Below are 72,089 nucleotides of genomic sequence, written 5' to 3'. Positions count from 1 at the left end.
CACACACACACACACACACACACACTCGGGACAGGAGAGACAGAGCGCTGTTCACACCACACTGATGTCAAAGACCATGTCCAGGTACTCCCTCACACTCGCAGAAGGTGCAGCTGGGTTTCGTCTGCAGGACGGTGGAAGGAGACGGCGTGTTTCCTCATGACGGGACCCTGCAGCGATATGTGAGCGGGTAATAACTCTGAAAAGGAGAGTTCATTTGTAGAGCACATTTTAACAAACAAGGCAATTCAAAGAGCTTCACATTAAACCGTTAAAATCAGTTACTTGTGGAAAGTGTAAATGCTAAGAAGTTGAATCCAAAAGCATTTTTAAATCAATGGCCTTCTGTTTAAAAGTAGGAAAATGGTTTAAAAACGTTACTCAAATTAAATGTGACTCTTTTTTTTATCTCAATGAAGTATTGAGCTTCAAGAGTTTTACAAAACAAATCTAACAGTACAAACGGCAGGAAAGCTATAGTGTGATATAGTAGTATTATAATAGTATAGTATACCTGAAAAGCATCAAAACATAATGCAAAAGAAAAAATAATAAAGCATATTCTTCAAAACATTTAAAACAGTCAAAAAGCTAAAAATAGAATACAAGTTGCAGCGCAGTTTAAGAAATAAAATGTAGTAGTGAGATGCAGAAATGGATTAATATCCTTGAAAGTGGTTTAAATAACAGCTGTGGAGATCTGTCAGAAATAACCACATAAATCTGTGGAAAAGTTGCTAAAAATGTGAAAAAAAGTCAGACCACCTCTAAAAAATTGAAATAATCCTGACAAGTCGAAGATAAAATCACATTTCCGGGTTTATTGCTAACTTTTTAAGATGATTTCTCGACGTTATCTCTAATGACTCTAATGTTATTGCTGTAGTTCAAACTCATCTATCAAGCAACAGCATTATCTTGGGTTTCTATACATTCCTCATTCTCCTGTTTCTTTTTTCCTTTGTGGTGTGTACAAGTCCCGTGAGTAGATGAGAGTGTGTGTGTGTGTGTGTGTGTGTGTTTGTGTTCGCACACACACACACCTCATTTGACTAAAGGCTCCTGTCACCGGAGCTTTATCTGACCGCTCGACGTATCAGTGAGTTACGGCTTCACCAATATTGACTCAGCTCCGAAAGAGCCGAGCAGCTCGAGCGCAGACACACAAACAGGGTCAAAAAAAAAAAAAATACAGAAGGAAGGACGCTCGGCCTCCCCAGTATCCCACCAGTCCCACCAGTCCGGCCCACGGCGGTCACTGGTCTGACCTCTCAGCTTCCTTAGAGTCACATAAAATGTCCTGTCAGCATTCGACATGAATCATCGAGTAACTTGGCAGCCTCGCATTATTGTATCTACATGCATCACATATTATTACGTCAGAAATCTAACATCTAACTACCTTTTTAAAGATTTTTACCCAGGGGTTTCTTCATGTATCATTCATATTCAACATTTTATCACAAAAAACATGATGACATTTTTTTTAATAGCTCGAATTTTCAGATTTATGGAATAATACAAAAACTCCCTTTGCGAAAACATTTTCATGGCTTTTCGAACTCGCCTTGTTCTAATGTTCACATGTCTGTTCTCAGCGCATATTTGCTAATACATAGTCGCAAACATAACATTTTAGGACACTTGTGATACAAAAGATTGTCTTATGGCCAGTAATCAGCTCCACGGTGATATCTGCTGCTTACGTTATATTTTCCACCTTGTAGTGTGAGCTCCATTGTTCCACAATGAGAGAACCGTGAAAGCCCCGTGAGAGCGACCCCAAAGCCTCACAACTCAACCCGACGCTCAGCTCGGCCGTCGAAGGAAGGAAGGAGGTGGAACCGTCTCTGCCGAGTAAATCACGAACACGGCGGCGGCGGCGGCGGCGGCGGCGGCGGCGGCGGCGGCCGACTCCACGGGATCATTTTTGCGTGACCTTTTTGGGGGTTTTGCGGCGCTGCCAGCACACTTTGTTCTGGTTTTGTGACGGCCGGTCGAGGATAGAAAACACACACACACACACACACACACTTCCTCAGACATGTGCTGAAGCAATCAAGGAGCCGAGGGAGGACGCTAACGTTTCAAATAGGAGCTAAGACCGAGAGAGAGAGAGAGAGATTCCCGTTTCATACCAAAATCCCACTTTAAGCCCAAAAAAACCCCCACATGCATCTCAAAAACCGCAGCCTGTCGAAGACGTGAGGCTGATTCCCGGGAGAAAAAGCTTTGAATCAGATAAGACGGCACACATTCAGTCTGCGATGCAGTGAAAGGTACTTTTTATTCATTTAATTCTGTGCATCTGCGTTGTTTCACAACCAAACCAAACGTCCCTCTTTCGTTCTTTTTCAGTGTCCAGACATGATGTCACGGCTATCAGCAGAGCCATCTGAAGGAAAAACCAAAACCAAATGGCAAACATTAGTGCACCTGTAACCGAATTAGGTCTTCAAGGTGGAGGGAGCGGAGATTCAATTACATGATTACGTCTCAGCAGAAGCCCGGTTAGCGACTCTAATGGGCCCACAGTGGCCCGATTGTTAAAGTTCAGCTACTGAGAGGTTTCCTGAGTGTTTTCAGCCTGTGTGGGCCGATTATGTTTTCTTTTACCAGTTTATTTCTGTCCTTGTGCTTGTGTGAAGCACCTTTGAGATGAACTTGTAGTCTATATTTATACACTATATATACTACCTAAGTGTGAGAGACGTCTCTGCTGGGAGGCAAAACTCAAAACGCTGACGTTTTCAGACAAAACCTGCGCGCCATGTTGAAATTACCCCTCGTATATTTAAATTATTTTAACAGATGCTATGAGCACGCTGGGGTCCATTTGCACACGTTAGATACTCTATGTGTTTAAGTCAGGCGGCAACTTTTTCTACTGACCACCAGGGGGCGACTCCCTTTGGTTGTATAGAAGTCTATGCTTCATGTGTTAAAGCTGCATTCTCTCTCCTGACCACCAGGGGGCGACTCCCTTTGGTTGTATAGAAGTCTATGCTTCATGTGTTAAAGCTGCATTCTCTCTCCTGACCACTAGGGGGCGACTCCCTTTGGTTGTATAGAAGTCTATATAAATGACCCTACTTCCATCTTGATTTATTCCCTCAGGAAACACTGGGTTCAAATTGGTAGTTTATGGCCGTGGGCTGTAGGTGCAAATGTTTTTTTTTAGATATATTAATAGTATTTATATTTAAAATATTAATAGATTCATCAGATATTTGAATTTGAAGACCATCCATTACGTCCTGTCTCGATGGAAGCCTATTCCCACCACACACACACACACAAAAAAATAGGACCAAAAATAAAAAAAAATAGGACAAAAAAAAAAATTAGGGACAAAAAAACAAATTAGTACCAAAAAAAAAAAAGAAGGGTCGATAAAAAAAAATCAACTTTTTTTTTTCTTTTTTTTTGTTGACGAAAAGAAAAAGAAAACATCTAAGCAAAACGTTATTTCATCTGTTTCATCTGGAATGAAACTTTTTTTTTCTTTGCCCTTTTTCAAGTCAACGAAATGGGCTTCCATATGTCTCTGATATCTGATCAATTCCGCTTATATAAATTTAATTAACCCATCAAGCATCACATCTCCTTTGACATCTTTTCCTCTGTTTTCTTGATCCCGGTGGAAGCAAGTTGTCTCATTTTGGCCCTCGCTATTTCATGTCTGTCTGAGAAATAAATCAGTCAAACCCTTTAATCCGCGCCATAAAAAGTCTGTTTCACAGAAGGATGAACGAGGCTTACTGGAGGCTGAACCCTGACAGGAGTACGCGGCGCAAACGATGAGCAACACGCGATAGTCTGGAAGTCATCATGCAGAGAAGGTTAAACGCCGCCTCTTGGGGTCCGCCGAATTACCTGAAGGCCCCGAAGGTCCTAAAAGCATTCTTCAGGGACGTCCAGAGACGTTCAGCTGCCGTCACGCAACACAACACAAATACACACACGGCGATGCAACCGTGAGGAGGCGTGCGAGCTCGCAGCAGATTGGATGTAATCCAAGAAATTATGAACCTGGAAATTCTGGTCCAGTTGTGGATTATCTGAAGGTTTTAGTGCAAAGAGAGGAGAGCGGATAAACAAGCTTTCAAGAAACGAAGTGAAACAAAAGCCAGACGACGGGTAATTTCCTGTGAGTGGGTGGCTGCAGAGGTGTGTGTGTGTAGGTGTGTGTGTGTGTGTGTACTATTTGGTAGTTCCTCTTTTATGTGTCTTTCTCACAAGGGCTGTTTGACATTCCTGTCGAGGGCTCGACCAACGTATAGAAAGTGAAACAGTGAGGGGGCAACAAGAAAGTAAGGGAATTAAAAAAAAGAAATATGTCGAATTCTTTATGCAATCATACATATTTTTATTTAAACCTTTTTAGTTTCAACTTTCGTCCTCCCAAACTACACAAATGCATTTTTTTCTCCCCAGGTTTTTTTTCTTCTTCAGAGGAAATGTGTAAACATGGACTCCCACCGTGTTTTAATTGGTGTGTGAATGTGTGTGAGTGTGTTGACCAGTAATTCATCCCATGTTCCAGCTCATAGAGGAACACAACGATCTTTAACAAACTAGTGACTGCAAGTATGTTCAGATCTGTGTAATTTATGAGTCTTTTGGGAAAAGGGCTGGTTTCTACTTCCAAACAAGGTTCAGTTGCTTTCTTCAAGAAGCTGGAGCAGACGCTCGTCTTGGAGCTTGAGTCACGATCCTACTGACACGCCAACTTTATGACAATCCCATGCAGTTTGGAGCAAAAGCCATGTTGTACTCTGCATGTGTTATTTTAGCCCGTTGGCATGAATTGGGTTTGACTAGAAAGCTGAGACTCTTCCAGTGAGCTCGACGTATTCATCATGTCAGTCTTGATCGTGGCCTTTTTAATCGCTGCGAAAACATGGTTCTGAAACGTGACGTGCCCGTATAAAATGCATTGTTGTGACATGTAAGAGTAATCGAAGCCGCATGAAACCGCAGAACCACAAACTTCAGAGCTTTCCTCGTCATTCTGACATTAATGGAGTTTCCAGAACAAACACGCTCGCCATCCGCTTGCAGAAACTGTCAAAGGTTGGCATGGCTTTTTCTATGGTGTCCCTCGTGGCCTTGGTGTCTTAATGTAGTATTTTAGAGTGATATATTATGTTTTATCAATGCTGAAGGGGTTAAAATAGTTTAATTTAGCACCAAATTTGAGAGAAAAAAAATGGTATCGACACAAAAACTACTGGACGTTGGAAAGTGAGCATTGGAATGGCCTTCGTGAACTTCTTTCATACAGTAAAAGTCAGGTTACAAGGGTGTCGGGTTACAAGCTAGCGCTGCTGCTAACTCCCCGCTGTAGCAAGCTAGCGCTGCTGCTAGCTCTCCGCTAGCTGCTGCCGCTACTGCCCGCGTCCCCGCTGCCCACGTCGGGCGTCGAGTCGAGGCTGGTCCCGCTACCTTTGGTGGTAGTCAAGGAGCTAGCAGCAGCGCTAGCACCGAGCTAGCAGAAGCGCTAGCTGGCTACAGCGGGGAGCTAGCGGGCATACCCACCGAAGGTAGTAACCCAACTTTTACGGTTGTGTTATGTTGTCAGCTCTTTAACACTTCCATAATCAATCGCATTTTTATTTCTGATGTTTGTCAGAACAACTTGACACGCTGCTGAGCTGCATCTTAAATTAATCTCCAGGTTCCAGCTTTAAGATGACGTACACTCCTTTAATGTGGATTACACTGTTGATCTGCTAACGGTTATACGTGAGGACCTTTCAGCTCGAGTTAAAACTGAAAGTGCATGCTCAGATCGTTGAAACATACTCTCTCCAGTCGCGTATTCACCATTTCCTCGTCGGGATGGAACAAACTCAGATGGACTTCCCCTCTGGTTTTACGATGTGTGTAATCTTTTTGCTCCGCTTCACAACACCTGTTGCTCCTCGTGTGCGGCCTCGTTCCTTTTGAAGCGAGGCGACGTGAAACGCTGATGTGGTTTCTTTTCTTACCAAGGCGACACGCTTTTTCACAGCAAAAACAAACCCTAACACCTCTTTACTTTATTCCCTTCGTTTTAAAAGTTAAACACTGCACAGCGCTGTGTACTTATTTAGCATTCGGCGGTTTTACAGTCCCGTGAGAATCCGCAGTGTACAGTTAAAAGCAACAGAGTAACATTCCCATAACCAACAAAAGAAGTTTCCAATTACTAACCACAATTAACAGACAGAGGGATCACAGAGCATTGAGCTTGTTAAATCCCCGAAAAACCCATTTACCACCGAGGGCCGCGAGCGCAGAGCTACTGGTTTATGCCTCGCGCTATGACACATGCAGCATGCAGGCGAAGGAGGAAGGGTTCAAGAGAGGACGGAAAAACTCCAAAAAGTAAGTATTAATTCGTAACATATTGATTTCGAGGTTTCCGATTTCTGCCTCCATTTCGCTTCCATTATTACACGACTGTTGGCTGTTTTTATTGAAGCTTTTGTTCCTAATCAAAGCAATGAATTACCCAGAACACCTGCTGTATTTGGGTGGAGGCAGAAAGAGATCATTAGAGACTAATCTCCTGAAATCTGGACAGATGAAATCGTAACCAGCTGCGCGGATGAATATCACAAAAGGTAACAGAGAAAAGTGTCTTCTGGTTTGTGTTTTTTTGGGATGTGAACCATTACTTGAAGTAAAAATATGGACGTTGGGATGAATCCTTCGGTTACAAAAATACGTCTGGTTGTATAGAAGTCTATGCTTCATGTGTTGAAGCTGCATTGTCTCTCCTGACCACCAGGGGGCGACTCCTCTGGTTGTATAGAAGTCTATGCTTCATGTGTTAAAGCTGCATTCTCTCTCCTGACCACAGGGGGCGACTACTCTGGTTGTATAGAAGTCTATGCTTCATGTGTTAAAGCTGCATTCTCTCTCCTGACCACCAGGGGGCGACTCCTCTGGTTGTATAGAAGTCTATGCTTCATGTGTTAAAGCTGTATTCTCTCTCCTGACCACCAGGGGGCGACTCCTCTGGTTGTATAGAAGTCTATGCTTCATGTGTTAAAGCTGCATTCTCTCTCCTGACCACAGGGGGCGACTACTCTGGATGTATAGAAGTCTATGCTTCATATGTTAAAGCTGCATTCTCTCTCCTGACCACCAGGGGGCGACTCCTCTGGTTGTATAGAAGTCTATATAAGTGACTCTACTTCTCTCTTGATGTATTCCCTCAGTAGACATTGTAAACATGAGTTTATGTTTTAATCTCTAGTTTCAAGTCTTCTTCTATACAGCATGACGTTCATTTAGTGAATTATGGTCATTTAGAATCAAACAGACCATAAAGCAGGGGACGCTTTGGGGGCGGGGCTACCAGGTGATTGGCAGGTCTTTACCACAGCGATTTCTGGGAGTTATCCATGCTTACAACTTTAACTTCTTCACTGTGTGTTGTTATAATGTCACATATGTGTTGTATACATAGTTATACATTATGTTTATTCATACCGTATGCATCAACAAATGAAGGTTTTATCAAACATGGACATCGACAGAGAGGCGATCCCGGACCGAGGCCTCCCAGCTGGCACTAGCGGCGCCGGCCTCCAGCTCCGTGGCGTTGCACACCGACTGTAAACACAAATGAAGCGGCGAATGTGCAGAACTCGGTTGTCAACAGCCGGCATGTGTGCACGTGGGGGGGCATTTGTTTGTCTTTCCCGGGTTCAGATACATCCAGCACGTCGGAACAAAGACGGCATTGTTACCGTGTTGATCTGGTTTCCCTTCGTTTGTATTTCCTCTATGTTCACCAGACGGGGGGTTCAGGTCCTGGTTTTAATGTATCGGTGTCCTCGTACTGCCTCCACCAGCGAGGATGTGTTTTCAGTTTGCTTTCTTTGTTTGTCTACAGCGTTAGGAGAACAAATACTAGTTTGATTTGCAGCGGATCCGGATGACGTGGCGGATGCACGTTGTTCACATCGGAGGCATTGGGCCTCGGCGGAGGTCTGTGCTCCTTCTAGTTTTGTTCTGTTAAGAAGGCGATGATCACACGGTTGTTATCGGCCATTTTGACGAGCAGATAAAACCGTGTGTCATAATCTGTGTGCTAAGTTTGTGAATCTTAATAAGACTAAGATTTAATTTAAGACTTTTATTCGACCAAATATCCATATTTATATGTCCATTGCAGAGCACTGCATACTCTTGACTTTATTTGTGTGTTCTGGTAAGATAATAAGAGCAAAAATGACAGGAGTTACCGTAAAACTCGGGTTACAAGCCGCTCCCTGCTGTAGCAAGCTAGCGCTGCAGCTAGCTCCCCGCTAGCTGCTGCTGGTACTGCTCGCGTCCCGGCCGCCTGCGTCCCGCTACCCTTGGTGGTTGTCGACGTGCTGGGAAGTAGCTAGCACGGTGCTAGCAGCAGCGCTAGCTGGCTACAGCGGGCAGCTAACGGGGACACCCACCGAAAGTAGTAGCGGCTTGAGACCCGACTTTTACAGCAAGTTAAAAATGGCAAAATTCAGACTAAGGTAGATAATGTAGTGTCAGTCAAATCTATTAATAACCATGACTTTAGTGAATGTTATTAGGGTTTTCTTTTGCCTAAATATATATTCATTCACTGCGTGACAGCTGATGGAGCTCAGTTTGTCGGCGTCTGTCTGGTGCCTTATTTTGAGCGCGATCGTTCAGGAACTTCTTCAAATTTGGCACAAACAAACTCAAACGTGAACTGATTTGTTTTTTGGGTATTCAAAGGTCGCCGTGACTTCAGGTCCGTCCTATTCCTGTGAACGCAAGGCCAAGGGAACTACTTTGTGCTCTTGTTGGGAAAATGTTTACTTCAGAGACGGTTCAACCAGTCAATTCAATGCAACCAGTGCCAACGTACGTTCCCAGTGGCTCTCCGGTGGGCTCGCCCGGTGATCGCTCTCGCTACCTGGATCGTTTGCAGGGAAAATACCGCACGACGCCTGACTTCTAGTTTAAAGCCTTCGCCTCAACCTCAGATCGCCTCGTTCTCAGTGTAACGAGTGGCCTCGGCGTCAATTTGGGTTTTTTGTTTGTGACTGTGGGGAGGAGTTTTCTCTTTGGCTCGATTAGGTTGAAATGGCTGGTTTGGTGGTGATGGTTTCATGAATCATCCTGGTGAGCCTTAATTACATGCTCTGTGCCAGAGAAGGAATCAGAAATAAAGAGAGAGAAATAGAAGGAGAGAGGGAAAGCGTGAGAAATAAAGGGAGAAGTCACAGTGTTCCTACAGATTAAATCAAATATGAGCAGTGCCGTTCAGGATGCATTTACATTGTGCATTCTGCATCCCAGTCTGTAAGCGCTGGGTTCGGCTCTATGAAGTCCTGGATCCTGGTTTGGGTTAAAATTACTACTTTGTGAAGGTTCGGGGACCTCCGTTGGACCACTTGATGGCCAAAAGTCAAACTTTTTGTGGGTTTACGGCTCGAAAGGATCCGTCTCGTGTAAATTCAATGTTTCTTTTGGGAAAAAACACGCGGGAGGGATCAGGATTTCGAGGCGGGCGAGCTGCCCTTTAATTTAAGCCAATTATGAAACGTGTCAGTTTAATGTTGACGCCTCTAAGCATGACTTACACAACGAAACGAAACCATCAGCAGGTGGATTCTCTATTTCTAAGTTATTATTGTAGAAATCTGATGAGATCTTGGCAGACACAGAGCCGCAGTAAAGTGTAAAGTTAAGTTTAACGACATAAAAAAACACCTTGAACTTGACTCGTGGCTTCATTACATGACTAGAAGCTTTCATCTGGAGCAAATGACACGCTGCGTTTAAACGAGCAGGTAAACCTCCTGCAGGAGCAGAGAAACACACACAAACCCTCTCAGGAGATTTACACCAGACGGATTCTCTCCTGACATTTCCTCCTTCTCGCTCTCGACGGACGGAGACGTGAAGGCCCTCGAGGGCCTCGACACTTGATTTTAAACACATTGGTGCATTTTTGCTGACGCGACCGACGCTGCCGTTTCACTCGGGGAGCTCAGCCTTGTAAAGAAAAAGGATACGAGAGTCTGGCAGCGCTCGGCCTGACATGCATGTAAACACCCTCCAGGCCGAAGGTCAGCGTTTAAAACTCAGCCCCCGTTTCATTACACGAGAGCAGAACATGTGAACGAGCCGAGAACACACGTATATATATATATATATATATATATATATATATATATATATATATATATATATATACACACTGTATAAGACATGCGTCTTTATGGAAAGCATGTGCCGGTAAAACCTTATGCTGCAGCTGTAAAACAAAAGGAAATCTGTTCTCCAAGATTCTTACAGCAGATCTGCACTGTAAAAAAAGTTAATAAAGAGTCAAATGACTCCTTAAAATGTAGGTAAAAGATCTTATTTAAATCAAGAAGAAAAACCATAAATTAACCAAAATTAGAGTTAGGGTTGAGGTAAAGGTTTTGCACTGTTATTTTACAGATTTTTTACGATCAAACACCTTCAATAACGTGATATTACTTAACTTTCTGCAGAGAAATATTCATATTTTACATTTTTTCCTGTATTATTACGATTAAAGACCTTAAATAAAGTGATATTGCTTAAGTTCAACAGAGAAATACTGTTATTTTATTTTTATTTTTACAGTTTTTTCCTGTATTAATACAATTAAACACGTTCATTAAACGACCTGTATGAATTTGTATGTAATTTAAGGAAGCAGTAAAAAATACTTATTTTCATATAAAAAAAATGAAAAAAAGGAATTTTGTTATTATTGCCATACTACTTATATTAACAGTTGGGTTGTTAATTAACAGATAATGTCTGTAATTTTACAGAGTTTTGTATATAATTAAAAAAAACAGAAAAACTACTGTTATTTTCTGTAAACTTCAGATTTTTTTACAGTGTGGGTTCTGTCCCTCTGGATCAGTCTGTGGATTATTCTCTCCTGCGGTCAGTTATTAATCTGCAGTTATTTATGACGACGCTTCAGTCGGCTGCAGACAGAAAGATCTCTCACTCTCACGGTGAAACTTGGCGGTAAAAGTGCAAATTCAATCAAAGAAGAATAAATCAGATTAATGCATCGAGTCAGATTCATGTTTAAGTATCAAAGCATCTAAACTGAAGGCGGTTTGTTCTTCAAAGATGAATGAATATGTTTTTCTCATATTCACCGATATGCACATCTGTTTGTTATTCCAAAAACGGGAACGTTGTCAGGACGTTCACGTTCACATCTGGTCAGCCGACGACACAATGAAGGATATGTGAAGGTTTTTAATGCTCTTTAAATGATTTTAAGTTGCTTCTCAGTCTGTTACGTATGATCACATCCACTTGTGTGTAAACGTCCGCAGCATTCTTCTGAGATAACTTTGAGCCATGAGTGTTTTTTTTGTTGTTCTATATGAAATCATCTGTTTTTCATTTCCTACTCAGCAATATTGCGACCACATAAATTAAGCTTGCTGATTGGCTCCCAGCTGTTGGCCCCCCGCGGGGCCCCGGCTCAGCGCTCAGTGGCTCCATTGTTTCCAGCCATGAAGGGACATGAAGGTACCGAATGTCCTGGGAACCTTACAACAACAACAACAACAACCACAAGCACAACCACAACAACAACAACAACAAAACCCGGTAAAAAAGCTCTTTGTTCATCAACATCTGTAACATCTGCTGCTCGGTCGGCCTGCAGCAGACTTCTGGATGTCCCTCGACGTCGTGGTGTTGAAACGACGCACCGACGGCGCCTCAAACGTTTGATTTAATTTCATATCCGTCACTTATATTGAGCCCCAGTGAAACAAAAATGTATCGATTAGAAATATTTAGTCTAGGAGTTGTTTGTTTCTCATAGTTTTGCAGCCAACAATTAATGAGACTTAAATAATTAAGGGAAAAATTAAGGAATGGTTGTTTTTTGCTTTCCTGAAGAACATTTTCTTCTCTTGTGATAAGACATGATAACACAATCCCACTTCTTCTTCTTCTTCTTCTTCTTCTTCTTCTTCTTCTTCTTCTTCTTCTTCGTCTTCTTCTTCTCCTTAATGTCTCTTAGAGAGGACCATGTTTTGCAAGCCGAGGTGAATCCAGACACTCTGGACTCTCTTTGTCGTGACTTTCATAACTTATGTTCATGGTCGACGACGCCAAAGCGCTTTCAAACCTCCGTATAGTCAAGAAACGTTGGCGTTCTCAAAGAAAGTTCAGTCCTCTGCTAATATTACTCGGTCTTCCTGACAACGTTAGTAATTATTAAACTCTTCTCACTACCAGCGACAACGCTAATGAATCACTTATTGCGCAACAGCGGCGCTGACGTCACCCTGGCAGACAGGTGATCAGACTACGCAACGACTCCGACTCGTCTCACCTGCTTCCCCTCGGCTCGTTGTCCCAGAGGCAGAACCAGCGAGTGGATGTAGACCTGCAGGGGTTTTAAAAAGGACTTCTGAGGGAACTCAGATTTATTGGGAAGGCTTTGAAGAAGACGTATCCGAGACGTCGGCCCGCTCCTCTGCTCAGTAAATCTCTCTCGTCCTCTCCTGCTCTTTGGTTAGTCGCCCTTTGATGTGCGCAGGGGGAAAAATAAAGGACTGTAAATACAGTTCACGACAACTTCTGAAACGAGATTATTTACTCCGTATTACATATGGACATGTTGTGCTTTTTGTTTGTTTTCTCTGAAACGTTCTTTCTCAGAATCTTCTGACCAAACTTGAAGCATGCCGTTGGGGAAAGTAAGGACACAATAAAGGGCTTATTTTTCCTCAAGTATGATGTTAAAAATGAACATTAAGAATAAGGAAGAATAAAATGTCAGCATTATGCGGCTCGGGTGTGTTGAATCTCAAGGATTGTGAGGAAAACAAATACCGTAAAAGTCGGGTTAGAAGCCGCTCCTACCTTCGGTGGGTGTCCCCGCTGTAGCAAGCTAGCGCTGCTGCTAGCTCCCCGCTAGCTGCTGCTGCTACTGCCCGCGTCCCTGCCGCACGAGTCGGGCGTCAAGCCGGAGCTGGTCCCGCTACCTTCGGTGGTTGTCGGGAAGCTAGCAGGGAGCTAGTGGAGAGCTAGCAGCAGCGCTAGCGAGAGCTAGTAGCAGCGCTAGCGGGGACACCCACTGAAGGTAGTAGCAGCTTGTAACCCGACTTTCGCGGTCTGTGTTTCATATCAACAGGTCTTTGTTTAAACACAGAATTAAAACTGAAGGTACATTCCTGTTTAAATCAAAGTAGCAGGACGGCTGAAGCCTCTCAAATACAAACGTTATTCGGGGGGAAAAAAGTTTGATTGACAGGTGAGTTTTGTTGTTCGGGAACGTATTTATTAGGAGACCAGACCGTGTGATTATGCGTTGTGTGATTCATCCTTTTGGTCTCGTCCTCTCCTTTGATGGGTCACCTCTTCTCGCTTGTCTGTCTTCTCCGGTTGGAGCGATCACGCAGTCTGCGTCGTGCACCTCCGTTGCGTCACAGCGGAGATCAAGTTCGCACAAGTGAAGATGATGAAGCACCGACGACGATGGTGATGTTGAGCTCCAGCCGGGTGTGACATCACCGCCACTGTTTTTGTTTTACACAAAAACCGGACTGGAGGGTTTTTGGAAGTCTGACTCAAGTTGACTCAGACCTGCAGACGGAGCTCCACACGGCTGCAGTTTGTCTGACGGGCAGAGGCCCAGGAATGCCGGTGACATCATCGCCTCTGCAGCAGAAGAGTCGTACTCCAGCTCCGTGACTCACTCCGCAAATTGGCCGTGGAAATGAAGGACTGGAGAAGTGGGGCAGAGGGGATGCGAGGAGGAAATCCACCGAGAAATGGGAGAAGTCTCTTTATATGCGTCCTTCTCCTCGAGCGACGTCTTCATTACTGGAGCGGGTTCTCAGGATTTTACAGGTTTGGGCTGAAGTCAGTGAGTTATTGACTGGCCTTAGTTTGAAGAGCATGTCCAGATTAATCTACGGGCCCCAAAGACCAGCAAGCTTATGTTTTCATGTATTTGTAGCCACGCCAGCATTAGCATTTACCATAAAAGTCGGGTTACAAGCCGCTACTACCTTCGATGAGTGTCCCAGCTTGCTCCCAGCTGAGCTAGTGCTGCTTCTAGCTCCCTGCTAGCTCCCTGCTAGCTTACCGACAACCACGCAAGGTAGCGGGACCAGCCCCGGCTCGACGCCCGACTCAGACAGCGGAGACACGGGCAGTAGCAGCAGCAGCTAGCAGTGGGGAGCTATCAACAGCGCTAGCTTGCTACAGCGGGGAGCTAGCAGCAGCGCTAGTTTGCTACAGCGGGGAGCTAGCAGCGCTAGAAAAAAAGAAACTGCAGATTTCAGCCCAACATATACAAGTAGCGCACTGAAATATTGCTGTAAATTAAATCCAATTTCTAACTTGTCAACGCGCTGAGGAAAAAAAGACAATACACTGGATTTATTGTTCTTTTTTTAAACTTTTAAAACATAATTTGTGTACCTCATGGCTCAAGAGATGTTTTCACGGACGTGTATGAAGGCAGATTTGTCTTCATTACGCAAACAAAGAGAGCAAATTTCTAGTTTGTAACTAGAATTTCTGGGCCAGAAATTCTAGTTTAATGTGTAAATGAGAAAAGAATACACCAACTTTAACAATACATAATTCAATAAATGTAAATCTCTTATTTGAAAGGCAATCAAAACTCATAACTGTGAAATATTATTTATTGGTCTAATTACAGACAAAAAAAATCTACCTTCAAAGAAATGGCACAAAAAAGTAAATCAACTTGGAAACACAGAAGTTGACGGTTCGAGTTGCCCAACTTCTTTATGGAGCTGCAACCTGCACCATGAACAATGTGATTAGCGGGCTCTCCTCCCTCCCTCCCCCGGGCCTCGACCCCTCCCACTCCGTGTGACCGGCTGGAGGCGGGCAGCACGACCCGTCATCCGCGCGTCAAAGGCGGCTTCGTTATTTAAACTTGCGTCTAAGGCGAGGAGCGGAGTTTCATCCAGCAGCCGCGCGCACAGGACCGGCGCTACTTCACGTTTCCTCCTCCGCGGATATACACACACACACACACACACACACACACATTCACCCCCACATCCGGTGCAGCCCCGGTAGAAAACCATGAGCCAGACCGTGACGCTGAAGGGACCCTCTCCGTGGGGCTTTCGGCTGGTGGGAGGACGGGACTTCAGCACGCCGCTCACCGTCTCCAGGGTAGGTGAACCCCGCGCGCGTGTCCGTCCATTCATTGAGACAAAAAAGAAGGAAAACGTGTTTTATCATCCGGGTCGCGACTGGTGTCAATGAATGCATGAAGGGGCGTGTTTTTAATAAACTCTTTCTTATTAATTCATCCTCAATGTAAAATGTCTGTTAATCGGAATTGCAGTTTACGAAGTGTTTGTTGCTCTTAACAGCTGACGGACGGGGGCCGTCTAATCCCTGGCAGCCTGCAAATAATAATGGGGGAAAAGTGTTATTTTAATAGTTTGAACAACTATATTGGGGCTACAACTTCCTATTTTTTATTGCTGATTAATCTATTAATATTTTTTTCGATTTAATTCATTAGTTGTTGTGGTGTATACAATTTAAGAAGTTGAATGAATAAGTTTTTTTCTTGCGTAACTCAAATATAACGTTTAATATTCAATAAGTAAATTGAATCAGAATATTTGGACTTTTTTTCTTTAGTAAAAAAATGACTCAAACTGATCTAAATAGCTGACAACCAACATGCGTGTGTGTGTATAAGTGTGTTTGTATACGTGTGCGTGAGTAAGTTTGTGTGAGTGTGTGTACGTGTGTGCGTGTGTGTGTGCATGTGTCTGTATACATATGTTTGTGTGTATATGTGACAATCAATCGCCTAAACACCTAAAGTTTAGAGCTGTTTAGGTGATTGGTTGTCACATATATAAATATATTTGATTTAAATATAGTTTAGAGTCTAAACTATATTTAAATCAGACATATTTATATATTGTTGGTGTTCCAGTAAGTGACCTCAGGTGTGGTCATATTTCTCAACAGATGCTTGTGATGACATGTTATTGTGTGCGTTATTTAATTAGTCATCGGTAACACTGACTGGTAGTGAAAAGCAGTGGGATATATTGTGCATGAACTTTCCTGACCCACAGAATATGGGTCAGGAGTCAGCGTGCTGGCAGTAGCCACCGGTTCTTTGCGGCCAGAATAAACAACACAGCCCGGTTCTGCTGGAGGGCTCGCATGAGGGGGAGGGCTGCTGACATTTGTTTTTCATCAGCGCTCTCTCTGGTGCTGCTGAGGGAGACCAGGTGTCGCGCTCAGCTGTATCACCAAGCCCTCAAACCGACCCTTTAACTACAGGGCCCTCGCACTTCAACCAAAGGTGTCATTTTTTTTTTAGATTTACGGCGGCCAGATTAACAACTCTGAGAGGAGCAGACGAGCTGCCGAAGGTCACCGCCGAGTCCCTTTGTTTTAAAGAGCTGCGATGCGACGGCGTGGCCGGAGGCGTGCTTTGACTCTGTTCAGCGTGTGCAGAAATCAAAAGTCTCGCCGGTTGCGGTTTCAGCATGAAAGAGTCCCCTCGCTCGCTCGGCGCCTTTTTGCTTCTCCAAAGGCAATGGAATTTAGCAAATTAGGAAATGTCTGTGGTTAAAGAGCTCTGTAACTTCACGCTTGATGTTAATGTTTGTCTCTTGTGTGTTGACTCTCGAGACCGTCACATGAAATGCAGTCCGTTGGCTTCGTGTCCAGCCACACGAAATGTGAGTTTCTTTAGTTTTGTGTTGTTCGGAACGACTTCTCTTTCGGGACGATGTTGCGTTACGAAAGAAATAGCTTTATTAGGTTCAAGAGAAATATTATGGTTTGGCCTTTGAATAACTACGTACATTAATCTTAAGGCAACAAAAACACTGTGTTAGGTTTAAGAAAAACATTATGGTTGGCCTTAAAATAGCTACTCACAGTTAGCTTGAGGCTACAAAACCAACGTTAGCTTGAAGCTACAAAGCCAACGTCATGATGAATGTTTTCAGTTGATTTTCAATACTATGTTATTTGCTCTATGTATTTAGTTTTGTGTTGTTTGAAACGACGTCTCTTTCCGGACGATATTGTGTTGCATAACAAACGTCAGATTTGGGCAACAAAACCACTCTGTTTGGTTTTAGAAAAACATTACGGTTTGGCCTTTAAATAACTATGTACATTAGGATATAGGCAACAAAACCACTTGGTTAGGTTTTTGAGAAACATTCTTGTTGGTCTTTAAATAGCTACCCACAGTTAGGTTGAAGCAACGAAACCAACGTTAGCTTGAGGCTACAAAACCAACGTTAGCTTGAGGCTACAGAAACAACGTCATCCTGAATGTTTTCAGTTGACATTCAATACTATGTTATTAGCTCTATGTATTTAGTTTTGTGTTGTTCGGGACGACTTTGCGTTTCAAAACAAACAAAAACCACTCTATTTGGTTTAAGAGAAACATTATGGTTTGGCCTTAAAATAACTACCCACAGTTAGCTTGAGGCTACAAAACCAACATTAGCTTGAGGCTACAAAACCAACGTCATCATGAATGTTTTCAGCTGATATTCAATACTATGTTATTAGCTCCGACCGCTGCACAGTCATGCGTGTAATTCATGTGTCCACCACACAAAAGGACCCTAATTGTCTTTCCATTGTCATTGTGTTCGTGCCGAGCGAAATCAAAAACAAACGCACAATTCGTGTCCATGTACACAAAACCAATGGATTACATGCCGAGACTATTTCACTTTTTATGAGTGTTTCCAGCGCAGATGATGCCCAAGACCAGAGTTAATTTGGATAAAAAAATAAATAATCTACGCTACATGGCATCTTTATGTGTTGGTTTCATGCTGCATTTGAAGTCTACCTGTTGCTTTGTGCGGCTTCAGCACATCTTTAGACCTTCCTGACTTCTTTAAATATTACAGTTGACAAGTTGCAGTTTACAATATCAGCAATTTAACAATTTCTGCATTATGCCACTTCTGTCTGCAGACTTTCATGACTGCCAGTGCATTAAATACCACGGCATCCGTGCACGGGGGAAGACTCTGCACTGTGAACATTGCGTAACTAAGTGACGATGGCGTCAGTGGAGATAATTGCCGGTTACACCGAACAGACAGTTGCATAGCGAAGACGGCAATAAAAACCAACGCTGACATGGAATAGCTGCTCGCGGGAGTACAAGGGAGTTTCGACTAATTCCTAAATCTTGGCTTCAAAAATTTAGACAAGGAAACAGCTGGTGCGATGCAAGCATATTTATCAAAATATGTAATGTCAGGGGCATAAATACACACAGTGTGTTTGGCAGTAGGAGCGTGCATTGCTTTCTACTGGACCAAATTGAAATGTACTGAACTGAAGTCACGTGCTCTGACACGTCAGCTGACAACACAACATGTGACTGACAGAACTCAGAATAGTTTTTATGCGAGTGAATAAATCACAATAAATTTCAGGAAGAAGTGAGGAAACACATAAAGAATGATGGTGGGAAAGGAGCCTCTCTCCTCACCTCATGGGAGCTGGTCGCAGTCTGACGCTCAGCGTTATAAATTGCCGCTGATAAACTGGAGTATCTCCTCCTCTTGCTATTTATCACACGCTTGCAACATTCCCGCCGTACCGTGCGAGCCCAAGACGGCCATTACAATGTGTTGAATGGTGACACTGAGAGAGATGCATGGAGGGAGAGAGCGGATGTCTCGGAGAAGGATGGTTTATGTCTCCCAGTGTTCAAAATGCCTTTGTTTTTTTAGAGGGGGGGGGGGGTTTAAGTATCATGCAGAACCCATACAAGGTTGTACAAGTGTCTGCTGGCTCTGTATAACTTAAAACTAAAGCCTTTATTATTTCTAATGGCAGAAAGAAGTCTGGTTGTATAGAAGTCTATGCTTCATGTGTTAAAGCTGCATTCTCTCTCCTGACCGCCAAGGGGCGACTCCTCTGGTTGTATAGAAGTCTCTGCTTCATGTGTTAAAGCTGCATTCTCTCTCCGGACCACCAGGGGGCGACTCCTCTGGTTGTATAGAAGTCTATGCTTCATGTGATAAAGCTGCATTCTCTCTCCTGACTGCCAAGGGGCGACTCCTCTGGTTGTATAGAAGTCTATGCTTCATGTGTTAAAGCTGCATTCTCTCTCCGGACCACCAGGGGGCGACTCCTCTGGTTGTATAGAAGTCTATTCTTCATGTGTTAAAGCTGCATTCTCTCTCCTGACCACCAAGGGGCGACTCCTCTGGTTGTATAGAAGTCTATGCTTCATGTGTTAAAGCTGCATTCTCTCGCCGGACCACCAGGGGGCGACTCCTCTGGTTGTATAGAAGTCTATGATTCATGTGTTAAAGCTGCATTCTCTCTCCTGACCACCAGGGGGCGACTCCTCTGGTTGTATAGAAGTCTATGCTTCATGTGTTAAAGCTGCATTCTTTCTCCTGACCACCAGGGGGCGACTCCTCTGGTTGTATAGAAGTTTATATAAGTGACTCTACTTCTCTTTTGATGTATTCCCGCAGTAAACATTGTAAACATGAGTTTATGTCTCAATCTCTAGTTGCAAGTCTTCTTCATTACAACATGATGTTCATTTAGTAATTTATGGTCATTTAGAGTCAAATAGTTCGTAGATGTTATTTGTAAAATTTTGGTCATTTAAAAAATGTCTTATTCAAGACTGACACACCTCCTCCTCCCTTCTTCCTTCATTTTATTCTGCATGAATACAAGTGAAAGCCTGAAAAAACACCTGCACTTGGAGACAGTGAAAGTTGTAAATACCAGAAAACCAGTTGTGATGGCGGCAGCTGTTTTTTCCCCCTGAAGGTGATAATGTCCCAGGATAAGCCCATTAGTCTCCCGCCAGCCCGTTAAGACTCCAGCCAGTTAATGACGTGTCTACTCCACTCTGGAAACACTGTGTGTGTGTTTGTGTGTGTGTGTGTGTGTGTGTGTCGGAGAAGCAGAAACATAATAAAATCGCTAACTGCTGAAGCATTTAGCGAGGACACGTCGAATATGGCAGCTGCGGTGTAATCGGTGTCAAACCGACGTGTCGGGGCGTTTGTCGGTCGTCTTCTGGACGGGAATTCACGACTGAGTGTCGGGTAAATAACTCCGACACTGTTTTTTTTTTTTACTATCTGTCCTTTCAGACAAACTGATGTTTCTTTCGCACATGACACGTTCTGGAAATTTGTGAAAAGGAAGAAAAAGTTCTGCGCCTTTTGCTTGAAAAATTACTTTAACGATCACTATTGTAAATAGTTTCCGGACGCACCGATACGACTTCTTCAGTGCCGATAGGGAGACTTTGGGTCTCGCACCAATCTGATAAATAAACATGGTTTTCTTAACTATGTACATGGAACCAGTACATGCATAGATATAACTTTACTGAGTTCTTCTGTTTGCTCATGGATTTCGTTCCGCCTCAGTCATCAAATCCACCGTCAAACTGTTAAAAATACATGACAATATTTAACTCCTTTGGTTGTATAGAAGTCCATGGTTCATGTGGTTAAACTGCATTCTCTCTCCTGACCACCAGGGGGTGCCTCCTCTGGTTGTATAGAAGTACATGCTTCATGTGTTAAAGCTGCATTCTCAACTAATCACCAGAGGGGCTACTCCTTTGGTTGTATAGAAGTCCATACTTCATGTGTTAAAGTTTATTCTCTCTGTCCACCAGGGGGGTGACTCCTCTGGTTGTATAGAAGTCATGTGTTAAAGCTGCATTCTCTCTCCAGACCACCAGGGGGCGACTCCTCTAGGTTGTATAGAAGTTGTCTGTGCTTTATGTCTTAAAGCTGCATTCTCTCTACTGACCACCAGGGGGCTACTCCTTTGTTTGTATAGAAGTTTATGCTTCATGTGTTAAAGCTGCGTTCTCTACTAACCACCAGAGGGCTACTCCTTTGGTTGTATAGAAGTCTACACTACACCGACAGGAGGAACGATTCCACCACCCCAAAAAAAAACCCTCTTTCCATCGAAGCTTTTTAGGAAAACCGCGAGGAACATGTGAAGCTATCCTCCAGGAAATAAAAGAGTCACGAAGAATCATCCGTCACGCTCTTTATGGAACGGCTGGTTTTCCACTTAAAAGAAGAAAGGGGGAGGAAAATAACCTGCGTTCACATCGAGGTCGTTTTCATGTTGGTTGAGCTGAAGGACGCTGGAGTCGGCCTCAAGAACACGTGTATCTCAGATCGCACTGCGTGTCCTTTGTACCCTTTAATCTCTCGGCGCACGCATTCCTCAGACGGGACATGTGACCGAAAGCCACCCGGGCCGGTCCTCCGCTGGTTATACTGGTCGGCTGCAGGCTGCTCTCGTGCAGGAGATAGCGGACGGTTCTGTCCAAGAAGTTCATAAATAACCTTTTGAGACCAGCAGAGCGATGCTGCTCGTCTGTAGCTCTACTCTAAACAAGTAGGAGTCATGTAAATGTGTAATATTCATGTGTTCATGACGTTCATTTACGCCGAGTTTGAAATAATGAATTTGCTTTTAAAAGAAAGAGGCTCAAAATATCAGCAGCATACATACAGGCATCTATATAAATGTTTATTCTTTTAGTTAAACTATTGTCTCTCATTCATTTGTTTCATTTAAGGTTTACTGTATGCTTTGAATCCTCATTGTTAGTTCAAATACTACATTTGATCACTTTTTACTGTTCACACACACATTTCACACAATGTTTGCTCATGGACATTTGGTTTAAAGTCATGGAAATTGATTTAAACTCATAGAAAATTGATTTAAAGTCATGCAAAAGTCATGAGAAATTGGTTAAAAGTCATTGACAATTGGTTTAAAGTCATGGAAATATGGTGAAAAGCCGTGGAAATATGGTTATAAGTCATGAAAAATCTTGAAAATTTGGTTAAAAGTGGGTTAAAATTCATGGAAAGTCTTGGAAATTTGGTTAAGTCATGAACATTTGGTTAAAAGTCATGGAAATTTGCTTTAAAGTCTTGGAAATGTGGTTTAAAGTCATGAAATCCGTTGGTCAGGATGTGTATGACTCCTGTCTACAGCATGAAGCGAGTTTTTAATCGTGTGCTTTTCCTTGTTGCCGTTTGCGTCGTCTTCGTCTTCTCGCTCACTTCCACTTTCTCTTTGTTTCACTGTCATGATCTACGATGCTGTGAGATATTTTGAGTCAATTCTTTGAGTTTCCTTCTAGTAAACAGTCAGCCAACGTTGTCCAGGGCTTTTATTTTGAAAGGTAAGAATGTAAAGCTGATCTGGAAAGAGTTGATCTTTTAATCTCTTGTCCTTGGAGCTACTAAACACACTCATAAAGCCACAAACACAACTGTGTGTTATGATGATTTGTGCAGATTTTGATTACAAACGAGGTGTTTGTTTAAGAATAGAGACAATATATTTACCTAACACTTCATAACTATACAAAGAGATATCCTGCAGTGTGTCAAAATTAACTTGAAATGATATGTTCATTTACATTTCTTGAGGTAAATCAAATATTTGGATCATTTAACTGGTTAAAACTCTCTTTTTCATTCTTCACATTCAAACGAGTGCCCTTATTTTGATAGTTTGAGTCAAATCTTGCGCAAATTTGGATAATTTTGTTTATTTATTCTCTTTTTCTTCCTTTCCACCACTTCTAGAAACCACTCCTTGTTCGTTCCTATCAGCTCGCGCCCGAGACAACTCTTAATCATCTATAATTAAGAGTTGTTTTGCGAGGCGAGCGTCGTCTCCTTCTTCTAACTTTAGCGTCGACGACGTGAAGCGAGCAAGAGGGGATCGCTCCGACCCGGTTACTACGATGTGGTTTCATGCGAGTGGGAAAAGGCAAAAATACAAATGTTTGAAATGCCGCGGAGTAAAAACATAATTAGCGGATGTTGTGTGATGACATCACACAACATCCGCAGTGTAAATATAGCACTTTGTGATTATGTCTGAACCACTTAACTCTGCTCTCCTTATGAGTCCAAGACGGGAATGTTTGTCCTCTAGTGACGACCTCAGTCGTGTGTTAGTGTGTGTGTGTGTGTGTGAGAGAGAGTGTGTGTGTGTGTGTGTGTGAGTGACTCATACCCTGCTATTCATGGTCCGACCCTGAGGTGAAATAAATCACTTTGTTTGGGGGTTTGCATGAACTTCGGCCCACTGTGACACACACACACACACACACACACACACACACACACACACACACACACACACACACACACACACACACACACACACACACACACACACCCACCAGGACGTACTAGTGGGTTTAATGAAGCTCACCTCACACACGTACACAAACAACTTTGCCTTCACGTACGACATCCTCAGACTTTCAGGAAAAAAACCTTTTTAAGGGGAGAAAAAGGGAAGAAACATTCAAGAGAGCAACAGAGGAGGATCCCTCTGCCAGGTTGCACAGAAGTACAAGAGATGATGATTCATATCATGAGTAGTAGCATGATGAAGAAGTTACAGCAACGTTGGCTGTTTAGCTCGCCTGAAATGTATTTTTAGGTGAGGTTCCCTCTGATTCACATACACACTTACACACATTTCCCACAATGCCTCACCTCTCCGTTTACAGGAACTGAGTCGGGGACATTGGGGCGGTCGGAGGCCGTAAATTAGGAATTCCACATCAGAACCACACGACTCAGCTATTAGCGCTTCATGGAGCGTGAACTTGTGTGCCTTTGCTCTTAAAGACGCTCTTCCCGGGTTAGCGAGGCTGCTGCTCTTGCACAAGCAGATCTCTCTGTTGGTTATTTCCTGAGGATAAAATCTTAATTTATCTTGGATTAAACGACGGATATCTGAGAGAGAACTGAATGTTATTTAAACACAAGGTTGCGAGCTGTTGCGGGGTCGGGCAGTGGGCGCTCAGAGGGAGGCATCCGCTTGAAAACTTGGCCGACGGGACAAAGATTAATCACCGACACTTGACATACGAGTGGCCCATTAACAGGAACACCAGCTTAAATCTTCTCTGAGTGCTCATGCTTACAGGTGGCCATTCTAGCCTTTTAGCTCTCAGGTATGTCACAAAGTGCTTCCTGGTTCAGATTTTTTCGCCAATAGAGGAAACCGGTAGTCTTGCCGCTTTGTTCGGTGTCAGAATTGATCTCGCGTTTACATTTGAGATGTTAAACTGTAACTCCAGGCTCAAGCGAGCTACAATATCAAAGCTAACAGGTTGCCAATAGGTTAGCTTTGCCGCAGCAGGTTTAATTATCGGCACAATGAAGAGAAGTTGGGCTTATTTTCTGAAACCAATGTAGCATGATGGAGTCAGCAAGCTAACTAGTGGACGACTGGCTACTTTGCTAGCTTGCTCCGCTACGCGTTCCTACAACACAGGTAACAGAAAATGATCCCATCAATGCAGTCAAAGAGAGACTAGCTAGTTAGCTAACAAGCGAAATAGCAGGCCAACCACGTGGGGGTCGGCTGGCTACTTTGCTAGTTTGCTCCGCTACACTGTCCTGCGACACAGGCAACAAAAAATGATCCAGACAATGTAGTCAAAGAGAGACTAGCTAGTTAGCTAACTCGGGAAATAGAGGCCAACGACGTTGGGTTTGGCTGGCTACTTGGCTAGCTTGCTCTGCTACGCTTTCCTGCGACAGAAAATGATCCCAACAATGTCGTCAAAGAGAGACTAGCTAGTTAGCAGTACCCTAAGCCTAGCTAGTTAGATAACTAGCGAAATAACCAGCCAACGACGTCGGGGTCGGCTAACACGGTCCAGTTGGTTCATGTCGGTACCAGATAGCGAGCGAACGAACATATTGAGAGAAACTTCTTCCATCCTCAACGATGTGTCATAAAGGGGTCTATAGTCTAAATAGTTCGTTGATAAAATAATCAGCACATTAATCATCTCTAGTTTCCTGCCAGCTGCCCACAGCTGCTGCTCGACGTATAAACTCCTCTGTGTGTTCGGAACGGTTAATAATATTATCGTCAAGTCCAACTCTTATTAAAGCGCCACAGATTGTGCTTCAAACTCTTCCAAAAACATTATGACAAACGCCGATTGCATCCAGCTGCGGAAAACGTCCTCGCGTTTAAATGGTTGGCGGGGGGAAAAAAACGCAGTCAAACTAATACTCATGCGCGTCATAGCTCGACAGCACACGGACGACCGGAGACATTTTGGCAAATGTTCACATTTTATTCTGTCTTTTGATTCATTGCTAGTAAAGTTATATAGTTTTTCTCTCCATGCAGCTTCCCCGTGTTTTACTGTGCATGTCTCGGTCCGATGATTTGACTGGTAGTTTATTCTGATGTATTTCTGCCAAAAAAATGACCCCGGCCTGCAAGCAGCGGGTTGTGTGTGTATGTAATGTTGGATAATTGTTGTCATATGGTGTTTAGTGTGTCTGTGAAGGTGCACTGCACCCACTGGAGACAGGAGACCGGTGCTGTTTCTGGAATAAAAGGATCACAGCGAGGGGAAACCTGCTCACTGTCCAGCGGCTCAAACATAATCTCCCAAATGAAAGCGATGTGGACATGTTTTACAAGATCAAAGCGGAGAGGGGTGGAGCTATAAGAACATATTGAGCAGATGTTCTGGCAAATTAATCTTACATTACACAGAGACAGTTCGGGGTTTCAAAGCTCATTTGCAAACACAACCTCACCATCCGCTGAAGGGTTGACGCAATCGACGAGCGATCGCAAAGTTCGTTTTTAATTGAATTTCTAAAGCCGAGACGCGTTAAAGAAAACTCTCCTCGGTGTCGTTGTTTCTGGCGCTTGAGAACGTAAATTGCCGCCCGAGGCGATATCCCATAAATCAAAAGGAAAGAGAGCTGCCTGTGTTGAACTTGGCCTCCTCGGTGACGCTCCCACTGCTTTTTTCTCTCTTTCTTGCTGCCCGACGCCACTTTCTCAACGTCCCTTTTGCATGTCTCCCCGCAGGTGACGCCCGGCGGCAAGGCGGCGCAGGGCGAGCTGTGTCCGGGCGACACCATCCTGGCCATCAACGGCGACAGCACGGAGCTCATGACGCACATGGAGGCTCAGAACCGGATCAAAACCTGCACCCGGCAGCTCGCGCTCAACATCAGCCGGTACGGAGACCCGACAGCCGTTTACGAACTTTTTACTTTATCTTTTACTACATCATTAGCATGCAGTTTACTGTACTTCTACTGTAATTGCTTGCAGATGTATTATTTATATGCACGTCTCTGCATATTCAGCACGTGAGGATGAATGATGGGAAATTGTGACGTTGAGTGGATGTCAGGATGTAGTATCGCCGTCACAGCTTTGACCCTCAGCAGAGGCTTTTGTGCCCATAATTGCATTTTTTTAATGACTCAGCTCTTTTACTACGACCATATTGTTTGTATTTCTGGTTCCGCACAGTCGAGTCGGGTTTAAACGGTCGTCTCTCTGCTCCGTTCGAACGGCGACCTTTTCTAGTAGTGGACTCCGCGGCTCGCCGTTCAGTTCATGGGGCGGAAAATTAGCTGCTCTGCGTCGCTTTTTTTGACTCCGAGCACGCGAGGATGGATGACTCGGCCTTTAGCCGAGGACGGGAGCAACGTGTTTCTGTCAACATGGCCAAGTGGAAACCATCCATCTCAAGAGTTAATGACAGGGAGGGACAACGGGAGGAGGGGGGGGTGGATGGAGAATAACCAAAGGAAAAACTGAAAATGTCAGTCGCTTCCCACATTTCTATTAGACGGCTTCTCGGGGGTTGCCAGAGCGAATCTGGCAACCTCGGATGAGGAACGCTGTGCGGTTTCAGCCTCGGTTACAAGTGACAACTGCCAACTGGGTTCCTCCAGCAGCTCCCTCCCACACTCTTTTTTTATTTTTCTCTCGCTCCCGTAATGGTTCGCAGCGTGAAGTTGACGTGCAGACGCAGTGGAAAAGAAGAACCGCGGCGAGTAATCGGAGAAGCGAAGATTCACACATGCGGGCGAATCCAAAGTCAGACGGAGAAGCACTTTCCTCTCTCTGCACTGCATTGGTGCGTTTTTATATAGTCCCATTGTCCCCCATGTGAAGCTTGCTGCGTCCTCCCAGCATGCACGGCGTTGCGTTGTGAGTTCTACAACGTCAAGTAAATACACCGCGAAAAACCGAGAAGACGAGGGATTGTAATCAACTATGAACTCGTATCTCGATATCTATGAAGAGACGGAGGTTGAATATCTTGCAGATGATTGGACTTTGATGCAAAATATATACTCCATACAAACATTTCTTTAGGACCATTTGGATGAGAGTCGACCTCCTTCTGTTCAACTCTCGGCTTTAACCTTTTGCGAAAATCCTCCCGCTCCTATTTTAAGTCCCAGCATGCCCCATTCAGACAATCTTTTGGCATAAAATACGTAACTTTCCCATTTTCCATCAATTTTTGTTGCAGATTCTGATTCTTTAGGTCCTAATCTTTCTAAAAAGGTGTCTCATTGACGCTCCAGGAGGCATTTTTGGGGGAATCTGGCTCACATCATGCTGGATGTTAAATAGTTACCATCAAAATATCTTTTTAAAAGTGAAAAAGTTTTTTTTTGCAGATGTACAGTTTTTTCCCAAGACTTTCCTGAACAAATACATACAATAAACACAAGTATTGGAATTAATTTGGTGTTCCTACAATGACTCAAACACAGAGAAAAGGAGACATTGTTCCACAGTTTTCAACAGATGGTTAAACCAGGGCCTTGAACCCTCAACCCTCCGGGACTCGACTCACGTCACCTGGTGGAGTGAGTAAAGCACCACGTTGCAGCCACTGATGACGCCAAACTGAATTATTTTGGTGATTGACTAACGCTCTATTCATGGAATAGTATCACCAGAGGGATTTACGGGATTTCGAAATTATCCCCCACGTCTGTTTTTTGTCAGATACAAATATCATTATCCAGAACTATCTATGTTTATTTAATACTCACAAATACCTCTCTCCGGGACCAGGAAAGAGACTCTCGACCAGGAAAGAGACAGAAAAAAACATGCAAAAGAATTGTAATTGGCGGTGACAGTTGTGAGAAATGAAGGACGTGTCGGAGTGCACGGGGTTGAAGATCAAAGACGACCTCTTTTCAGCAATTATTATTAAAAAACTAGAGGTTTTTGATGCTTTAGTCCAAGAAAAAAACAACTTCCATTTGTCAAATAATCCAGCAGACACGCCGTCGTCCTGTTGCTCATCAACCGTCCTTTTGTCCGCCGCAGAAACCGGCCAGATAGCGGCCGAGGCCAGCAGCTGGCATGCGACCTTTCTGCAGTTTATTGCGGCGTAATTACGGTCTGAACCGCCCCGCCGCTGGACCGGACGAGGGTCAGAGGGGAGCCAGCGACCCTCTGACCCCGGAGCGTAAAATGAGCTGCCGACGAAGGGCTGGAACGACGGAACAACCAGCAGATGAAGGAGGGGGAAAAGCAGAATTTAAAAAAGATGGATGTGATGCTTTAGAGAGAGGGAGAAGGGGACGTCGAAGCCAAGTAGAGGAGCGGTGAATCGGAGCGACCCGGCGAGGGAATCCACACGGGCTTTTTTAACGGCTAACGTTTTTTTGCTGGGCGCACCGCTGGAAATCGAATTACACGCCGAAGCTCAGAGTTGAATTTCTCCCTCCTGAGATAGAGGACATGAGTCACAGAAGGTTTTTATTTTTTAATTTTTATCATCTTTTTGAATACTCCTGCTCGGCATTGTGGAAAAAGGGAGACTCTTCCAAGTCAAATATAAACCAAAGGCTGAGTAAAAGTCTCATGGTCTCCAATTATTTGCAACCCCCGTAGCGCGGCGCTTTTTAAAGCGTTTGGCGTCCTGGACCTCGAGGTGAGGTAGATTATTTATTGTTTCTCTCCCTCGGGACAAACGCAGCACAGGAAGTCGTGTTAATAAACAGCAACGGTCACTACGACAGAGCACAGAAACAACGTGCAGGAGCTCCAACTTCCAACAGGATCATGTAGCTACATGTAGCTCACGTAGCTACATGTAGCTCATGTAAACCTACCACCAAAATACAATGAGAATTGGGAAAAAGTCGCAATGCAAAGCAACTGTTGTGCAGACTTCTTGCATAATCTTTAGGTCCAGTTGATGATTTTCTTCCTCCAGATCATTGTGATTAATTATTTAAATTGTCTATTTTTGTGCCACGCGGCGTCCATGTTGTTTTTTTGCACACCAACGATTTGAAATTGATTGTTTTTTTTGCATAAACGTCAGATTCTACAATGGATTGCGGTTCAGCTCAAAGAATCCGATGCGATGATGATGATGATGTAAGAGGTCTACAGGAATAATTGAGGATTATTTAATTCCAGCCACGAAATCTGGAGTCCAACAAAATTGGGAGTGACTCAAAAGAACTCCCGCTGAATCACTACAATATATAACATTTCAAAGGACACCAGTTTTGGCCGACATTAAACGGCTTCGTCGTAAAATACTCCAAAGTGTCACAGAGGGAGAAACGGGAGACCTGTAATTTTGAGTTTCTGCCGATGGATAAATATACGAGTCCACACGTCTGCCGTGACCCAAAATTACAGAACACTGGATTCCTTTAAGCCAGAAGGCTTAAATAACACAAGAATGTGTCTTTGCAACTCCTCCGCATTTATTACTATGCATTTATTACTTTCATTACCCCCTTTTTTGTTTTATTATTCCTCTTACGAAGCATTTAAGAGCACCGGGGGGGTTTGTTCCCCGGGAAGCTTGTGAAAGCCGAGTAAGAAATAAAAGAGGCTTCAGGAAAAATTCAACATTCAAACGCTCAGATACATATTTTTAGATGTCATTAGTCTTGTTCGTCCAGTCCAATCTCGGGAAATCTAATATCTCCCAAATGTCCACAAAAATATTTTTTTTACACCTGCATTATTTTTTTACTATGCATCAGGATTCGAATTCTCTGGTTGTATAGAAGTCTATGCTTCATGTTAAAGCGTCATTCTCTCTCCTGACCACCAGGGGGCGACTCCTCTGGTTGTATAGAAGTCTATGCTTCATGTTAAAGCGTCATTCTCTCTCCTGACCACCAGGGGGCGACTCCTCTGGTTGTATAGAAGTCTATGCTTCATGTTAAAGCGTCATTCTCTCTCCTGGGGGCGACTCCTCTGGTTGTATAGAAGTCTATGCTTCATGTTAAAGCGTCATTCTCTCTCCTGACCACCAGGGGGCGACTCCTCTGGTTGTATAGAAGTCTATATAAATGTCTCTACTTCTCTCTTGATGTATTCCCTCAGTAAACATTGTAAACATGAGTTTATGTCTCAATCTCTAGTGTCAAGTCTTCTTCTATACAGCATGATGTTCATTTAGTAAATTATGGTCATTTAGAGTCAAACAGACCATAAAGCAGGGGACGCTTTAGGGGCGGGGCCACAGGGTGATTGACAGATGCCAATGAAATTCACAACCTTTCATTGCTCATGAATTCATGAATAAAAGGAAAGATGGAAATAGAAACTGAGAAGAAAAAACGCGCTCTGAGGTCACCACTTCACCGCAGCTTTTCATTTTCCTTCGGCCTCGGTGCTGACGCGGCCTGTCAGCGCTCCTCTGCGAGGTGAAACGCCCACGCTAGTTTCTGGCGTCGGTGATCTAACGGAGCAGCATCGTCTCGCTGAGGTGGAAAAAATGGCCGCCGCTCCCGCCACGCACACCATCTGAGTTCACCGTAATGTCAGAGGACCGTTGACGGACACACAGGGCTCCACATTTGGAGTGTGTCACGTCTGCTTTGCTTGGCTTTTATACCCTCAGACCTTAACAGCTTCTCAATATGTGGACCAGCTGTGGATGAAAGCTCCTCGTTCCTCTTTTCATCCATCATTCCATTGACCTCGCCATCGTCCCCCAACCTCCATGTACCACCCTTCTCCTTATCCAAACCGAATTCCCGCTCCACTCATTCACTTTTTCTTCTTCTTTTTTATATATATATATATATATATCGCCTCTTCTTCCAACCTGCCTTTGCCTCCCTGCAGTTTCCCTTTTTTTCTGCCAGAGCTTCTTGGAGAAAGCCATGTGGTCGCAGAGGCCCCGGCGGCGGTTTGGATGCGTTTTCCACCGCCGGCCAGGCCGTTCGGAAAGAGTCCTGCTGGGGTGGCGAGATGCATGGGCTGAGAAGTGAGTCATGATGACTGACTTGTGTGCGTTGCTCTGGCTGCGTGTCGTGTTCTTGTTAAGTAATGATGCGGCAGACGGTTTAGAGTGCAATAGGTCGGTTCACCCAGAATGACCCCAAATATACATTTAGTTTTAGTGATTTAGTTTGGTGATTTGGTCGTCGCCATTTTGGCAACAAATGGACCATAATTTACTAAATGAACGTCATGCTGTATAGAAGAAGACTTGAAACTAGATATTGGGACATAAACTCATGTTTAAAATGTGTATTTCTCTCTTGATGTATTCTCTCAGTAGAATCATCTATATAGACTTCTATACAACCAGAGGAGTCGCCCCGTGCTGGTCAAGAGAGAGAAAACAGCTTAAACACAAGAAGCATATACTTCTATACAACCAGAGGAGTCACCCCCTGGTGGTCAGTAGAAAGAATGCAGCATAGCATACGAAGCATAGACTTCTATACAACCAGAGGAGTGACCCCATTGTGGTCAGTAGAGAGACTGCAGCTTTAACACATGAAGCATAGACTTCTATACAACCAGAGGAGTCGCCCCCTGGTGGTCAGTAGAGAGACTGCAGCTTTAACACATGAAGCCTAGACTTCTATACAACCAGAGGAGTCGCCCCCTGGTGGTCAGTAGAGAGACTGCAGCTTTAACACATGAAGCCTAGACTTCTATACAACCAGAGGAGTCGCCCCCTGGTGGTCAGGAGAGAGAATGCAGCTTTAACACATGAAGCATAGACTTCTATACAACCAGAGGAGTCGCCCCTGGTGGTCAGCAGAGAGAATGCAGCTTTAACACATGAAGCATAGACTTCTATACAACCAGAGGAGTCGCTCCCTGGTGGTCAGGAGAGAGACTGCAGCTTTAACACATGAAGCCTAGACTTCTATACAACCAGAGGAGTCGCCCCTGGTGGTCAGCAGAGAGAATGCAGCTTTAACACATGAAGCATAGACTTCTATACAACCAGAGGAGTCGCTCCCTGGTGGTCAGGAGAGAGACTGCAGCTTTAACACATGAAGTATAGACTTCTATACAACCAGAGGAGTCGCCCCCTGGTGGTCAGGAGAGAGAATGCAGCTTTAACACATGAAGCATAGACTTCTATACAACCAGAGGAGTCGCCCCCTGGTGGTCAGGAGAGAGAATGCAGCTTTAACACATGAAGCATAGACTTCTATACAACCAGAGGAGTCGCTCCCTGGTGGTCAGGAGAGAGACTGCAGCTTTAACACATGAAGTATAGACTTCTATACAACCAGAGGAGTCGCCCCCTGGTGGTCAGGAGAGAGAATGCAGCTTTAACACATGAAGCATGAGTAAGGAGTAAAATCAAAGCAAATCGCAGAGCAAGAGGGATTTAGAGAAAAAAGACCCGTCGTCCGAGCTCTGGAGGATCGGCCTCTTCTCTCGTGCATTGACTCAAGGACCTGTGACTCACGGCTGAGGAATCATGCATCATGCACGAGGCTGCACGGGACCAAATGAACGGGACTCCAGCTGGGACAACGATATAAAGGAACCCCCTCCTCCCCTCCGCAACCTTCTCCTCCTTCATCCCTCCATCGCATCGTTACTCTCCTGCTCTCCCAGGGTCTCCTTTTTTTTGTGGTGGTGGTTCTAAGCGCACCATCAATCAGGTTTGTGAGGTTGTGTTGCATGAAGGGAGGACGGGGCAGACCACAAACCTTCCCCCCTTCTTTTGCTCTCTCGGATTGATCTCGTCGTCACTCGTAGCTGTTCCTCCGCTGTAATCCGAAGATATCCCACTGAATAATTGTTTCTGTTCTCTACGAAATCGTGAACGAGGAAGTATTTTCTAAAAAAAACCCCCAAAAGCTCACACAGAACCGGCGGAAGTGGACGGGTCCAACAAACGGCAATTTTTTACCCATGAGGCCGCGGTTCGTTCTCTATATGAAACGAAAACGCTGATTTTCACCTGACTTGTTTACTTCTGTAACGCCACGTGATTATTTAACCCAAACGACGATCTTTTCTTCAACCTAACCACGTATTTCACGATCTTTTTCCTCAACATAACTACGTATTTCACGATCTCTACTGAACCCAATTACGTATTTCACAATCTTTTTGTCACCTTAACTACGTATTTCACGATCTTTTCGTCAACCTAACTACGTATTTTTACGATCTTTTCGTCACCTTAACTACGTATTTTACGATCTTTTCTTCAACCTAACTACGTATTTCACAATCTTTTCCTCAACCTAACTACGTATTTCACGATCTCTACTGAACCTAACTATGTATTTCTCGATCTTTTCCCCAACCTAACTACGTATTTCACGATCTTTTCCCCAACCTAACTACGTATTTCACAATCTTTTTCCTTAACCTAACTACGTATTTCACGCTTTTCCTCAACCTAACTACGTATTTCACGATCTCTACTGAACCCAATTACGTATTTCACGATCTTTGCTTCACCCTAACTATGTATTTCACGATCTTTTCGTCACCTTAACTACGTATTTCACAATCTTTTCCTCAACCTAACTACGTATTTCACGATCTCTACTGAACCTAACTATGTATTTCTCGATCTTTTCCCCAACCTAACTACGTATTTCACGATCTTTTCCTCAACCTGACTACGTATTTCACGATCTTTTCATCACCTTAACTACGTATTTCACGATCTTTTCCTCAACCTAACTACATATTTCACGATCTCTACTGAACCTAACTACGTATTTCACGATCTTTTCCCCAACCTAACTACGTTTTTCTCAACCTTTTTCTTTTTCTCAGACGAGACCCCCTAAATCTTCTTCATATTGTGATTGTCTCCCTTTGCTCACTGGGGAAGCGGCTCCAGTGGAATATGAAGCGATCTGAAAACTGGTTTCTAATGGGTTTGACGGAGCAAAGCGAGACTTCCCAGTGAACCCTGAAATGATCCGTGAACTGCCACATCTTAATTTGAGGGTACTTGTTTATTTTTTTCAGCCGTCCGTCTCATGCTCCTCCTCGAACACGGTGATGCTGTGCAGCCAAAGTAAACTCAGCCTCCCGCTCCGAAAAACCAGATTCTTCCCCCCTCCCCCTCCTCCCCCCTCCAATCAGGAAATGAAAACAGGCAGGGGGAGGTCAGGCAATGGAAAATATGACCAGAGGAAAGAATAGGAAAGTCATCGTGATGACTGGAGACTTTCTTCTTCATCCTCTTTTTCTTTCTTTCCATTCGTCTCTATTCAATCGTGACATTGACGCGTGCAGTGAAAACCAGAAGGTGAGCTAGTTGGTGAAAGATAAAAGATGAAGGAAAAAAAAAAAAGAGCCGGGAACTATTCCCCCGCGTCGTATTCATCACTGTGAATCTGTATTTACAACGAGCTCAGATCTGGTCTCTCGCAGCACTCCTGGCAAAAGTATTGAGACCGAGGAGGGAGGAGAGAAGACAAGATAAAGCCAGTCAGTCTGCAAATAGACGATCTGGTCCATTTATCATCACAAGGTATTTCCAGGCTGGAGGAGGGGGGATCGGGCAGGAAAACAGACGCACAATGAGTCGAGGTCGAGAGATCCCTCACTGACTACTGGAGGACACGCTAAAGTGTCAAAGGGAATATATTAAACCAGTTCACTGTGACCTCCGTCTGCTCCGCTGCTACTTGTGTTACATCACATCCTCGAACCGGTTCATCAATTAGTGACAACAAGCGTTCAGTTTTTTAAAACACTGTGACAAAGCGCTACACAATATGTTTAAAACACACAGAGAATGAAATACACGAAGAGCCAAAAGTAAACGTATAAAAACTCTGGTTTTATAGAAGTCTATGCTTCATGTGTTGAAGCTGCATTCTTTCTCCTGACCACCAGGGGGCGACTCCTCTGGTTTTATAGAAGTATATGCTTCATTTGTTAAAGCTGCAATCTCTCTCCTGACCACCAGGGGGAGACTCCTCTGGTTGTCTAGAAGTCTATGCTTCATGTGTTAAAGCTGCATTCTCTCTCATGACCACCAAGAGGCGACTCCTCTGGTTGTATAGAAGTCTATGCTTCATGTGTTAAAGCTACATTCTCCCTCCTGACCACCAGGGGGCGACTCCTTTGGTTGTATAGAAGTCTACGCTTCATGTATTGAAGCTGCATTCTCTCTCCTGACCACTATGGGGCGACTCCTCTGGTTGTCTAGAAGTCTATGCTTCATGTGTTAAAGCTGCATTCTCTCTCATGACCACCAAGAGGCGACTCCTCTGGTTGTATAGAAGTCTATGCAGCAGATAAAAACAGAAATAAAATCACAGAATATATATATTTTTTTGTCAAACGGAGACTTCCGTTTCCTTTTTTTTTATTATCGCCTGTGTTCAAATCAGGACCTTTTTGTACCTCAATGAACAACGCATCCCAGGCTTTTGGGGCAATAAGAGGCCTGATGGATAACTTGAGGCCTCTCAGCCCTTTTTACACATTCAATAATATCAAGCAACGAGTTCCAGCTGCTGACACCAAAGAGAAAGGAGAAACCGCAAACTAATCGACTTATTATGAAGACGCGGGGAACGTTTTTCGAGATGTAAACTGGATGACGTCCGCCGATCAATATTCAAAGTGTGAGATTACATGAAGCCGCCTCACCGACACAAACACGACCTCGTCGTCGCGTTTCAAGTGGAATGAATTGGCGTAAAGAGGGCAGAAGAAGTGTGACGTAACTCACAGTTTTCCACCATCGCCTCCATCATTCTGAACGGATGCTAAACGGCTGAAATGTCATCTCAAACTGGGCCTCTTCAGACTCGTTTTCAATGGGCCGTTTGTTTGTCGTCGCCATCGAAACCAAACAATCTGACAACACGAAGGCTTTATGGTTGGAGGAGGGTGGGGGCACGGTGGGGGGGGGGGGGGGGGGTGTTGTCCTATGCAGTCCATCAGACACTCGCCGCCTTTGATAGCAACACCTCCGCGGTTCATATCAGCTGAATGACATCACCGCTCTGGACGCCGAGTCTGCCGCGCTGTTGGGACGGATCCGTGCAACGCTCGCGGTTAATAGTCGGGAGGTGTGAAAGAAGGGACACACACACACACATATACACACACACACACACAGCGTGTCCTTTAGTTACCCCGCATGATGTCCTGGTGTTACCCGTCCTCGCGAGTTGGATGCTTTCCCATTGAACCGCCAACGCCATGGTGACAGAAACCTCCCGACCCGAGGAACCAAAGAATTCCCCCTCAGATCTTTTTGTTTTTTGGTGTGTGTGTTTGTGTGTGTGTGTGTGTGTGTGTGTGTGTGTCATACGTCAAACAAACTGCCACCATTTCAACTCGAAAGTGGAAGAGGCAATGCAAGCGGAGCGTTGAGCGATGCCATTGGAGATTAATCGCAATGTTTTTATATCAGCCTGAGAAATCAGTTGCGCGCCATTAACTTCTCTAAAGCGTTTAATTCTCCGGGAATGCTCGCGCACGCACAGTAGGAACTAAATGATGTATTTAATCATTGCTGCCAGTCAGTGAATCAGTCTTTTTTTTGTAAGGAAATGCAACTGGAGTCCATTACAGGAGTGGGAGAAGGCTCAGATAGCACTAATTCAGCTATCGTGACTTTTTGATAAATCCTTGGCCTGAAATGAAATGGGCTTTTCTTTTTCTCCTTAAAAAACTGGATTCCTCGTAGAGTTATGATGTGACGATGACTTTATCTTCAAACCAGTGAGAGGAGCCCAGAGCGATGCTGTAGTCCATTCCTGACGCCAATACCTGCCAAATGTACAGAAGCTTTGTATGACCTAATGGCTTTTAGAAGCGGCTTTATTCAGTCTTTTCCTCAACCTAACTACGTATTTCACGATCTTTTCCTTGTGTTGGTACTGGGAAGTTGACTCTATAGACTTCTCTTTCCCAGTGGAAGTCAATGGGAGGTCTTTTTGGGCCCCGTGCTGCTAAAATGTGCTTTGACAGTACGGCCAATAGCCACCAAATTTATGTTTAGTTTCTTTTTTCAGGCCAGTAAATATTTCCCTGTTTGTGTCAGTGAAATCTAAGTACCTTTTGACTCACTTTTCTGGTCAAATTCTTCAATTAAGTCCCAGTTATTTGTCTTTTGATGAAACACTTGGTGCAAGCGAAGCTAAAAAAAAACCCCTGCTAATTGTTACATCAACACCAGTGACTTGTCTCAACTTGGTCCTCACTAAGCTGAACTGAAATAATTATGGAAGCCCATTTCCGCCACAGACCAAAATAATTTAGGACCAAAAAAACATATTTTTTATTTTATTGTCCCAATTTTTTTATTTTTTTTTTTGAGCCTCTTTTTGTTTTAGGTCCTCCATTTTTTTTTTTTTTGGGCCTCATTTTTTTTTGGGTTCTTTTATTTTTGGGGCCGCATTTTTTTTTTTTTGGGCTTTATTTTTCTTTTTGGGTCCTCATCATTTTTTTTTGGTCCTAATTTGTATTTTTTTTTTTTTTTTTTTGGTCCTAATTATTATTATTATTTTTTTCCGGCGGAAATGGGCTTCCATAAATAACGGCCGCAACATTAAGAAAGAAAGAAAAAAAAAAACATTGACAAAGTACAGAAGAAGAAAAAGTGTGTCGTGCTTTAGCCAGTCAAAGCTGTGGTTAACGGCATGTCATGTGACTCTAAAGTCGTCATCTTTCCTGGAGGATTCGGGGAAAGTTCTTCGCTTGCCTCAAACATTCTCACTCAGAAATAATAATTCATAATAATAATAAAGAAAAGCAGAAACAAAAGGGCGCTTGGACACTCTTGCTGCTCTGACTCATGTTTTCATTGGTATTGTCTTTCAGGTCGGGACCAGGAGACCGAGTGTGGTCGCCGACGGTTAGCGACGACGGCAAGACGAGCCCTTACATGGAGCCCGACTCGCAGGTAACCAGCGTTCACTCTGGATTCACCCAAGCGACAAGCAACAAGGCTTTTCTTTACTTCTACGCTCACACCCACTGAGAAGCCGTCAGGGCGGACCCGCTCACATTTCTCATGCTGCAGACACACACACACACACACACATGCTTTTTGTTGTGAACTTTTAGTTCATACTCTCTCGGCGCCCCGACAAAGTATGCGCCGTTGTGTGCAGTTTGCATTCAACTGCTACTTTATCACAACACTGCACATTGAACTCTGACCCTGTCGCTCATTTATCTGCTGCGTGGAGGATTGTGGGTAAGAATAACCCCCAAAAAAATATGCCGCAAAATGTGACCAGATGGAGGAGAACTTACACAACACAGTCGGTTTTGGCTAACTGCGTTTGACAGTCTTTATATTGGGACAATCTAAATATTTTTCTGGCATACTGTGTAGTATCGTAGTACTGGAACACACACAAAGTCTAGCATCTACATATATACATATATATGTACACTACTGTTCAAAAGTTTGTGGTCACCCAGATAAATGTTCAGTTTCTTTGCAAGTTCTTGCATGAAATAGCCTTCAATTTTAAGAATAAACTGGCGAGTTTCACATGAAAGTTTCTCTTTTTCTGGCCATTTTGAGAGTTTAATGGCACAAATGTGATGCTCCAGATACTCAACCCGCTCAAAGGAAGGCGAGTTTTATAGCTTCTCTCAGCAGCAGAACTGTTTTCAGCTGTGTAACATCGCCGCACAACGGTTTTACGGGTTTTCGACTCATCCATTAGTCTTCTTAGGCGATTTAGCAAACACAATGTAGCCTCAGAACAACTGGAGTGATGCTCCAAAGCTGCTGGAAATAGGCCTCTATACACCGACGTAGATATTTCATTAAAAAACGTTTCCACCTGGAATAGTCTTTTACCACATTAACAATGTATAGAGGCTATTTCTGATTAATTTAATGTTATCTTCATTGAAAAAAACTGTGCTTTTCTTTGAAAAAAGAGGACATTTCGAAGTGACCCCAAACTTTTGAACGGTAGTGTATGCCGACAATTATTCAACTGCATGTTGCACCTACAAACGACCTACAAACATTCCCAGTGATGAAGATCCTCTCTCGCTGACACCTGTCGGCTGTCCTTCACATCTCCAGCTCATTCAACCAGACTTCAGTGCACTTGTTAAAGCCAGCACAGACTGGACTTTCCTCACTGAGGAAGATAAACTGAACAGGACTGGAAAGCATCAACTTTCATCAATAGCCCTGAAATTCTTGCGATCCGACCAGCGGCAGTAAATACTTGGATATAAACCAAAGTGGCTGCTGCTGCCGCTGACCCGACGTTGCTCTAATCTGATTTATGTCACATTTGCTTCGTACTTTTTTAAAACGCCACCCACCGCACCGGCCACACGAGAGGATCATTGACATCTGGGGTCATAACTCAGAAGTTCGGTTCTCTGGGTGTGAGACCCGAGACTCCTCGCTCTGTTTACATCATAAACAAGATCCATGGAAACCGGCCCAACACTTGATCCGTAAATTGCATGTACGCTATCATTCACATGGCCATAAATGAGATAATGCCTCCGACTGTTCACTGGAAAGGTTTGGGAAATAGTATCTCGATTGTTCTCCGCTTCGTACGAGCTGCCAGACGGGACGTTTACGGCTTGATGAACTCCGGCAGATGATCTTTTTTTTCCAAGTTTTTCCAGTGCTGGCAAGCCAGCAGGTTTCTGCTGTGATTATTGAGGCCGTGTGACCGAAGGAGACAGACAATGAGCATATTGTGGCTCAGACATGTGAGGGTCCGTCCGTCGCAGTGGTGCATTGTGGTAGTTATGTCTCTCAGCCCTCGCTGTGGAGATGGGAGGGTGGGGCTGGAAGGGTGGAGCACAAAGAGCTGAAGGGAAATCCATCCGTCCGCTCATCAGTGGGAGTTTTTAAAAAAAAAATTCTTTACAGGAAAGTATTGTTTACCGTGTCGGAGGAGAAAGTGAAAGAGACTTAGGCTCATGTAATTCATCTGCGTGGTTTGTGGTCGGAGGATCATATGAATTCTCTCTCTGACAAGATCAGCAGCGTCACAGGAGACTTTTATTGTGAAATTTGCCAATCAGTAAATTGAGCTGTAGAGATCCGTCTCAAACAGATGGATCTGGTGTCTTGATATTTGATATCTTGGTATTGGATACCTTTTTATTTCAATTAATGCAAATAAGTACATTAGTTTTTATGTGTGACATTTAGTTTTACATAGTTAGGAAAGCAGATGTTTAAGTCATACTTAGTTTCACATACAAGAAAGATCCAAGTCAACTTATCAGTTAAACATTATCAGACAGCCTGTTTATTAGAAGTGGAGATAGTCGACGTGACGTCACTCATTAGTTTATGGACTGCTGTTTTTAGACAATGAGTTCATATCCAACTTGGTTTATGGCCGCCATGATCATAAATCAAGAGAGAAGTAGAGTAGTTTATATAGACTTCTATACAACCAGAGGAGTCGCCCCCTGGTGGTCAGGAGAGAGAATGCAGCTTTAACACATGAAGTATTGACTTCTATACAACCAGAGGAGTCGCCCCCTGGTGGTCAGGAGAGAATGCAGCTTTAACACATGAAGTATTGACTTCTATACAACCAGAGGAGTCGCCCCCTGGTGGTCAGGAGAGAATGCAGCTTTAACACATGAAGCATAGACTTCTATACAACCAAAGGAGTCGCCCCCTGGTGGTCAGGAGAGAGAATGCAGCTTTAACACATGAAGTATTGACTTCTATACAACCAGAGGAGTCGCCCCCTGGTGGTCAGGAGAGAGAATGCAGCTTCAACACATGAAGCATTGACTTCTATACAACCAGAGGAGTCGCCCCCTGGTGGTCAGGAGAGAGAATGCAGCTTTAACACATGAAGCATAGACTTCTATACAACCAGAGGAGTCGCCCCCTGGTGGTCAGGAGAGAGAATGCAGCTTCAACACATGAAGCATAGACTTCTATACAACCAGAGGAGTCGCCCCCTGGTGGTCAGGAGAGAATGCAGCTTTAACACATGAAGCATAGACTTCTATACAACCAGAGGAGTCGCCCCCTGGTGGTCAGGAGAGAGAATGCAGCTTTAACACATGAAGTATTGACTTCTATACAACCAGAGGAGTCGCCCCCTGGTGGTCAGGAGAGAATGCAGCTTTAACACATGAAGCATAGACTTCTATACAACCAGAGGAGTCGCCCCCTGGTGGTCAGGAGAGAGAATGCAGCTTCAACACATGAAGCATTGACTTCTATACAACCAGAGGAGTCGCCCCCTGGTGGTCAGGAGAGAGAATGCAGCTTCAACACATGAAGCATAGACTTCTATACAACCAGAGGAGTCACCCCTGGTGGTCAGGAGAGAGAATGCAGCTTTAACACATGAAGTATCGACTTCTATACAACCAGAGGAGTCGCCCCCTGGTGGTCAGGAGAGGGAATGCAGCTTTAACGCATGAAGCATAGACTTCTATACAACCAGAGGAGTCGCCCCCTGGTGGTCAGGAGAGGGAATGCAGCTCTAACACATGAAGCATAGACTTCTATACAAACAGAGGAGTCGCCCCCTGGTGGTCAGGAGAGAGAATGCAGCTTCAACACATGAAGTATAAACTTCTATACAACCATAAAAAACATGGATTTTGAACCAAAAAAGATTGAGTGTACAGTTTAATCCCGGTTCTACCTCTTCGGGCTTATTCATGCCACCTGAATAATATTTTCATGCCACCTGCAGCACGATACTGAGCTCATAGAGACTCTATCTGCACTGCCATCAGTTGGATGTGAGAGAGGAACGCCACCATCATCCATCAGCAACGACTGTTTATTCAACCGGTAATCCGAGAGGAGCAAATCCGTCTCTCTCAGCTCTTTTCTTTCCCCTTTTGACTCTCTCTTTATCTCCGTAAAAAATCTCATCCAGTCCTTCCTTCCTCCCTCGCCGGAGCATAAAAATGTTCCCCCGGCGTCTCTTTTAATGAAGCGAACCTGGACGGCTCAGTCGGGGCCACTTCGTCGTCACGCTCAGGTGGATTCCTCCGAGCAAGAAAAGAGGAAACATCCGCTTCCCCCGGGGGTCACATAAAAGGCCGAGGCTCTCGGTTTTCTTTCTCCATTCTGACGCACGACAATGCCGATTGTTCCTCAATGGAAACGCTATTTTGCGCCGGGACGTTCCACCACACCGTTTGAACCAGATCCAGACTGAACTGTGTGATACCCTCGGCCCACATTCTCTCCAGTGGCGACCCAGTTTGGACGGCGCGAGCAGAAATGAAGTGAATCAAATCGCTGGACGAGGGTGACGACACAATATTTTGATTTTGCTGGCCGGAGATCTGAAGCCGCCGTCCACGTCCTTCCCCGCGCTGAAGCCGTACCAGGACCCTAAGAAAACAATTACTCTGGGAAATGGCCGCCCATTTTTTACGGCCTAAATTTGTGTTTTCACTCCGCGGACTGACGCCAAAGAATATTGTACAACTTCCCAAAAAAAAAACCTCTCCCGAATAGTTATGAGTCCAATGACGGCATTCTGTATTCAACGTTTCCCTTGTTTTCTTTTTTTATTCATGTCCTCCTTGTTCTTGACCAACCGTGTATGTTGGAAACTCCAGTCTGTCTTGCGGGCAGCAGACAGGAAGTGACACATGGAAGCCATGAGGTGTTTCCTTTCACCTTGGAAACACAGGAGATCCTCATAAAAGTAGATGAGGAAATGCTCTATTGTTGGTTCTCAGTAAGTGTTTTGTGTTTTTGCAGTCCCGGTGTGTTTTTAAAGAAATGCGCTCATGTCTTTTTTGGCGAGGCTTTCTCACAGGCGACTAGAACGTCACACACACACACACACACACACAGCGCCTCCTGAAATAGAAATTATTGTGATAATGAGCTGAGGTGGAAGATGAGATGATGAGCAGGTGTCGTACAGTAAGTAATGTGTTGGTTCGGCAGCCATGTTGTCCACTGTGACAATCAGATACTTGGCACAGTTTCCAAATTTCATGCAAAAAGCACTTTTTTAAGGCTTTTAAGGCAATATCGAGCTGAAGGCCCCGAACAATCTGATCACAGAGTGAATCAGTAGCTTTCTGCATCAAAGATTCCTCCATTGAAGACTGAAGCTGACCTACTGAACACCTTTGGTCCTAAAACTTTCAGTTTGAGTGCTTCCTGCTTTCATTTCAAAGCTATAGCTCATGTTTTACTTCACTCTCCGAGTGTCTGCCCCGCCCTCATTACCTTCACATGTCTCTCTTCAGCCCTCTAGCACCTGTTCCCACTAACCCCCCATTACTCCCTATGTAAACCCAGCCCACTTCCCTCTGGTTTGTCTTAGCGGTGGCGGCGAGGTCGAGCTTCATGAGGCATGGAAGCGTTCCAGTAAAATGTTCCTCAAAATGCTTCATGTGCTCACAAAACCACCTGTTGGAAAGAGTGTGGGATTGGCCAATCCATTACAGATCATCCAGACCGTGGAGGTTGTGACACAGGCTCGTGAGTAATGCATCCAATGTGTCAATCAATCTCTTTTTTTGTCAATAATTCAAACTCAAAATGGCAGGTGGGTCATTGTTAGTGTTCAAAGCGGCAGTAAATGAGATGATGTAACCATGAAAATCATGTAGACGATACTCTTCACGTCATCGTTCCTTAACAATAGGCCCGTTTCACGGCAGCCATCTTGACATGTAATTGCAGGCTAAACACAGGTATTATTGATAATACTGATAACCGGCCCATTTCATTTAATGTCACTGCCATTACAGTGAGCCAGCACGCATAATACCAGGGGCCCGGCCCACCTAAATGAAACAGGGGCCGTAATTATACATTTCTTTTACAATCACACCTGTGTTTTAAACCCTGCAATTACATGTCAGGATGACTGCTGTGAACAAAAAAGGGCCCAGACGAGCCTCGGTACACGCTTCACAGTGACCTTCCTGGATTCCTGGATTCCTCGACACGCGCTCGTGACATCACTGCCAAAACGCCCACGAGATCACCGGCTGAATACGTCTTCTGACCTCATCTGATCCGGAGCGTTTCGTCAGCGGAGATAAAGCAAATTATCACTTCAAGATGGCAACTGCATCATTTTTTCGGCGCGATGAAATCACGTCTCGCGGCCTCGCAGCGCGTACACGCCGCTGAAACATAATCTCATCACGTTTTGTGCTCTGGTTATCTCACTGCACATCTGTTCGGGCCCACTCTTGGAAGAGATTTAATGCAGAAGGAAAGCGATACCACCAGTTGCTGACAGTTCATGTTCTCAAAACTCCTTCGAAATATCGTCAGTGGCAGCTTCAAGTAGGTGGGAATGGCCCGTCGGTCAGCGTTGAAGCCAAACTGTCTTTTTTTTTTTTGTTTTGTTTTCTGGCAAGTAATATCAGAACGGCATTCACGATCCTGTTATTAAAGCGGCGGCTGTTGCGGCCGAGCGCTACGGCCTCGCTGGAAAGAATGAGGAAAGCCCGATTCTGGATGGCGCGTCGCGGAGGCTTCCAGGAGCCGGCCAGTTTCTCAACGGTTCACATTAATGGGAGGTGACAGACGGCATTCCTCGCGTGATTTGCAGACCGTAATTCCTTCACGGCTTGGAATTTAATTTGAGTAATGTCAAAAAAAAAAGAGGGAAGAGGGGAAAAAAAAAAAAAGGTTTTGTGAATGGACGAGTCCAATATGTGTCATTAAGAGCAATTTGCCTTGGAAACAATAAATACAACACAAGATAGTTGTAAAGCTAATTTGTTAAAGCTGCACATTCGTGCTGGCGCGGCTAGTATTTCGTGCAAAGACTTGATAAACATGTACGCCATAAAGACGCTGAATACAAAACAATAAGGGGCCATTAAAGGGTTTAGAGTGGTTGCCAAAATATGTTTACTGGTTCCACTACTACTTAATCCTCCTGCCAGAGACCAGTTTAGCATCGCTGGGAAGTCTTTTTGAGCCGCTCCACATTCATTCACGCAGCAGGTCTTTCAGATCACAGACCTCTCACCCCACTTATTTATTGTTTGTGTTCACTAATCAGCCAGTAATCCCCAGAAATGTCCAAAGCGGTCTTGGGGTTTTTGCTAATGGAGGCCTCCCTGCTCCTCTCAGCTGTCAACAGGCTGGGGGAGTGGACCGGGGTCAATGGGAGCAGTCTGCAACGGGGCGAGAGGGTCGAGAGAGTCTGCACAGGCTCGTTCACATTCAGAAGATTTATAATAACGCCGGTCCGCACCTCTTTTTGTGGAACAGCGTCCAAAATGGAGAAAAACGGTTTCTGCGAGGAGCTTTTAACTGGTTATGAAACAGTTTAACACAGAAAGGGGTCAAGCAGGTCTGAAAGAGACAGACTGTCAGACACCTGCTGCAGTAAAACGAGAGGTTTTCGAAAGGGAAGCACTACCGCCTTCGTCCACAGGGGTCGCCAGAATCAACACGCAATGAAAGTTTCTTGTCGAGTGAACTGCTAATGCTGCGATTAGCTGCTTTGCAAACACTTTAACTCAACCCCGTTGTGACTTGTGGAAGTAGATGTATTCTAAAAGCTGCATTTAACAGACTATATTGATGAAATGCATCACATTTTAGAGGGTTGTAATGCTACAGCCATCTACCGGACTGGAACTACTTTCCGGTCCCCCCCGCCTGCTCTCCTCCACCACCACCACCACCACTACCTCTCCTCCTCCTCCTCCTCCTCTTCGTCTCTGGCCCGTCTGTCTGTCCTCCCAGAGAGGCACCCGGGGCCCCGGCCCAGGGAGCCATAAAGGGCTGGTTTGTGTTTGGTTAGCGGTGCAGAGCGCCATGTGAAAAGCTTAATTTCGAAAGGTCCGGGGGGATTAAACCATGCAGGAGGCAGAAAAGGACGGAGTTGTGTGTGTTTGTGTGTGTTTGTGTGTGTGTGTCTGGTGAGGCAGGCCGAGGTCCTCGGTTAAAGACGTGCATATGATTTCAATTAAGCCCCCCCCCCCCCCCCCCCACCAAGCTGTGGTTGTGAACTGAGCCCTGCAGACACTACAGGTGAATAGGGTTAAATAAATAATAATAAACTAATAGATATCAGCATGAAACTTCCTCAGGTGATTACTTGCATTAAGACAATTGTTTTCATGTATTACAAGTATTCTGAAATATTGTGTTTTAATATGCAAATGAGGCATTATTAGATCAAAGTTCTTGTTATGAACCTGTATACTGAATATGGTCAGCCATACAACAATATTTTTTAAGGAATATAATGTTTTGAAAATCAGGTTACGAATGATATCTGAACAAAAACCTTCAGAATCTAGAGAGGAATGTAACTGTAGGGTTTGGCGTATGTAGAAAATAATATTAATTTAGAAACAGAAGCTTGTTAAAGATACGTTTTGTAGAATTACATATGGTGGAAAAATATGTTTTAATAATGAAATGATCTAATAGATATCACCATGAACCTTATCGACTTGATAACTGACATTAACACAAGTTTACAAGCAATGTGTTTGTACATTATAATGCCTCATTTGCATATTCAAACGCAAAAAGACTAAGTAGTAAAATAAAGAGCTAAATGTGTATTTAGGATGTTTTCGTTCCACCGGTCTGAAAGAAGACGTGAAGCTCAAAACTGTGATAATGAATCAGTTTAATGTGAGGTTAAGTTGATGAAAAGAGGAACTCTGTGCACATAAGTGAAACAGCAGACTTTCTTCCTCTTTCCCGGCTTTCTTTGTGCCTTTTCTTTCTTCTTTTCATCCTGTCACGCCGGACCATTAGCCACGCTCGGCCACCGTTGTAAAACAGGTCAGTGAATGCAGACGGCGGCCTGAATTTATGTTTCACAAATAGGAGGCGATAACGCTGCTTCTCATGAAGAGTTTTGGATCTGCTTTCCCCTCCTCGGCGTCTCTCAGACCCAAAAGGAATGCGGTCGAGATTTGGGCGAAAATGAAAGAGTTGCGGCGCTCGAGAGAGAGAAATTAGGGAAATGGATGATCTCACAGATGGCTTTTTTCAACTGCCTTGTTCTGTTGAGTTTCTTTTGGAGATAAAAAAAAACCCCGAAGCTGCTCATATAAACTTTAAACTGTTTTGACTACGTGAGGAAAACAAGATAAGGTTTCCAGGGCACCGAGGGCGATAAAGACATTCACCAGATTGACGCGACTGTCGCTTTAGGACTAAATCTCCATTAAACCCGAACACAGTCCAGACGTTAAAAGGTGGAATCAATCTTTTTAATGCGACAGTTGGCTTACAGCTGATTTGTGTAATAAAAAAGGGGGAACCGAGCCACCTTACTTTTAGAGCAACTTGCAGGTCCTGAATGTTACCAAACTGGCATTTTTACAAGGCAAGCACCAGATGTGCTGCCTTTTGAAACCTCAAAACAAATCTGTCTTTGCGGATCGGGAATGTGAGGAAAAACAAAAGCGATGGAGGAGGCAGTTCACTTCAGCCGAGACAGAAGTGTGAGGGTGAAAACTGGGACCGTAAAAGTCGAGTTACAAGCCGCTCCCGCCTTCGGTGGGTGTCCGCGCTGTGGCAAGCTAGCGCTGCTGCTAGCTCTCCGCTGTAGCGAGCTAGCGCTGCCGCTAGCTCTCCGCTGTAGCGAGCTAGCGCTGCCGCTAGCTCTCCGCTGTAGCAAGCTAGTGCTGCTGCTAGCTCTCCGCTGTAGCGAGCTAGCGCTGCCGCTACTGCCCGCGTCCTCGCTGCCTGCGTCGGGCATCGAGCCGAGGCCGATCCCGCTACCTTCGGTGGATGTCGGGAAGATAAGGGGGAGCGAGCAGGACGCTAGCAGCAGCGCTAGCTGGCTAAAGCGGGGAGCTAGCAGCAACATCCACCGACGCTAGGAGCGGCTTGTAACCCAATTTTTTTAAATGTTAAACACTGAAATATCCTGGTTTTAAACCATATTACAATACTAGTAATTACATTTTACCTTTTTTCAGCTGTTTCCCTCGTAAAGTACTCGTTCCACACACACTGAAAGAAGCTCGTTCAGTCGCACTCAGCGTTAATAGTTTGTGCGGTGACCCTATTCTTGATTTAATAATCTTCACTTCTTAATACGAGGTTAAACATGCAGTGTGGACTTCTGTCGACCTCTTCTGGTGCGACAACGCTGTCAATACGTGACCATAAAAGCTCCTCGATGCTCCTGTGGATCAGTGTAAACTTCCAAATAAGCGTCATTTGGTAAAAACTGATGCCTCTTTGGAGTCTAAATGGTTGCTTTCCTGCCTAAGAATTGATTCAAACTTAAAAAAAAAACTACTTTCAAAACAGCTTAAAACCATTTTACAGCTGTTAACGCTGAGCGAAGCTCCCTCTAAAACACAAGATCTCAAAAAGCGCCCTGTAGTTCAGAGAATGTGGTCGATGGGACGCTGCGTGCCGCTCGTGTTGTGCAGCCCATGTGGGGTTCATTTGGGTTTCGGAGCTACGTAAACAAAACCGACTTGATTTCTTCTCCAGGACAATTTCCCCTCCGGTCGGTAAAGAAGGGCGGGAATGTTTTTCTTGTCCGTGCATCGATGTCGGTGTACGATTACCTGTCCCGCTCTCTCCGGGTTGTGTTTGCGCAGATCAGGAGTCATAAATGAAACGTCTTTCCTGTCGTGCCGCTGCAGGAGCACGAAACACAATACACTCCACTGCTTTCTGTTCCGCGAACACGGACGTGAACAAGCTCGCCCACGACAGCCGTTATCGGACTGATTGATGTCTGCAGGTTTAAGCCCTCGTCTAAAATATGAGAAATGAATAATGGATCCTCAATAATACTTAAAACGCGTGTCGGGACACAGAACTTCACCCTTCCAGCTCTGGGGTTTGTTCCGAGGAAACAAAAGAGATGAATCGAGCTGAGGAATACAAGACGGCTCGGTTCAAGAGGGCACTTTGAAAGAAATCCCTCAATCCATGCATCCATCTCTCGCTGTTTAAACACATGCAGAAATGTCCTTTTAAAGGCCGCGTAGAAATGTGTTGGTCGGGTAGTCTGGTGGTGCAGAAAGTACAGCGCCCACATCTTGACCTTTTAGTGTGGATAACAGGAGGGTAACGTTATCAGTTATATACCACATTGAATTTTGCATTTTGCCACAATAAAAGCATGACAATGCGTCGGTTAAACTGTGTATCTGACTCATCGGTGATCACGTCGTTACTCTCTCTATGTCCATTAAACGTGGAGGGTTTGGATCCTGTGGATTAGGAGGGAATGAGGTCCACCATCTGTGCAAACGGGGCTAAAGATATCGCGGCTTTGAGTTCAACTGGCCAGGGAGCCGCAGAGAGCCGGGTGTCGCTGACATCCTGCCCGACGACGGTTTGGCTCTGGAGGAGAAGCGACATGTCCTTTTTAAACCTCTGATGGCGTTTTCAGGATTCATCAATCGTTTTTCTTTGGGGGGGTGGGAGGCGGTGGTTTTAAATTTCTCCAAAGTCACCCGTCTTAACTGCAGGAGGCAGGAGGCAATGACAGGGCCAAGCTGTGGGCTCGTTGGTGTAGAGGAGGACGGAAAAGTGCTGATTACAGAAGACGTGTGTGCGTGTGCGTGTGCGTGTGTGTGTGTGTGTGTGTGTGTGTGTGGTCCAGGCAAAGGCTGAGGACAGGATGACATGCAGCAGACCCATCTGTTGAAATGACAGGGGTTCTGTCTGGAGAAGCTGTGAACCTCCACCTCCTGCGGCTCAGGCACTTTAAGCTCGCCAAAAACACACACACAGTCACACACACACACACATGCGCACACACTCATTCCAGTGGCTCGACAGTCCAAGTGTTTCCCATCCCCGTGCCGCGTTGCTTAACTTGTAAACAAGCCGCTTTTATTTCAGCTCAAATGCTCATAGTTATGATAATGTGCAGCCCTGTAACGTCCCGGCTATCTCGCGAAATTCAAAACACTGCGAGAGAGGCGGTGACATCACCGCGAGCCGCGCAATAAAACTTTATCTGTGAAGTTCAGCCTGCGAGACGGACGAGCCGGACAGGCAGTGAGCGTTATCGCTGGAGTGCGCCGATAGCCGCGGTAAACACCGGGAGGCTCGGTGATGTCACCGAGGAGTCAACGCGTGAAAAGTTGACCTCGTCATAAACCAGACGGAAACCTGCAGGTTGAAGAGTGTTAAAGCTGCATTCTTTCTACTGTCCTGCAGGAGCGCCTCCTCTGGTTGTATAGAAGTCTGCTTCATGTGTTAAAGCTGCATTCTCTCCTGACCACCAGGGAGCGACTCCTCTGGTTGTATAGAAGTCTATGCTTCATGTGGTAAAGCTGCATTCTCTCTCCTGGCCACCAGGGGGCGACTCCTCTGGTTGTATAGAAGTCTATGCTTCATGTGTTAAAGCTGCATTCTCCCTTCTAACCACCAGGGCGCAACTCCTCTGGTTGTATAGAAGTCTAAGCTTCATGTCTTAAAGCTGCATTCTCTCTCCTGACCACCAGGGGTGACTCCTCTGGTTGTATAGAAGTCTATATAAGTGACTCTACTTCTCTCTTGATGTATTCCCTCAGTAAACATTGTAAACATGAGTTTATGTCTCAATCTCTAGTGTCAAGTCTTCTTCTATACAGCATGATGTTCATCTAGTAAATTATGGTCATTTAGAGTCAAACAGGAGATGCTTTAGAAGCTTTCTAAAATGTGTTATTCAGATGTTCTCCACCCTCTCTCGTCGATCCTGGTCGCAAAAGACGAGATGCCTCCGGCCAAAAACAAGGATGGCCATGGCCCAAAAAAACTAAAACAAGATGGAGATTGTCAAAAAAACTCTAATTTGAGGCTTCAAAACGTCACTCCACGAACCGATGTGTGACATCGAGGTGACTACGTCCACTTCCAATGTGAAGTCATTAAGACGCTGAGTGTCCAGTGGCGTCACGTGTCTGTGCATCGGTCTTGCATTAATCCAGCAGATTCCTCCAAACGGCTCCAGCCGAAACATCTGCGTGGCAAGAATGTCGAAGGTCTGCTCCGGCACGTCAAAAAAGATAATAATTAAATATTTTTCCACGGTATCTCGGCTCTTTGTCATCTCCTATAAACTCTTCAATCCGTAAAGGAAGCAGCCAGGGCAAAAACATTTTCTCAATATTTACACCACGCAAGTTAATTTGTTTTGACAGAAACATCTGCAGGACATCTAACGAGAGCTCCTTCTTAACAAGCCTCGCTGTTAAAGTGGAAAAAAAAAGCTTTTCTCTCTCAATCCTCTCCGCTGCGAAGCCTCATTTAGGAACAACCACTGTTTTCTCCTTTGAAGACTTGTGGTTTCTTCTCGGGGCACCACTGGGCTTGTTTTCTCTTTTCACTCATTTCCTGAACCGAGACATAATGGCTTATTCTGTAATGGGTCCATTACCCATTTTTCTTCCTCCGAACGAACATTATTAATTATTTCTCTGATGCAACATGCTCGCTCTGTCTTTTGCGAATGTGTCCATGTTTGTCTGGTTTTCCAGGATGTCCAGACTGTTTAAGTGGAGATATCTGGTGATAATTAATCTTTTTTTTTCCCTTCTTCTTTCTTCGTAGAATTTCCGTCCCATCACCAGCGGGTATGGCGGTTCCAGTCGCAAATCTTCGTACACCCCTGAACCCCAGTCCCCCCAGATACCCCAGTCCCCCCAGTATACCCAGTCCCCTCAAGGTCTCCAGTACACCCAGGCTCCCCAGTCCCCCCAGATACCCCAATCCCCCCAGTATACCCAGTCCCCCCAGGGTCTCCAGTATACCCAGGCTCCCCAGTCCACTCATCTGAATAACGGACACCCCAGACCCAACAACGGCCACAGCTACGGTTACGGCAACGGCAACGGCAACGCTCAGTACAACAACCCGGCCGGACTTTATCACAACGGCAGCAACGGAGACAGATCTCTGCCAAGCAAGATGGGAGGCCTCAGCCTCAGCGCCAACCACAGGTGAGGCGTTCAAATGCAAACAAATGGGTCTTAAATTGCATCAAAATGTAATGTTTTGACAAGGCGGCATTTACCGGGTTCTGGAGAGTGAAGCTAATGCGGAAGTGTAATAAGCTTGCACTCTTTCTACACGGCCAACAGGGGGCGAGTCTATTGGTTGCCATCCAAAAATGGTCACTTTTACTCGCTGGTTGCAAAAAAACCAAGATGGCGACGACCAAATGGTCGAATTTAAGGCTTCTAAGCGGCGGCCCACAAACCAATGAGTGACGTCTCGATGAATTGGTGGATTAGACCGTATGAAGACTGTCGTTCTTGGAATAGAAAATCTGGAAATTATTCACCTTATGCTCCCCGTATTTTCTATATGTCTATCTTATTCTTTTCATACAATTATCCGAACATTCACGATCCTTCATATTTGGCTCTAAGCTGCCCAATTTAATGAATGGAGGAACAATTTGTTGAGGTGCTTCCCCTCCACCGGGCAATACCTGTGTGTTTAGTCTCCTTGTCAACATCCTCTGCAGCATTCCCAAAGTTCATCCGGACTGGACTACTAATCCGGACTAAACGCCTCGCCCCCACATACAAAGAGACTTTCTTTATCCTCCTCTGTCTCTCACTCAGTTGCATATCCACCAGCTCAGACTTTCTCCATCTTCCTCGCACACACTCTCAGACTTCAGAGTCCGGAGACAAACGTGCAGTAAAGTGTGTCGGGATTTGAACACATCTGTCCGCGGCCCTGCTCGTCTCCCAACAAGTTTAAATGTATCAAGTGAACGGGATCCGACCCGTTGGCTTTGGGAAAACTTGATGGATGAGTGAGCGTGAAGACTCCGTAGCGCAGAGCTGTTGTGATTGAGACTTCATGCCCGTGGGATCACATGTAGAGAGGAACACCGCTCGGTTAGTCAAGGTTGCTTTTCTCTCTTTGGTGGTCCGGCGTCTGTCATCTGTTTTTTAAAATCTTTTTGTTTCGGCTAGTTCAGCTGTTCTCATGCCTTCCTGGCTCAAACATCCCATCAGGACGCCACCTGATAAAAGACGACAAACACAGCGGCCATGTTTGAGGCCAGAAATTAGACGAAAAAAACAAATTACCCCAATTACTTAGGAGTCCGAACCCTAGCTCCTTTGTCTTCACTTTATTGTTGAAACAGGTTGTTGTTGGGGTCCAGGGTGGAACTTGTACAGGGATGAACTCACAAAATAAAACAAAAAAACAATGAATACACACAACAAACACAATGAATTAAACTAATAAGGACCATTAAAAGATAAAAATGCAAGATCGTCTCAAAGTCCAAGGGTTCTGGACCCACAGCCAGAATGTCAAGCTTTCATGCAATTCCCATTAATTAGATTGCAGAACATGAATATCATGCCTTCCCTCCCTTGTGTCCTTTAGCCCGGAGCCTCCCACACAGTCCCCTGGGGGTCGCAATGGATTCGACCCGCAGTCGGACGTCTACAAGATGCTGCAGGACTACGAGGAGCCCGTCTCCGCACCCAAACAGTCCGGCTCCTTCAAATACCTGCAGGGAATCCTGGAGGCTGAAGATGGAGGTAGGGATGCTTACGTGTGTGTGTGTGTGTGTGTGTGATGGTGGAAGAAAACAAAGCATGTTATGTTCTTGTTTTTCACATTTTGTTTGATGGGAGGGCTGAAGACAGGCTGCTTCTTGTACGATTAGTCTTTTTTTTAAAGAGGCCAAATTAAACCGGGGAAAACTTCAAGACCAAAGATCGCTGGCACATCACCAAAGGATGTCCTTTGGGGATGTTGTATGTGTTATTCTGGAATGCCAGAGATTAAGACTTTGATAGTGTTTAATACTTGAGATTGGTAAGACTCCTCAAAGTTTTGGTCTTGACTCCAAATGAACCCCTCAAAGTCTTGGTCTTGACTGTCTCAACCCTTAAACATCTTGGTATTAACTTAGTCTTGACCCCTCAAAGTCTTGGTTTTAACTAGTTCTTGACCTGTCCAGGTCTTCATAAGTTTCAACCCCACAAAATCTTGACCTAGACTCCGTCTCAACCCATTAAAGTCTTGATCCTGACTCGGTCTTAACCCTTTAACGTCTTAGTCTTTACTAGTTCTTGACCTGCCAAGGTCTTGACTCGGTCTCAACACCTTAATATCTTGATTTGACTGGGTCTGAACCCCTTAAAGTATTGATCTTAACTCTGTCTTAACTAGTTCTTGACCTTCCTAGGTCTTCAATAAGTCTCGACCCCTCAAAGTCTTGGTCTCAGTCTCGATACGTGCTGGCCTCGTCATGACTTGGTCTTGGTTTCGGTGGTCTGGACTACAAGACCGGTGGCTGCTCTTGGGTCAACAGACCTGAGTGTTGAAATGAGGAACCCTGTTGAGCCGATTAAAGGAAACAGAGTACATCTGTGTGCATCAAAGCAACTTGAGTCAAGTTTTTTCACGATACACATACGGGGGAAGTTAAGTCGAGAGTAAATATTTCCTCCTGTGATTACAGCCGGAGGAACATCTTGCTCAGGGAGCTCCTCTCTCACTGTTTTCCACCGCTCGGTTTTACTGGCATAGTTTTCCTTTTATAGAAAAGACACAGACAGCGAAGTTAAGGGAGACAGAGCGAGAGAGAAAAGAAGAGACGGAGGGAGCAAGAGAAAGATGAAGTGCTGTAAACAGCTCACACACGGGTGAACATGGGAGGGAAGCTTTGGTTTGGAAATTTACTGCAAAAACAACTTCACAAAAGGACAATAAAGTGAGAAATATGGTTTTTCCTGCCTGCCTTTTGACCGCTCGGCATTCCAGCTTCAGAGGGGGAAGTCATGTGACGCTGACGGCAGCTAATCCTTTGAACTGAACGCTGTTTCCAGGTTCTGTGTTTACCACCGAAGCGAGGCCGGCGCTGTGAACGGCGTCGTTATTAAGTGTTGGTACGTGACAGGGGAAATAGCTCAGACCTTAGAGAAGTGGGTTCCTGACCCGTCGGCACAGCTTGTCTCTAATGTGTGTGTCCCGTCTGAACCCTTTTTTAATAACAGAGGACTTTTACCAGCTGTGAACTTTATGAATGTGCAGGAGGCTCGGTAACCTTTTCCGTGATGAAGATGAATGATTGTTTAAGATTGTACATTTTTTGTTATGGAAACTACTCAGTTAAATTGGAGAGCCTCCTTCAAAAGATTTGTATTTCGAGATAATTTACTGTCAAAATGCAACACAGGGGGTTTCACAATTAAATGCAGTTTTCTACACAAGAAAGACAAAACAAATCATAATCAGTCATGCTTTTTTTTTTTTTTTTTGCATCCGGAGGAATGTAAACAGCAGCAATAAAACAATTCTCTGGGCAGATGATACGGGCCAACAGTAAACTGTCCATCAACTTTAACAATGTTTGAGCACAAAGCCTCACTGATGTAAACACAGAGTTCCCGGGCTCGGCCCGTCGAGTGCAGCTTGCTCTGGGACGCCGCGATGCAGCCAGGTGTCTGCAAGGATGTGGACGCAACGGTCGGCGACCTCCCCGCTTCTTTTTAGCCTAAAGTCTTATTTCCTGCATCTTAATTTCCCACGACCTGGACCTCAGCCAGGAGCGAGCGAGGCGAGCGAGGCCCAGCCCCAGCTGGGTTAGCTTAGCATCGGTCTGGCTGCGCGGTTGTGAGACGCCGGAGGGCTGCGATCGTCTCAAGGTCCATTCCCACGCTTCGTTGTCTGATGTCGATTTGTGTGTCTCTCTCCAATGCCACATGGACTGCAGTGATAAAAACCCATTCAAACTAACGTGGAGCAAAGAAAGAAAAAAATGGACGCTACCGGCGGCTACATGCGCCGCCGTGCTGACACCGATGGTTTTTCCTAATTTCCTGCAAAACCTATTTCCCAAAAGGCGTCAGAAACTGTGTTTTAATGCGATCGTTCTCAAAAAGTAAGGTAGTTAGAAAAATCTTTTATCTTAGTTTCACTAGATGCTGTTATGGTCAAAACATGCACATTTAAAGCCATTCAGATGGAAAAGCTGTGTCCTTAATCTAGCTGCTACCATCACGCGCCGAGCAACGAGGGCTGAAGGAGGAGGCCGGAGACACCGCTGACGGATTAAAGGGACTTAAAGGGGACCCTGTCTGTCTGGGCCTCAGCTTTACCTTCCGCTCGTTTTTATAGAAAATCGGTAAAGTCTGCCACTTGGTTTCTTGTTTTTATTGCAAAAGCAGAGACAAAAACGAGTCAAATTTACAACAAGTGAAGTTGAATCATCGTGTTGTTGAAGGCATACCTCGCCGTCGGGCTTTTAGCTCACAGGAGTTGGTCCTCTTTTGAAGGTGAAAGCCCCCGCCGCGGGGGCCATGTTGACTTTCGGGGGCTTTTAAAGTTAAAGCAAACAAGAGTGTCAGTTTACCCAGAATTCCTCAGCCATGATTGGAAAGCGATGTGGAGCGAGAGTACGATGGCCGTGTGAAGCGATGTTACCTGAGGTTTGATCGATGACAGCAAGTTGTTGTTTTTTACCATAATATGTTAAGGTGTTACTTATCTATAAGATAACAATTAAGCTTTTTACAGACTTAAAAGAAATGCACTGACGCTTAAAGAACTTACTGTTGAATGGGAAGATTTTATTTCATTTCTTTATCATATCAGAGTCATAAATGAGGTGAATGAGACGGAGAGGAGACGGCGTGACGGAGGAATGTTTCTCCAAAAGTTGGCTAAATAAATAAATAAAATTCCAGTGACCTTGTAAGGGAAACCCTCATCCTTCCCTTGAACTCCAGGGTTATTTATTTAAAAGAAAAGCCTGAAAAATGTTGTATTTTGTCCCGTCTCTACTGATTAGAGGACGTTATCTTTCAGCATCATTAAATCATTGTTGATTTAGTGACGCAGATTAGTTCTATCTCACAACTGGACGATTTTTAAAACCGGGTTTGAGCCATGAAATACATTTAGTGGCATCATTTTAGTTTCTAGCTTCAAGAACACGTTCAATTGTGTTCAGCATTGTGCCCACTTTGCACAGAACGGCACAAAACACCCATCGAGGGCGAGGTTCAGGAGATATGCCCGAGAGCGCACGGACCGCCGACTCCGGAAGGTAAACATCACATCGCTCACGTCCGCCTTCAAACGCAGTTTCAAACACAGCAACTCAATTATGGATGTGAGGTTTCTAGGAAAGAGAGGGGGAGGCTGTTATTCCACTGGGATCGAGACTGAGCAGATACACGGTTTAAAACCCCGGCCAGGCTTCTAGTCCACTGGGAGTAAACATGTGACGACGGAGGGGGGCGGGGCTTAACCCTTTAACTGTCTGTTGGCACATTTTATCACTTTTTCATGGTTACACCCAGATTTCACTAAATGTTTGGTCATGGAAATTTGGTGAAAAGTCATGAAAATTTGATTAAAAGTCATGGAAGGTCTTGGAAATTTGGTGAAAAGTCAAGGAAATTTGGTGAAAAGTCATGGAAATGTGGTTAAAAGTCATGGAGATGTGGTTAAACATCATGTAAATTTGGTTAAAAGTCGTGAAAAGTCATGGAAAGTCTTGGAAATTTGGTGAAAAGTCAAGCAAATTTGGTTAAAAGTCATGGAGATGTAGTTAAAAGTCATGGAAATGTGGTTAGAAGTCATGGAGATGTGGTTAAACATCATGTAAATTTGGTGAAAAGTTGGTGAAAAGTCATGGAAATGTAGTGAAAAGTCATGGAAATGTGGTTAAAAGTCATGGAAATGTGGTTAAAAGTCATAGAAATTTGGTTTGAAGTCATGGAAACCCATTGGTCAACATGTGTATGACCCCTGGATAACAAGTAAAAATAAATTTTACTCAATAATTCATATTGGAAGTTCCTGCCAACATTTTTCTTTCTCGCATTGCGACATTTATTCCTCTCTGGACTGCATGTGTGGCCCCGGAGATTAAAAGTGTGTCTTTTCATTTTTTTTTTCCTTGCAACATAATCTTGATTTAAAAAAAAAAAAAAAAAACCTTCTTCAAGCTGCTCGGAGGAATCCGACCCGGCAGTGTGTGCAGCATCAGGGACAGAAACCCAGGCTGATATCGTTACAGACGTTTATTTATCTTTCCACGGTGCGATTCCCTTTCGCCATAAATTCCCCCGAGGCCTGGCGCTCTGCCCCCCCGACAGCTTTGGGTTAGGACGTCTGGGTGATATTAGTCACGGGGCAGGACGGGCACATGGTGCCGCTAATGTTCCTGCGTGGCGAGACGTGTGTCGTAATTGGCCAACTTGTCAGCGACTGTCGAATAAAATACGGTGTCTGTCTGCGTTTGGCAACCAAATATATGAGGCCTGAGTATTAAAAAATGTAGAAGCGAGACTAAACAAGCTCTCATTCATTCAAGCTTTTTTTCCTATCTATTCCTGACTGTGGTTTCTTACGTCAACCGTCCCTTTTTCTTGTGGGAGAAAGCCACTCGAGTGCCGCACGTACAAAGGTTTTTCCGTTCCAGTGCATCATTAGGTAACGGAGACGTTAATCCCAGGAACAACATACCCGGCTAACGGCGGCTCTTGAGCCGTCGGAGGCTAACGGGTGCTGAGGGATGCGGAGGGCTTTTTATCCAGGTGGGAGGCGATTAGACGGGTTAGCGGCAGGTAGGTGGGAGCTTGGTGGCGGCCTGAGCGGCATCTGCTGGCACGTCATCAGTGAAAGGAAGTCGTGCACCGCTGCTCTGCCCCCCCCCCGGCCCGTAAGCCACCGGAGGGGCTCCAGATATCCAGCATTAAACGTGCCCCTTTAATCCACTCCAGTCAGGCAAGAGCTGAGCGCTTGATGATTGGATTTGATCGCTCTCAACGAGGGGAAAAAAAGCCGTGGGAAGACAGTCACCCGTGTCTCGCACCGGGATTACCAGCCTCAGGTTATTGTAGGTTTTTAAAAGCTTTTTTTAAAACCCTTTGTTGTTTGATATGAGATGAATGGGCGACATGTAATAACGCTATTGTTATAAAAACGCAGTTACTTTGGGATTTGCAAAACAACATTGTCTTTATAGTAAAGAAAATAAAAATTAGTTGTATGTCTCCGCCTTACGTCCACAGCTGTCCAAAATGTCGTCACTTCAGCATTTTATCAGATTAATCATCTGCGTGTGAATTATTGATTGGTGGCAAAACCTTTAGTTTTGTGAGGTTTCAGTGACCTTTGACCACCAGATTAAGATCGGTTCGTCTTTTAGTCCAGAAGTTTCCAATTTGGAAAGAAAAATCTCAGACGGACAACAGGAAAATATAATTTTTAACATAATGGTGAAATGTATAATTATAAATAAAGTAATGGTGATAAAAGAGGGATTCAAGACTTGACAAACAACCTTTTACTGAAAAGAAAAGCCTTTCAAAAAATGTTTTGAGATGTAATTAAAGGTACAGAGTTTACTGTAGTAGTAGTAGTAGTAGTGTACCAATGTTCTTATAAGTCTGAGCCCCAAATACGGAGGATTTCAATAATTCTTCAATAATTCTTTAACGTGTCGAGATAAAAGCTCGGATGACTCTTCCATGGTCCTTTTGGAGATGAAGATTTACTATAATTTGACGTTTAAGAAAGCTGTTGTACTACCTTTCAGTGATTTGTAGATCTTGAACTCCGAGTCCAAGATCACACCCCGGGTGGAAAGCTGTTGGGGTTGTTGGTTCAGTTCCAGTAAATGTGTTTCAGAAAACACTCTCCTCACTTTCACTTTTCCTTCCGAGGCTAAAACAGCAGCACTTTCACACCAGCAAACCGTTACCCGGGTACATTTTGAGACCACCGTGAAGATCGTCTCAGGCCGGCGGTATTTCGTTCTTGGGTTTAAAGTGGCGTGCCGCTGGAATGTTTAAAAGAGAAAGCGTAAATCTCTTGCGGACAAACACAATGGAGAGGGACAGGAAGAGGACAAGTGGGCAACATCCTGTTTTTTGAAAGCGAGCAACAAGGTTAATGAGCCGTACAGAAACACTAACCCCAACCTCACCGCTACCTTTGGCAGGAGACGAGCTCCCATTCGTCTGCTGGAGCAAAACTCGCAGAACCAGTTCATTGTCTTCCCTCAAGTGGTGGGTTGAACGTTGTTAAACGATTCCTGTGTGGCGTCTCAGGTGTTTAAAGATCCTCTCCTTGTAGTCAGGTACAATGCTTGAGTGTTTGTTTTCGTCAGTAGGATCGCTTGTGTTAGTGCGTGCATGAGTTAGTGAGTCTGTCCACGGCTAATCTCACATTCTCCTGCAGCAGGCGGCATCATATTCTTGGGGACCCCGTTGCTGACTCATCACTCACTACCCCAGCTGCTGCTCTGCAACCCACATGTGAGGGGGTGGAGGTCTCTCGGCCGCTGCTTTGTGCCTCACCTTTATAGTTTAGGACAGCGCGTTTTGGTTTCTAGCTAACGGAAGTGCCGTCGCACCAACTGCCGAGTACGTCGCTGCAGCGCGGCAGCTGCTGCTGCTCAGCGGGCTGTAAGCTGTGTTGGTTTAATTTAGTTTTTGGCAACGCTGAGTTTGAATGAAGGGGTTTTTTTTTTACGTCGCCTTATTAGTGTCTCGACGAGGGGCGTCAGCCAATTGTGGGCTCTATTCATTTAATCACACAGCAGAGCGGCGGTTGTTGTGGACACAGCTGGAGGAGATCTACACCCAACTGAGGGATCCTTTTGGCGATGATGGCGTTCTTTATATCAACCTGCTTCAGGCCTGACAACCACCTGGGCCTCAAGGGGAATGTTCTGCGAAGACAAACGCATACTTTCATGACCCCGTATGGCCTTCACCTTTTTTATTACCTGGACTCTGACGGCCCGAGATAGGAAGTTGGACATTTAAGATATGCCGTCTCCAAAGTTCCTGTATTTATTCTGTGCTTGTTGTGTTTTTCTAGGCGTGTCCCCAACGGACAGAATGAGAAACTTAAAGTCTCCAGTCAGGTCTCCAATCCCCAAACTGGGGAGCCCCATCCCGGGCCCCATGCCCAGCCTCCAGAAGCTACCGCAGTGCACGCGCTGCTGCAACGGCATTGTGTAAGTACCACGAGCTGGTAGGATATCAATGTCTCCTTTCATTGAGGCGTATTACATATAAAAGTCATAAAACTTTATGGTTTCAAATTACGGTTCTTGTGATCTACTTGCGTAAATGCGTAAAAAAAGTGAATGATTTATCATCAGATTCGCTGCTAAATTATAGCCATTTTGGAAATGATAGGCCTCTGTGTGGTGTTATCACTCCGCCTGTGGTCTTAAAGTTTAAAAGTTGAACTTTGTGAGGTGAGGGAAGTTTCCTCCACTGCCTCTCCAAACAAAGAGGTTAACTTGTGCGGCTCTACCTGCAGCGACAGGCCTCAAGAACTCCGATTCCCATTAATCACTTTAATGATTAAGCCGAGCTCCACACCCTTTCCCACGCACGTCCTCATCACACATACACACACACACACACACACCTTTTCTGCCAAAGTAACCACATGCACCGGTAATCCCCACTCTATAAAGGCAGCTTGCAGGTGAGCGGTGATGTCATCGGCTCACTCGTTAACAAGAGGCCATTGTGGGAGCGTGCGGGGCACAATCGGGCCGCTGTGACCCGAGAGCATTTTACAGCTTCTTAAACAAGAAGCTGTGTCAAGAGTTTCGACGGGGAAGGCGGTTCAGAAGCGGGCGTAATGGCTGAATGGTCGCTGGGCCCCAGTCCAGAAAGGAAAATCTTACTGGGAACAGTGGGAACGTTCTGCCTTTAACAGCTGTGAGGAGCCGTGAGCTAAATGCACCAGTGTTGATCAGCAGCCAGCCGGCAGAATACATACAAATACCGTTCAGTGATGATATATAATGAATATATTCAAACACCTGCAGGGTTATATAGTCGCCATAAAGTATGATCCTTTCTGATTAGCAAAGATATTGAAAAGTTAAATAAACAACGAGTCAGTCACACGCAATTAATCCTCGCTTACTTCCTTTTTAAGGGCTTTGTTTTGTCCTGATGGCACCTCCCCAAACGCCGCTTGCAGTTGCCCTTATAAGGTCGAGTGTGAAGTACCAGGTGCTAACTGTGGGGTCCTCCCTTCCTGGTGCTCCAGTGTTCACACTCAATACTTCATATGCAGGATTTTATGGACGCAAGTCAAGGCAATAAGGCTTTGCACAAACGTAATACAATTATATTCTTGTGAATAAGGCCACACAAAAGGCAACGAGTATGCACTCGTCTCTCCATCGGCTCGACTTCCCCTCATTGCCGTCCAATAAGAGCGTAGACATTGTCCTGCTTTAATCCAGGTCCTTGTGAAAGACACCGTGTCGAATATGTCCAAATGGGGTCCGTCCAGGTCCAGAAACGGAGGCGATGGCGGGCGCACGTTGCGTTTTGTCTCTCGCTGGCTGGAAAATTGTCGCGAGTCATATTCGTATAAATGTTTTGCAAATACGGCTGAACATTGGAAAGCTTTAAACGACATTTCTAGTGACAAATATTAACTTTTTTCTCATACAGACACTCCAACCCTCAAGACCTTCAGGGCATCTCAAGTGTCAATCAAAGGGTTTTACACACGTCATTTCCCAATTATGCATTCACACATTTTCATCCCTCTAAGCAACGCAACCTTGTGTTGTTGCATTGCCCACTTGGCAAAACAGCCGGGCTAACTAACTTGCAGGCGACACGTTTCTAGCGTTGGGGTGCGATTGGCCAATAAGGCTTCAATCGCCCCGCTTTGATGCATTCAGGAACCGTCCAGGAACCGATGGAGTCCAGCATGCGGCTCTTTGTTAGCACCAAACCTCTGACCAAACTGTTGGCTGCAAAACGGTTGAAGGAAACGTTCCTAGAGTTTGCTTGAAAATGGCGACCAAACGAAGCTCTTAAAGATGATTCAGGCGCCGTCGAGGATCCAAGGGGGGAAAATGTATCAAGCATCATCAAACCAGTCTGACTCCTGCATCGCTCTTTGTCTAACGCTCCTCCGTCTCTTTCCCCCCCCTCCTCCAGCGGCACCATCGTGAAGGCCAGGGACAAGCTCTACCACCCCGAGTGCTTCATGTGCGACGACTGCGGCGTCAACCTCAAGCAGAGAGGCTACTTCTTCATCGAGGACAGTCTGTACTGCGAGATCCACGCCATGGCGCGCGTCCAGCCCCCCGAGGGCTACGACGTCGTCGCCGTTTACCCCAACTCCAAGGTGGAGCTGGTCTGAGTCTGATTATACTGTCACATAACTGGGAAACGAAACTATGGGGGGAGAGGGGCGAGCATTTGTCGGGCTCTGACGGGCGGGAACGCCGTTCTTGGATCCGCCTTTGAAGGGGCGCGGGGAATCGTATGAAATGTGTGTTTTTGGCGATCCAAGATCAGCGTTGCTCCACTGACGGGCTTGACGGATGCCAGGTGTATTGATGCATGTTGTAATATGTTGACAGAATAACGCTTGGATCTGATGCACATGATTACCGGAATATTCATTATTAAAAAAAAAACAGGAAATGCAGCCATGGCAAAACGTCTGCAGGCAAACAGAACGAGATGTTACTTTACTAACAACCAGCACGAGCTTTCTACCAGCATGATATTTAGAGGCGACGGGGCGTAATGAAGAGAAACGGGGTCAACAGCTCAAGCCACAAATTACACACTCAATGTTTGTCAATTTAAAAGATAATTCTGTCGCAGTTACAGTTAGCGTTGTGTGAAACTACATCACCAACACCAAACTGGTCGTTAGCTTGGTTTGCTCGCTAGCTAGCTGGCTAACTTTGCTACCATCCACACACACATGTAACTTTATCTTTGGTGAGAGGAGGAAATAGAGGATGGATCCAAACAAAAGAAGAAAAAAGATGATTTTGAATGAAAAGCTTGCTGGCTTTAGTCCAACAAAGACAGCCGGCGGGGACACGACTCCAAACGGAAATGATCAAACAAATCAACAGACAAACGACAAAAGGCGCGGCTATAAATACATAAGAACCCAAAGCAATAACAAGAAACAGGTATGTAGACGTGAGGGCGGGCGGAAAGCTGATTGGTGGAAGAAACAAAGGGAACAGAGCACAGCCGGAGCGACTAGCACAACACAGGTGGTGCGCCGGAGAAAAGGCGGGAAAACCTCAAGTCAGTCAAACACAAAGAACTTCAAAATAAAACGGGAACTAAAACACGAGCGACTCTAAAGAGCGAGCGAGGTCACTCACAGACACTTCTGGGTGTGTTGTCTGTCTTATCACCTATTTATAATCATATATCTTGTAGATCTTTTTCACAACAAAGTTCCACTTTCACGTAAAATTATCTTTTAAACTGACAAACATCTCAATTCAAACAGGATATAACATGTTCGCCGATGATTACGGTATGTAATATATCCTATTATATACTTATGTATTATATTATATTTTACATGTTCTCTGTCATAAGGCCATCGCCTCTCAATGAAAACCTTCACTCAAGCCTTAAAATAACTACACAATAGTGTGTGTGTGATATGGTTTATCACCAGAGAATAGAGTTGATTCTGTGGTTTTTTTTCTGCCTTTCGGATTAATTTTGCATTATTATTTTGCGCCGCCTTTGCAGCTCTGGTAACATACATGCCACGTCGGTCTGTTTTTGCAAAGTCTCTTGGGGGATAATGATATTTCAAGGTTTAAAGGGGTTTAAAAGGTTCCTCTCTACGTTACAGTTGCACATCATAATCACGTATGCAACACTTCTGTTCGACGGCCACTTTCTCTGCATATTTCTTCAGCATTGATTCATTATAAGCGCGTCTCTAACGTAACGGCGAGCGTCTGGAAAGCGTCCCCCGGTTTTCTTTTTTGGTGGACGGGTCTTACCGAGAGCGCTAACCTGTAATAAATGACTCCGCGTGCAGACGTCCAAGCACCGCCCTCTGAAATGTAAATAATAACCCCAGCAGGAGTCGTCCTCTGACTTCTTCCACGGCCTCGATTCATAAACAACCTTTTTTTTTGGCGAGAAACGAGACTTTACGATGAATTAACCTTCCTGAACCGGCTCCAATATGCTCGTGACAACTTTTAAAAAATGTGGTGGTAATATTCCCCTTTTTTGCTGTTGTAGTTTTTGGACCCACAATATAAACGCATATATCTACATTACAGTAGAAAAAAAAGACTATTATGAACTCAAACTTCCGCTCTCAGCCAAGTCCACGAAGCGAATAAAATAATACTTCTACATTTCCTCTTCGAGGGGGGGGAAACCCAGAGGGAGGGCGAGAGAAAGGAGGAAGAGAAACGGGGATTTTCTTCCCGTGGAGAAGAACGAAGTCGTGACGACTCCAATGTGCGGCCAAGCAGTCTTGGCTTCTTGTGAATAGTGAAGTAAACTGGGTGGAGAAGAGTGACGTTCTTCATTTTTACTAATGTTTCTAACAACACTTGTGTATCGCTGATGTCCATCATTTGTTATTTTATATTAACAGTGCTGTGTAGCTGCTGGTATGCCATCTATACTAGTCATCTTGTAAATTATGTGAAAATTATATTGCTACCACGTTTCTTCGGTATTGTACATATTTGTCTTCAGCACTCGGTGTGTAACATGTCACTTAGGAGGCTTTTTTCATCCGCGGTTTCTTTTGACACTCCTCTTCTTTTGTTTAACTTATTGTTCTACCGACACACACATATGTGTGTGTTTTTTTTTTTGGTTTTGTTCTGGAGCTTCTTATTTGCTTGTTGTGTTTTCTAAAATCTAAATAAAATGAGAAGTGCATTACCATGACGTGAGCTTTCACATTCTTCGCCGGTCTTAAAAATCAAGGAAAAAAAAACACACACAAGGAATTCTGTTTTCTTTTACCCATAATGCCACACTGTCAGAGCGGCGGGCTGCAATGTGTTGGTCTTCCAACCCGAATCCTCAAACATCCACTTAAAAATTGTCGGGTGCACAAAACCTGCTCTTGTGTTTCCGCACTTTTGACTCTAATCCAACTTTCTAGCCCGCGAGAAGAAGTCTGGTTTCTAACTCAAGATCAGCAGCCGACATAAACAACAGTAAAATAACAAGAAACCAAGAGTGTGAGGTAATACACACACATTAAACTACAACTAATGGGGTGCCTGTTTCTGGACAGAGTATATAAATTAAACAAGGAGCGAGCTTTAATTTAAAATAGTTAATTCCTGTTTTAAAAGTGGCGTTCTCTGCAACACATCTGAAACACATTGTTTAAGAGTCGTAACTTCTTGATTGCAGCCTCCCGGAGTTAAATTAGTTTGATTTCAACTGTCTATTTCAGTCCCTATTTCATGGGAGTGTGCAGACGGCACACAGGAATAGAATAGGAGTGGAAGGTTTTCTGGGCTCATCAGGCGAACACAAACACAAATGGTGAAGTCGTTGTTGAAGACATCAGCGGGATGTAAATCGGAGTCAAATGGACGGCTAGTTAGCTAGTTAGCTTGTCTGCGGAGGGGCCGTTAGACTGTGGATGTTTGGCTCATTTCTGAAAACAGCGTAGCGTAAAATCATGGCGGGATAAGCGAGCTAGCTAGGTAGCTGCCAAGCTGCGCACTGATTAGCTAGATGAGTCGCACAAAGCTAGCAATGTGCTTTCCTACGTTGTTAGATATTTTACTACAACGTTACTGCAGTGATACTTGACGTATAAGACGGTTTCGTTCATATGAAAGTTTGCGCGCTACAGCGGTCAAAATGGCCGCCGCTCTGACCCTCCTGCTATGATGGGATCGTCCGTTCTACTCCTATTCTATATCTACAGCCCAACGAAGCCATCGTGAAAAGCCAAGGGACATGATGATTGACGTCAAAACTGTAGAAGTTTACTACGTGAACGCTCACGAACAGAAAACCGAAGAGTTCACTGCATTTTCTTCACTTTCAAACTAGTCTATAACAGAATCTTTAAGGGATTTGCTCCGATCAATAAATACTTGCCCAGTTTGCGTACGTCTTGATTGAAATCCTTCTCTTGGAGCATTACTGAATTTATATAAGACTTGATTTAATGTGATACTATTTATAACAATCCATATCAGACAAAAAAAAAGCCAATTTTGAGTTCATGCGGTCTAAAAGAGCACTTTAAGCGAGGAGGAGGCCTAATGGCGGTCTGGGAAACGGGCCAGCGGTGCTTTAAGTATTCTCACTCTGCAGCGATGCTTTACGGCGCCGTGAACGTGTTTAACTTCGTCACGTTTTGTGGCGTCTCGTGTTGCTGAATGCACAACGGCACCGGAGCAAGAAAAAAAAAAAAGACTCAAATCTCCGACACGTGCGGTCGCAGAGGGCACGGCCCAGATTCGAGGGAATTCTTCTTTATCAAAACCAGGAGGCGAGAGAGGCCACCGCGTACCCCGTTAAATGACTTTGCACCTTTAGTAATAACTCACTCAGCAGCTGTGTTGCCGGGCAGATTTCGTGTCAACAAAGCGCCGGCGTCTGGGTGTTTGGGTGTAATCAGCATTACTCACAATACGCTAATACGCTAATGTCTTAAACCTTCACGTAATCAACGGTGGTTAGAGGATCCATGTGGCGATGCTAAACTTCAAACCTCTAACTTACATGATGACATGTGTGTGAGTGTGTGTGTGTCTTTATTAATGTCCTGCAGGAAGAAATAATCCAAAGTATTCATGTTAAAATCTGAATTTATGCGTCGGCGGCTCTGGTTCGGATGAGTTTACTGTGAAAAAGGTTTTCTTTATATTTCCCTCGTGGGAGACGGTAGTCTGCATTCCTTCTTTACGGTCTGAAAAAGTGATTCTGGTGTGAAAAACTTCACATATTCGCTCAGTGAAGTGCAAGCAAATCATCGGCGTTGAGGGATTCTAGAGAGCGAGAAACCGATACTTTGCCACGTGGAAAGAATTTCTCTCTTTTCGCATTTTGTCCACTTTAAAAAACGAATGCTTGGAGTTGCTCAGGAGACGAGCAGCGACGGCCAGAGACGTGGACTCCTGTTTCATGTCTCGAGTCGACTTTGAGGAGTTCAGACTCCAGTTGAAAGAAATCAAAAAAAGACTTCAACATAAATGACTCAGGACTTCATTTTTACTGGCAAATACTTGATAATTTCCCCCGAATCTAAGAATTAAAAATGTTTATAAAGTTAACTATTAATTTTCAGCGAGTCGCCTTTAAGACATAAATCCTGCATTCTCTCTCCTGACCACCAGGGGGCGACTCCTCTGGTTGTATAGAAGTATATGCTTCCTGTGGTAAAGCTGCATTCTCTCTCCTGACCACCAGGGGGCGACTCCTCTGGTTGTATAGAAGTCTATGCTTCATGTGTTAAAGCTGCATTCTCTCTCCTGACAACCAGGGGGCGACTCCTCTGGTTGTATAGAAGTTTATGCTTCATGTGGTAAAGCTGCATTCTCTCTCCTGACCACCAGGGGGCGACTCCTCTGGTTGTATAGAAGTCTATGCTTCATATGTTAAAGCTGCATTCTCTCTCCTGACCACCAGGGGGCGACTCCTCTGGTTGTATAGAAGTCTATGCTTCATATGTTAAAGCTGCATTCTCTCTCCTGACCACCAGGGGGCGAATCCTCTGGTTGTATAGAAGTCTATGCTTCACGTGTTAAAGCTGCATTCTCTCTTCTGACCACCAGGGGCGACTCCTCTGGTTGTATAGAAGTCTGTGCTTCATGTGGTAAAGCTGCATTCTCTCTCCTGACCACCAGGGGGCGACTCCTCTGGTTGTATAGAAGTCTATGCTTCATATGTTAAAGCTGCATTCTCTCTCCTGACCACCAGGGGGCGACTCCTCTGGTTGTATAGAAGTGTATGCTTCCTGTGGTAAAGCTGCATTCTCTCTCCTGACCACCAGGGGGCGACTCCTCTGGTTGTATAGAAGCATATGCTTCATATGTTAAAGCTGCATTCTCTCTCCTGACAACCAGGGGCGACTCCTCTGGTTGTATAGAAGTCTACGATGTGGAAGGTGCTGGTTTGACAGTTACAGATGGAGACGTTAAAGTTAAAGTTTAGTGACTTTGAATTAATTTGGGACCTGATTAATGACTTTAGGCTACTTGTGACTTGAAAAAGAACGACCTCTGCACCAACTGGCTTCTAAGTCCAGTGACTTCTCAGTGGCCCGTGTGAGTAAGACATTAAGGAAAAGGCTACTCATGACAATGTGTCTTATTTCCACGGTGTTTGGCCTGCAGACGTTTCCTCAGAGGGAAATCTGCTGCTTCAGATTGATTTCTTTTGTCATAAAAAGGGAACGATCCGAAGCGTCACATCCTCGGCTCTCGCGATTGGAACGCTCGACGCGTAATCATCCCGTTTACCGGCTTTGTAACGTCGGTGGAATGTGGCTGCTTTTCCTCCACCGAGACCCAGAGAGACAATGTTGCTGGGTCCTGCGTGGGCAGGTTGCAAGCATGGGAACATGACTCCAGTTTCTTTTTAAATCAACAGTTGGCCAAGCTTTCATGGGCCAAAGTCTGAAGGAGGTTGTGTTTGTCTTTATTTATGGACGCCCATGTGTGTGTATTCTCGTATTTCCCTCAGTGAGGATCGAAATCTACACACACAGATGAAAAGGTGCAGCGTTTGTGTATAAACACAAACCCTCACGGTCTGTTTGCAGGGACTTATGTGTCTTGATCCTCTCAGAGTTGTGTTTGGCCTCGTGGAAGGAGGAAGCTTTGATTTGAGCTTTGCTTTGATTCTCATTAAACAAGGATTTAAAAAAGAGAGACAGTCGCTGATCCCGAGACACCCGCAGGACGACCTCGGAGCCGCTCAGCTGTCAAAGCAGCGAGTCGCTCGTGTTGGTGGAAAGAAACAATACGAGAAATGTAATTATCTTCCAAAATGAAGAATGTTTTCAAACAACAATTGGATCCAACTAATCGGCAACCTCCATATCTGAAAAGGGAAGTCAGTGTCTTAAAGCTGCAGTCTCTCTCCTGACCACCAGGGGGCGACTCCTCTTGGTTGTATAGAAGTCTATGCTTCATGTGTTAAAGCTGCATTCTCTCTCCTGACCACCAGAGGGCGACTCCTATGGTTGTATAGAAGTCTATGCTTCATGTGTTAAAGCTGCATTCTCTCTTCTGACCACCAGGGGGCAACTCCTATGGTTGTATAGAAGTCTATGCTTCATGTGTTAAAGCTGCATTCTCTCTCCTGACCACCAGGGGGCGACTCCTCTTGGTTGTATAGAAGTCTATGCTTCATGTGTTAAAGCTGCATTCTCTCTTCTGACCACCAGGGGGCGACTCCTCTGGTTGTATAGAAGTCTATGCTTCATGTGTTAAAGCTGCATTCTCTCTTCTGACTAGCAGGGGACAACTCCTCTGGTTGTATAGAAGTCTATAAAGCAGGGGGTCATTTTACAGTGTTTTTAGTTGATAAAAGGGATTTTCTACATTAAGAGTCGCCTAAAAATGTCTTATTCAGCGTTTTATTGTAGCTCTACCCTCTTATGTCGCTTCTGATTGCAAAAACCAAAATGTTGATAGTCAAATTGCCAAAATCAAGGCTTCAAAGCCACTTCTGTACGTGTCTAACTGGCAGAAAATACTTCATCTTCACCCTGAATTGATTTCAGTTCCACTAAATCTTCCTCCCTGTGACACGTTTTTATCTTCCATGAAAGTGTTTCACAAAGACACAATCTGAGCGTCGTGAAAGCTTTTTCTATGTTCACAGTTGTGTTATTCACTTCCGATTGTTTGTCTTGAACTCGTGTCGACAGACACATTTCAACAAAACGTGCTGGGATCCAAACTCCTTATTTTCCCACAAACAATCCCCGACATATGTGATGGATGTCTTTGGCTATTTCGATGCAAAAATATTGTGTTATTCTATACAGTGACGACACGATTGTGTAGTGCGAGCCGCCTCGAAGGCAAAAGCCGATGAAGAAATACGACGTGCTTGGATCTTGTGTTGACAACATGCCGCTTGAGTTTTCAACGTTTTTCTGCCAATTCGATCAGAGCGGAACGAAATCCACGAGTCTTGAAACGCACAAACGAGAACCGACATCACGACAGTTACGAGTCCGGCCCGTCACGCGGCTATTTTCACTCTCACAGTGGATCTTTATTCATTTTGACATCGTTAAACGTGTATAAATTGTACGTTATATCTAAATATGGAGGAGGTTTTTGTGAAATAGCCAAATACACAACGTCAACGAGGGTTTTTCAGACACATGCAACACATTTCTGCCATCTTTAAGTCTTTTAAATATAAGTAGACGTTAAAGGGAAGCAGATGTCTGCTGGCTCTGGATGAACCGAAGGTGACGACAGATCGAAACAATGGATATATTTTACTTTATATAAACTACACGACAAACGGCGTTCCTTCTTTTAAAATGTTCCCCTTTGCTCGTTACGCCAATTTCACTGGCAGTAAATCAAAGTTGTCAGAATGAGCTCGTAAATCTGACAACTTAGAAATGCTTTTCTGATCTCCGCTCCTATAATTCGATTGCGTTTTCTCTGACACGGAAATTGCGAATAATACGGATTTAGAAATGAAATACAGACGAGATCGTCTTCCAGTGAGTCAGAGACACTTAGAGTCCTGCTCGGGGGTTTTATTTTGGGACATTTAGGCAAAGTTAGGGACAGGAAACTCAACAAATGAGCTGAACCAATAAAACGAGATGAGATATTCCTTTATTAGTCCAGCAGTGGGTAAAGTGCACATAGTAAAAATAAAAAAAACAAGCCACACAAATAAAGAGTAATACAAAAACTGTAAAGAATCCACAATATTATATATACAGACAGAATAAAATGTATTTATATTGAAGTGATTGAAGTGTTTTTGTGTTTTTTTTTCACAACAAACCCAGACGTCAACTTTTCTGGTCTTTTCTCTCTCCGTCTCTTTGACCTTGGACTTTTTCCTGCGTTTCTTCCCGTCTTCCCCTTTTAAACACTCTTTGTGCAGACACAAGTGAAGCGCACACATTCACACACTCTTCTTCACCCTCCTCCTCCTCTTTAACCGTGACAATAACCCCTGAAGGAGCAGCTTCGTGTTTCAGCGGATACCATAGTGACTCATTTAAAAGTCCCACAGAGGACAAACGCTGCCATATACAAGCGCCAGCCCTTCTTTTC

The 72,089-nt window shown here is 44.6% G+C and overlaps 1 protein-coding gene across 1 annotated transcript; it reads left to right on the top strand.

The window, feature by feature from the left end:
* Positions 1–14,987: 14,987 nt before the first annotated feature.
* On the top strand, positions 14,988–65,733 carry pdlim4 (PDZ and LIM domain 4). Its single transcript, XM_068600860.1, has 7 exons — positions 14,988–15,195; positions 25,948–26,099; positions 37,957–38,038; positions 51,608–51,996; positions 53,411–53,568; positions 60,878–61,016; positions 62,986–65,733. The coding sequence occupies exons 1-7, from the start codon at positions 15,103–15,105 to the stop codon at positions 63,188–63,190; spliced, it is 1,218 nt and encodes a 405-aa protein (XP_068456961.1). The 5' UTR covers positions 14,988–15,102; the 3' UTR covers positions 63,191–65,733.
* The last annotated feature ends 6,356 nt before the right edge of the window (positions 65,734–72,089 follow it).

Source organism: Clinocottus analis, unplaced genomic scaffold, assembly GCF_023055335.1.
Source record: "Clinocottus analis isolate CAN_PGR_092001 unplaced genomic scaffold, fCliAna1.0.p SCAF_5, whole genome shotgun sequence".
In the NCBI taxonomy this organism is placed as follows: domain Eukaryota; kingdom Metazoa; phylum Chordata; class Actinopteri; order Perciformes; family Cottidae; genus Clinocottus; species Clinocottus analis.
This window is presented reverse-complemented; position numbering and strand designations above follow the sequence as displayed.

What these genes read in the sequence shown, in the direction of transcription:
- pdlim4 (XM_068600860.1), top strand. Translation starts at nt 15,103, where the DNA reads ATGAGCCAGACCGTGACGCTGAAGGGACCCTCTCCGTGGGGCTTTCGG. An exon ending in AGCCTCAGCGCCAACCACAG is followed by an intron (nt 51,997 to 53,410) that starts GTGAGGCGTTCA and finishes TGTGTCCTTTAG; the next exon opens with CCCGGAGCCTCCCACACAGT. An exon ending in CGCTGCTGCAACGGCATTGT is followed by an intron (nt 61,017 to 62,985) that starts GTAAGTACCACG and finishes CCCCTCCTCCAG; the next exon opens with CGGCACCATCGTGAAGGCCA.